This window comes from Nyctibius grandis, chromosome 2 (assembly GCF_013368605.1).
Source record: "Nyctibius grandis isolate bNycGra1 chromosome 2, bNycGra1.pri, whole genome shotgun sequence".
In the NCBI taxonomy this organism is placed as follows: Eukaryota; Metazoa; Chordata; class Aves; order Nyctibiiformes; family Nyctibiidae; genus Nyctibius; species Nyctibius grandis.
Window position 1 is genome coordinate 88,292,566 of NC_090659.1, and position 72,089 is coordinate 88,364,654.

A 72,089-nucleotide genomic window follows, 5' to 3' on the forward strand; every position below is an offset into this window, starting at 1 on the left:
GTAAAAGCCATCCAGCTGGCTCTAGACATTGCTGAACGAGAAAAGTGGCCAAGGCTGTATCTTTATACTGACTCATGGATGGTGGCAAATGCCTTGTGGGGGTGGTTAAAGCAGTGGAAGCGAAACAACTGGCAGCGTAAAGGTAAACCTATTTGGGCTGCTGAACTGTGGCAAGATATTGCTGCTCGGCTCGAGAAACTAGTCGTGAAGGTACGTCACGTAGATGCTCACGTACCCAAAAGTCGGGCAACTGAGGAACATCGAAACAACCAACAAGCAGATCAAGCTGCTAAAGTGTTCCAAATAGATTTGGACTGGGAACATAAAGGTGAACTATTTTTAGCTCGGTGGGCTCATGACACTTCAGGTCATCAAGGAAGAGATGCAACATACAGATGGGCTCGTGACCGAGGGGTGGACTTAACTATGGACTCTATTGCACAGGTTATCCATGATTGTGAAACATGCGCTGCAATTAAGCAAGCCAAACGGTTAAAACCTTTGTGGTATGGGGGGCGGTGGTTGAAATATAAATATGGGGAGGCCTGGCAAATTGACTATATCACACTCCCTCAAACCCACCAGGGTAAACGTTATGTGCTTACCATGGTGGAGGCGACCACCGGATGGCTGGAAACATACTCTGTGCCCCATGCCACTGCCCGGAACACTATTCTGGGCCTTGAAAAGCAAATCTTGTGGCGACATGGCACACCAGAGAGAATTGAGTCGGACAATGGGACTCATTTCAAAAACAGTCTCATAGATAACTGGGCCAAAGAGCATGGCATCGAGTGGGTATATCATATCCCCTATCATGCACCAGCATCTGGGAAAATTGAACGATACAATGGGCTGTTAAAAACTACCCTAAAAGCAATGGGGGGTGGAACCTTTAAAAACTGGGATAAGCATTTGGCACAAGCTACCTGGCTAGTTAACACCAGGGGATCTATCAACCGAGCTGGCCCTGCTCAGTCAGACCTTTTACATACAGTAGAAGGGGATAAAGTCCCTGTGGTGCATGAAAGGAATCTGTTGGGAAAAACTGTCTGGGTTCTTCCTGCTACGGGCAAAGGTAAACCCATTCGTGGGATTGCTTTTGCTCAAGGACCTGGATGTACTTGGTGGGTGATGCTGCAGGATGGTGAAGTCCGATGTGTCCCTGAAGGTGATCTGATCTTGGGTGAGAATACTTAATTCTGAACTGCATGATGTTAATTGCTGCATAATACTAACAGTGTTCATAAGTGTCTTTCAGGTTAAGACAGTGGTGACGAGACCAGAGCTAGCTGCAAGTGGCGTCCAGTAACCTCCTCGAGACTGACATCTTTAACCTGCAACCCGTGGGCATGAACTGTGACAAAACTCATACCATGTCTCCTGCCCTGAGAGACTCCTAGCCAGATGGAAACCCACAATCCTGAACTAAATGAACTTGATGAACTTTTTTTTTCTGTATAGAGATGAATCATAAACTAATGTTATCTGTATATATTTTAAAATGAAAAGTTAGTGGTGATCTGAGTATGACGTGAATGGTATGGAATAAGGGGTGGAATGTCCTGGTTTGGCCTAAACCAGGCCGATTTTCCTTTCAGTGATTTTTACTTTCAGCTAAGTCTCCTCTAAATAACTGCACTTTCTGAAACTAACTGCATGTTTTTGCAGACAGTGTCTGCTTCCAGGACTGATAACGCTCGAAGTTTGTAGTTATCGCTGAGGCACCGGTAGGGATGTTGTGCAGTAAGGCTCTTGCTGTACTTTTTTCTTAGAGAAACCAAGGTCACCGCTGGATTCCTCACTGCTTACAAGTGAAAAGCTGAAGGGGGGGTCGCAGCTGCAGGGGGGAGCAGACAGGGCAGGTGACCCAAAATTGACCAAAGAGGGTATTCCATCCCATACACGTCATTCTCGGTATAAAGCGGGGGGATCACGAGGGTCTTGCCCTCTGGCTCTCTCTTGCTCGCTCTTGCTTTTTCTGCTATGGCCGGTGTCCAAGGAGGACTCCGACTGTTTTCCTTCTGCCCCCGATCCTGATCTGTGCATCCCTGAATCCAGCTCTCGACCGTCGCTAGGCCCAGCCTGGGCCTTCCCGGAGCCTGCCCTGCAGTGCCGGTGGTGACGTTGCCGACATCGGGGGAGCTCGATCTTGGTTTTGTATATATATTTGTATATATTTGATTATTCCAATATTATTATTATACTCTTTTTCATTATTATAGGTTTATTAAAACTGTTTTAACTTTCCAACCCGTAAGTCTCTCTCCCTTTTCCCTTTCCCTTTCCCTTCGGGTGGGGGGGGGAGGGTTAACAGAGAGCGTCTGCTGCAGGTTTAATCGCCAGCCCAGCTTTAAACCGTGACAAAGAGCAAATTAAAATCTTCCTTTTCATTAGTCCCTCCTGTGCTTAGAAAACAAGATTCTAAAAACATTCTTCAGAAATATGCAGGGCCACATGATTTATTACTCATCATTGTGTCCCCTTTCTATCATCTGAAAGAATATATAAGCTACTGAATACTGGACTAACAGCTTGCGTTAAAATAGAGAAGCCGGTTACTGTTCAAATGACTTTTATTTGTAACTATTTTTTTCTATTATACACCCACCCACAGGAAGATAAATTTTAAGGATGCAAAGCTAGCTTTAATATTTTATAGCTGAATGTTTTATAGCCATCCTTATTAAAACCAGAAGTCACACTGGCTCTTCCCTTCAGAGCTAAAATGAACTATGGTACAGATACTCCCAAAGAAAACTTCTTTAGAGCACATCTGTTAGGCAGAGATGTTACAGATTAAGTCTGTCTGATATGTCTGTTTTGGCCATCCTGGGTATTGATAGAAGGTGCTCTTAAGTCACGGGAAAAGTGGGCATAAAGACATCTAAAAACTTTAACTGTGTACTTACTAGACATGGCCTTACCTGTAAGCCCCAAACTTTGGGTTAATTAGAAAAGTCAATTCAAACATGAATTTTCTGGACCTGTCTCTTCCTTAGTGTCTGATTGCAATTAAATATTCCTCTCCCACCAGAATAGAGGTACAGTTACTGAAGTAATGTACTCAGGTTTTTATGTCACGTTCATCTTGAGCCTTTACAATAAGAAATGTGAAGATGAATTAACATGTGGTCTGTCCTTCCCCTCATCCCAAAGAATCATATGTGTAGCAAAGTGATTTTTGCTGGTTTATTTATGTTTAATATGTGCACTGTGCTACAGGGGTTTATAGTAGCGAAGTATGCTTTACTTTCCATCTGAAAGAGGTTAGGTGGTGATATTATCTATACATCTCTGAGTTATCTCAGAATTGTTATTGTGAATAGGCAGTTATCTACGGAGAAAAAAAAATAAAACTTTGTGAGTTCTTTTATTCCTTTTTTTTTTAACAGAGAAATGTATACTGTTGAATTACATACATGTTCTGAAAATATATCAGTAGTTTAAAATAACTGAATGCTTGAGCAATTAAACAGTGCCCATGGAACCAGTGTTTTGAAAATCTTTATTCTGAGACATATTAAGTACTGTACCATGGAAGACAGTTCTTCCAGGAACAAGCTAATGCAGTGCCAGAAAATCAGCTTTTATAGCATTGTCAAAGTATTCCCAGCTATAACACAGTTTTACAAGCAGATACTGGCATGAACATCAGAATACATCTGAACTTCAAGATTATTTTTTTATTATTATCTGTGCTTTCCATTTATGAGGAGAGGAAAATTACACTAGAAACATAGCAGTTAACATTATTTTTAATAAGGCAGATCCTCCAGGATCCTGTCATGGAATCTGTTCCTGCTAATAAACTGCAAGGTTTAAGTTGTGCTAGTTTTGAGCACTCTCATAAGATAAAACTAGTGCAGAGACCTGGAACTAGCCAAAATGGTGGAAAGTGATACAGCTGTGTCAGCATGGCAGTGTTTCTGAGGCTGTTTTTGTTAACTGACTGGCACCACAATACCACAGTTGCTGCACCACTCCCAGATACAAGCTGGTAGCTCTTTCTGGCACAATCCAGTGCTCTGGGGATGTATCATCTCCATGTGACATTGGCTGACAGGTGGTTCAGGCAGTTCTGTGCTATAATTCCTTTTTGTGGGATAAGGAGATGAAGGCCTGAATTCTAAAAGCACTTATGAGCCTCACTTCCTTTGAAATCAATGTAGATGGTTCTCTATGCTCTGAGTTTCATGCACTAACCAATTTGTTCAACACAGACGGAAAATTTGCGGAAGAATAGGAAACTGAAACTGAAAAGACTGTGCAAGGATAAGAATTTTAAGCCTTATATAATCAGACCTAAAAAAAATTAATGTAGATTTTTTTCTGTGATTGCCACTCCCCTATATACATGATTACTTTCTAAGATTCTCTCAAACTGTTCAGCACAGGCCTATCACTCAGTCATTTTAGGAGAGTATGGGACCAGGAGTGGAGTTTAGCCATTAACATGATGCAGTATCTTCTTCAGTCCTTTTAGAGCAGCATCCACAGACAGTTGTACATTGCTTAGTGAAACTTCTTTACCTCCTTCTCAAAGGAAAGAACATTAGATTATTTTACCTCAAACAGTGAGGACTGGACAGAACCATAAAAGCATAGAATCATAGAATGGTTTGGGTTGGAAGGGACCTTAAAGGATCATCTAGTTCCAACCCATCTGCCATGGGCAGGGACACCTTTCCACTAGGCCAGGTTGCTCAAAGACCCATCCAATCTGGCCTTAAACACTGCCAGGGAGGGGGCAGCAACAGCTTCTCTGGGCAACCTGTTCCAGTGTCTCATCACCCTCACAGGAAAGAATTCTTTCCTAATATCTAATCTAAACCTACTTTCTTTCAGTTTAAAACCATTACACCTTGTCCTATCCCTACATGCTCTTGTAAAAAGTCCCTCTCTAGCTTTCTTATAGGCCCCCTTCAAGTATTGGAAAGCTGCTATAAGGTTTCCCCAGAGCCTTCTCTTCTCCAGGCTGAACAGCCTCAACTCTCTCAGCCTGTCTTCAGAGGAGAGTCCTCTGCTCATCTTCATTGCTCTCCTCTGGACTCGTTCCAACAGCTCCACATCCTTCTTATGTTGAGGACCCCAGAGCTGGATGCAGTACTCCAGGTGGGGTCTCACGAGAGCAGAGAGAGGGGCAGAATCACCTCCCTCGACCTGCTGCTGGCCACGCTGCTTTCGATGCAGCCCAGGATACGGTTAGCCTCCTGGGCTGCAAGCACACACTGCCAGCTCATGTTGAGCTTCTCATCAACCATCACCCCCAAGTCCTTCTCCTCAGGGCTGCTCTCAATAGGGCCTTAGATGACTTTTTTTGGCTCAGTCACTATCTGGAGGGTAGGTTCTGATGAACAAATTTTAAGAAGACAAATAACGCTGTTGGGAGAAGTGTGGTTATTTGCAAAGCACTGATGCTATTAACATCACAGTGATCGTACTAAAAGCCTGATGCAAAATCTAAGATGTTAGAAAACACAAATGTAGTTATCCTAAACCTATAATAATCTTCAAAACCTGTTTTTCCCTCATCTGCGGAGTAATAAGTTGTGCATCACAATGTGAAATCTAACTGATTGTCTCTTTGTTCTGGGACACTGGTCAGATATATGTGTTAAAATTACTCTTTGGTGGGGCACAAGTATTGGAAAGTCAGTCAAGCTGTTCTGCTGCAGTAGCATGCTGAGGCTATGATGTTTAAGCGGCTGAGCTAGAAGACGGAAAGGAGAAGAAATTATGCAAAATAAACATAAAGAGTGTCAAAATATTACTTTATGAGCTGCTCTTCTGGGAAACAGGTTTAGCAGTGGTGATACTTCTTTCAGGCAAATTGATATGTGGAGGGTTAATGATGGGACTGGATGCAGCTGGATGCTATTGCCAGTAACATCACACACCTCTGCTTTATACAGCGTTCTGGCATCAATGACTCTTTCTGACAGAGCAGTGCTCTTCTGTGTTTTGTAGCTTTCTTTTTTTTTTGATTTAGCTGTTGGGGAAAACCATGAAAGCAGCCACAACATACACAGAAATAAGCCACACACCACAGGGACTGCTCTACACAGTAAATTACTCAAATAACACTTTATGGGTTTTTTTTTAAACTTCACTTTGTTTTTGAGTCAATGTCAACTTTCTCACCAGCCTGAAGCTAACACTAGGAGAACGTGTACAACTACTGCCATTGAGTTACTTCAGCTTATATAACTGAGGACAATAAATCTAGGTGCCAAATAAATAACTGACTCTTTTAGTACAGCTGATTTAATTAAAACAATCTGGTTTGTGGTAACTATTAATAGCTGACCTTCAACTAGTTCTCAATAGGAAATACAAAGAAGAATCTTTTACCTGATATACCTGTGCTCTTGAGAAGGTTTTAAGTCTTTTATAAAACAACAATGCATGTTTATTTCATTTTTATAATCACGTATTTTCTGTAAGCTTACTTATACATGAATTCATGTAAGTACATATATGTGCCTGAATTAATTAGAACTGCTCTTTGCATGAGAGGTAACTCCATAACAGTTTATCTACACAGCTTTTCTTCAAAGGATTCCCTTTGTAACGATGCAGAAACTCTGTGGGCTAGAGTTTCACACTGCCATAATAAGATTCTTATTATTCATCAAAAGCCTCAATTAATTTGGCAAATTTTCTCATAGTTTGTATCAAACCTGGGTTGATCTATACATAGAAAAGCCTGTGTCTTAGTGTAGCAAAGTAGGAAAAGTATACTAATATACAAAGAACCGTCCTGAATTTACAGAAGTGTGAATACTATTTACGTATGATTTGAGATCCAATTCATATTAGAGACATAAGAAAAAAAAGGCCTTTAGCAAGGCAGAGACTAAGTAAGTTACTAAAGTTCTTCTGAAAACTTACAGAAATTAACCTACAAACTTGGAAGATAGAACTGCAGGGTTTTAAAGAATGTGTACAAAATATACCTACATGCATCTGGCCTTGTAGTTATGATGTGCTTGTTATTTTAGATTACCTTTGCAGGCTTAATTGCTTATCAGATAAAAACACCCTAAGAAATCAAAAACCTAAACTAATACTGTCTTTTAGGTTTATTTGCTCATCTTTGCATTTATTCTGGGGAGTTTGACATCTGGCACTAATTTTCATGTACAATGCTTATTCATAAAGTGAATGAGAAATGGTTTTCCTATTTTGAAAGATGTTTGAAATTTCAGAAGTCCACTTACACAAATGAAAAAGTCAAAATCCCTAATAAAAATATGTAGTGAATGGCTTGCAAAGTGGAAAAACATAATAGTATTAAAGCAATGATGTTTAAATATCATTGTGGCAGCTACTGGGGTACAAGTTGTTTTCTCCTCCCTCCTTCCATTTTCAGGTGATGACGTGGGATGGAATAGTAGGATTCTCTCTATTAATGCCTGGCTACGAGACTGGTGCTACTGGCAGGGCTTTGGGTTCTTTGATAATGCCTGGTTTTATAAGACACCAGGCGTGACGGTAATACATGGGAAAGGTTTATGTCGTAGGGGCAAAAGGGTTCTGGGACAGGAATTAGCAGGGCTCATTCGGAGAGCTTTAAACTAGATTCGAAGGGGGATGGGGTAGTAGCTGGGCTTGCACCACTGGGGCAACGCTCTAGTGTTGAGGTAGACCAGGAGGCCTCCCATCCCCCTGGGGTGAAATCGGTGTGCTCAGCTCGCTCCCTGAAATGCCTGTACACCAATGCACGCAGCATGGGGAATAAACAGGAGGAGTTAGAAATCCATGTTCGGTCGGGGGGCTATGATTTAGTGGCAATTACAGAGACTTGGTGGGACGCCTCGCATGACTGGAATGTGGTCATGGAAGGCTATGTCCTGTTCAGGAAAGACAGGCCACTAAGGAGAGGTGGTGGAGTTGCTCTTTATGTGAGTGAGCAGCTAGAATGTATTGAGTTCTGTCCAGGGGCGGATCAGGAGCGAGTTGAGAGTTTGTGGGTGCGAATTAAGGGGCAGGCTGGCAGGGGTGATACTGTTGTGGGTGTCTATTACAGGCCACTGGATCAGGATGAGGAGGGTGATGAGGCCTTCTACAGGCAGCTGAGAGCAGTCTCGCAATTACAGGGTCTGGTTGTTGTGGGGGATTTCAACTACCCTGATATTTGCTGGGAGGCCTACTCAGCCAGCCATCCTCAGTCCAGGAGGTTCCTCCAGTGCATTGATGATAACTTTCTGATGCAAATGGTAGATGAGCCAACTAGGAGAGGAGCGCTGCTGGATCTTGTCCTCACTAACAAGGAGGGTCTGGTTGAAGCGGTGAAGGTTGAGGGCAGCCTTGGTTGTAGTGACCATGAGATGGTAGAGTTCAGGATCTCATGTGGCAGGAACAGAATAGCTAGCAGAATCACAACCCTGAACTTCAGGAGGGCCAACTTTGGCCTTTTCAAGCAATTGCTAGGGGAAATCCCATGGGACAGGGTACTAGAAGGTAAGGGGGCTCAAGATAGTTGGTTAGCATTCAAGGACTGCTTCTTCCGAGCTCAAGATCAGAGCATCCCAACAGGTAGGAAGTCAAGGAAGGGTAGCAGGAGACCTGCATGGTTAAACAGGGAACTGCTGGGCAAACTCAAGTGGAAGAAGAGGGTGTACAGATGATGGAAGGAGGGGCTGGCCACTTGGGAGGAATAGAAGTCTGTTGTCAGAGGACGTAAGGAGGCAACTAGGAAAGCTAAGGCCTCCTTGGAATTAAACCTTGCAAGAGAGGTCAAGGACAACAGAAAGGGCTTCTTCAAATACATTGCAGGTAAAGCCAACACTAGAGGCAATGTAGGCCCACTGATGAATGAGGTGGGGGCCCTGGAGACAGAGGATAAAAAGAAGGCGGAGTTACTGAATGCCTTCTTTGCCTCTGTCTATACTGCTGGAGGCTGTCCTGAGGAGCACCGGACCTCTGAGGCCCCAGAAGAAGTCAGGATAGAGAAGGAATCTGTCTTGGTAGATGAGGGCTGGGTCAGGGACCAATTAAGCAATCTGGACGTCCATAAATCCATGGGCCCTGATGAGATGTACCCGCGGGTGCTGAGGGAGCTGGCGGAAGTCATTACTAGGCCACTCTCCATCATCTTTGCTAAGTTGTGGGCAACGGGAGAGGTGCCTGAGGACTGGAGGAAAGCGAATGTCACTCCAGTCTCAAAAAGGGCAAGAAGGAGGACCCGGGTAACTATAGACCGGTCAGCCTCACCTCCATCCCTGGAAAGGTGATGGAACATCTTGTCCTTGGTGTTGTCTCTCGGCACATCAAGGATAGGGGGATCATTAGGGGCACTCAGCATGGCTTCACCAAGGGGAAGTCATGCTTAACCAACTTGATAGCCTTTTATGAGGACGTAACCCGGTGGGTAGATGATGGTAAAGCTGTGGATGTGGTCTATCTCGATTTCAGTAAAGCGTTTGACATGGTCTCCCACAGCATCCTCGCAGCTAAACTGAGGAAGTGTGGTCTGGATGATCGGGTAGTGAGGTGGATTGTGAACTGGCTGAAGGAAAGAAGCCAGAGAGTGGTGGTCAATGGGACAGAGTCCAGTTGGAGCCCTGTGTCTAACGGAGTCCCTCAAGGGTCGGTACTGGGACCAGTTCTATTCAATATATTCATTAATGACTTGGATGAGGGATTAGAGTGCGCTGTCAGCAAGTTCGCTGATGACACAAAACTGGGAGGAGTGGCTGACACACCGGAAGGCTGCGCAGCCATTCAGAGAGACCTGGACAGGCTGGAGAGTTGGGCGGGGAGAAATTTAATGAAATATAAGAAGGGCAAGTGTAGAGTCCTGCATCTGGGCAAGAACAACCCCATGTACCAGTACAAGTTGGGGACAGAGCTGTTGGAGAGCAGCGTAGGGGAAAGGGACCTGCGGGTCCTAGTGGACAACAGGATGACCATGAGCCAGCAGTGTGCCCTTGTGGCCAAGAAGGCCAATGGCATCCTGGGGTGGATTAGAAGGGGTGTGGTCAGCAGGTCGAGAGAGGTTCTCCTCCCCCTCTACTCTGCCCTGGTGAGGCCGCATCTGGAATATTGTGTCCAGTTGTGGGCCCCTCAGTTCAAGAAGGACAGGGAACTGCTAGAGAGAGTCCAGCGCAGAGCCACGAAGATGATTAAGGGAGTGGAATATCTCCCTTATGAGGAGAGGCTGAGAGAGCTGGGTCTCTTTAGCTTAGAGAAGAGGAGACTGAGGGGTGACCTCATTAATGTTTATAAATATGTAAAGGGCAAGTGTCATGAGGATGGAGCCAGGCTCTTCTCAGTGACATCCCTTGACAGGACAAGGGGCAATGGGTGCAAGCTGGAACACAGGAGGTTCCACATAAATATGAGGAAAAACTTCTTTATGATGAGGGTGACCGAACACTGGAACAGGCTGCCCAGAGAGGTTGTGGAGTCTCCTTCTCTGGAAACATTCAAAACCCGCCTGGACGCATTCCTGTGTGATATGGTCTAGGCAATCCTGCCCCGGCAGGGGGATTGGACTAGATGATCTTTCGAGGTCCCTTCCAATCCCTAACATTCTGTGATTCTGTGATTCTGTAATGTCTATTCCTGTCCTTACCATGGTGTCCACGTAATTTTGGGCAAGGCACTTAAACCACATCTGCACAAGGACTGGACTCTTGTAGTATTTCACTGGTGTTGATTTTCAAAGGCTGAAGGACGCTAATGCTTTGTACTCTAAAATTCGTCACCAGCTAGTGCATGGATTTGACTTCTGTACCTCAGTTTCCTGCCCCCAAAATAGGAGTAATATCACCGTATTCCCCATAGGTGTAGTTGTAGAAATAAGTAATTCCATACTTATGAAGCACTGGGATACACTCATCATGAACTTCTTAGAGCAGCCTGTGAAGAATTAATCATAGTCCTATTCAAAAATAACGTTTGAATTGTATGAAGTAAGTAAGTAAAGCCTTGGGTCGCACACTGAATAATGAGGGTAAAAGAAAATATTGATTATCATCTTGATCACTAAGTGAGCATCATACATTCATGGCTTGTAGTGAGGCTGAGGTCCTGTAGAAAAAATGTTGTGTAATGGTGTAATTAAAGATTATAACATAATGCATATGTATGAGGGATCAAATTAACATTGCAGTAGTAACCTCAAACCTGACATTTTCGAGCAACTGAGCACTTAACCTAATAAGTTATTTTAATGTATTTTTGTGGGTTTGTACAATATATGTATAGGCAGTACTTAATCGTCCATATAAATGATGGACTGCAGAGAAAGAAAATTTGAGAGAGAGACTTTTTAAACTGTATTTGTTAAGTGTGTGCCCATAAATAGTCTCTTTCAAACAGAAGAGCACAACGGGGTTGAATTCAAAGGAACTAAAGTATTATAGCATTGAATCACAGAGTGATGAATCAGATTCCCTAGTTTTTTTGACAACTGATGGTTTGATGTATTCATCTTGAACAGAATCATGTCTTCTCACCAGATAAATTTTTCACACTTTCAAACTGTAGATTTGGTCAAAAAAGAAAGAATAGGTGTGAATGATACGTAAATTCCCTAGCATACAACTCAGAATTTTTCTCTATCATCTTCCCCTGCTGTCTCATGTGCCCACATAGCTTGAGATCACAAGAGTCTTTTGGGGACAAAGGCTATAGCAATAAATAGGAAGAAGACATTTTTAGTCAGATCTACTCAAGATGCTCCCAGTGACTACGAAACCATTGGTAAATACGCAAAACTTAAATCAACACTTTTAATACTGCAAGAAAATTCATTGTGTCAGACAACCAGGGACAACCATTTATCAGCTACTGACCATTTTGTTGTATCAGTATGGGGGAAGAAGCAAAAGTAAGGAAGAAAACATGACAATTACTGGCAACTGCTGCTGTCCTTCTAACAGTCAAGTAAAAACACAGTAACACAGAAGCGAGCAGAGGAAGCGAGAATGAAAGTTTTGTAAGTCTTCCTTGCCTTTGATTATGCAAAACCTAGAGGGACTTTCTTTTTATCTTTTTATCTCATTCCCATGAAAAAGTAATAAGAATAAAAAAGAAAAATTAAATGCAAAACTTATATTTTTAGAACACTCTTTTCCCTCCTCTCCTTCTAGACATATTTATATATGTATGTGTTTCTGTAGGGAATTTTTTATATACTTATGCTTGCTGGATATAAGTGTTCAAGGTTGCAATTGCATCAAATTACCTTGGTAGAGTATGTGGTTGCTATCATGGAATGCCACAAGTCTCCCACAGAGATAATAGTTTTCCAGTAGTGGGTGGATTGTTCTTGCTATGCATAATACATAAAGCACTTTGGGATCATCTGTGGATGACAGAAGCTACTGTTAGTGCCATTGGCTTTGAATCTAAGGTAGTCAAAACTCTTTACTATTTATGTACTTTTGTCATATCCATTGGACCAGCATTACTTTCAAACATTGCATCAGCTCTTGGATGACCCTCTGTCTTTTTCAAATCACTCAATCACGCAGTCCCATATAGAAAATGTGATTTTTTAGGTAACACAAGAATATTTAAAAGATTTTGTTGAAATGTTCCATAAGCAGATGTAATAACTTTTTCCAGATAATTATAGGAGAGCTGTGAACAACATACAGATTTCAGTATTGTACATAATCATTATCCTAGAGCAAGATCATAAAAGTAGCTAATGCAGATACTCTGCAGGAAGTTATCATACGTGATCACATTACATGTAAATATGTTTTAAAGCACAAAATTTGACTAAGAATTTATTTTCTCATTAATAAGTACTCTTAGGCCTCAATTTAGTTTTTAAAAATATATGAAAGTCCTTGATTATTTAACAAAATTTTAAGTTCATACTTAGGTCACATTGACTTTAATAGGATTTAGGCATGTTCTTATAATCAAGCATTTATGGAAATGCTTTCTTACATGAATGTTCATTACTAGTTTGAGGATCTTCGATACTAAGAGACAGGATCTAATCAACAAACTCATCATGAAACCTCAAAGTAGGCAAAAGGGGAATAAAATATGGCTTATTCTTATGTTATTCTTTAAGCCAGGAATATGCAAAAATCTGTTTGTGTGCTTAAAGGAAAAAAAGCAATCTTTTTCACTGACGTTGATCTATTTTATTAAAACAAAGTGTGCGTGGGCATACGTTGCCAATATATGTTGAAATATATGTTGAGACGTGGTGGGATGACTCCTATGACCAGAGTGTAGGAATGGAAGGCTACAGGCTCTTTAGGATACAGGCTGCCCTCCTCTTTAGGCAGGGAGGATGAGGAAGGTGTGTTGCTCTCTATGTCAATGACCAGTCTGAGTGCATGGAGCTCTGTCTGGGGATGGAGGAAAAGCCCACGGAGAGCTTATGTGTCCAGATTAAAGGAAGGGCAGGGACAGGTGACATTATAATGGAAGTCTGCTACTGGTCACCCAACCAGGAAGACCAAGCTGATGAGGCCCGCTATAGACAAGAGTAGCCTAACACTCACAAGTCCTGGTCCTCATGGGGGAATTCAGCCACCCTGATATCTGATGGAGGGACAACACAGCAGGGCATAAGTAATCCAGGAGGTTCCTGGAATGCCTTGTTGATAACTTGCTTCTCCAAGTGGTAGAGGAGCCAAGGAGGAGAGGTGCTATGCTGGATCTTGTTCTCACCAACAAGGAAGGGCTAGTGGGGAATGTGAAGCTCAATGGCAGCCTTGGCTGCAGTGACCATGAAATGGTGGAGTTCAAGATCCTTAGGGAAGCAAGGAGGGTGCACAGCAAGCCCACTACCCTGGCCTTGAGGGGAATAGACTTTGGCCTCTTCAGGGACCTGCTTGGTGGAGTACCATGGGTTAAAGCCCCAGAGAGAAGAGGGGCCTAAGAAATCTGGTTAATATTCAAGGACCACCTCCTCCAAACTTGGGAGTGATGCATCGTGACAAAGAGGAAGGCAAGCAAAAACGCCAGGAGGCTCTGGGAAGACCTTATAGCAACCTTCCAGTACTTGAAGGGGCTTAACAGAAAGCTGTAGAGGGACTTTTTACAAGGGCATGTAGTGACAGGATGAGGGATGATGGTTTTAAACTGAGAGAGGGTAGATTTAGATTAGACATTAGGAAGAAATTTTTTACTGTGAGTGTAGTGAGACACTGGAACAGGTTGCCCAGAGAAGTTCTGGATGCCCCCTCCCTGGAAGTGTTTAAGGCCAGGTTGGATGAGGCTTTGAGCAACCTGGTCTAGTGGAAGGTGTCCCTGCCCATGGCAGGGGGGTTGAACTAGATGATCTTTAAGGTCCCTTCCAACCCAAACCGTTCTATGATTCTGCGAAATGGATGACAAAGCTCAAAGCAAACAGAGACTAAAATAGGGATACTTGGGACACGCTTCATTTTAGCTCTACTATATGGTGATTATCAAGTCTGAGGATATTAAAGACTCTAAATAGCCTCCTTGTAAAGAACTGTACCATAAGCCTTATTTTATTGACAATTAACCAATGTATTGATTTACCATGAACTACCTTGCACTCCAATTGCCTTTACTGCTATCCTTACCTATTCTGCTAAGTGTTGAACTGGCACCAAATTGCAAGTAGTTTCACTGACAAGTACTGCATTTAGAAGGGCTGATTTAACAAAATAGCAGAGCAGAAGGCTGGTTATGGTAGTGACAGCAGCACTAAGAGGATTTCAAAGCATTGTTAGTCTTTCTAAATCTTTCTCTTATCATCTTTCCAATTTTTAATTTGCTCACTCATTCAATGCAATCTCTTTTCATAAGTATTTCTGTTTCCCTTTCTGGAAGTCAAGTAGGAAACTGGAGCCATTCCCTGCTGCACTTACCTTGGTTCCTTATTTTTTGGCACATATATACTAATGACTTATTCAGGCTACTCTAGCACTTTTTGTATCCTAGGCAGAGTGAAAAGCTACAATAGGCTGCGAAAGTGTGTAATTGGTCTTTATATGCTGTCACTTCTGCTAGATCTGCCTATGCCAAACATGAAGATGGAAGTGGGAGAGAGGAAAACTAAACTGCAGAAAGCATCCCAAATTCAATTAGAAATGCTTGGTATGATAGCAATTAGCATTGAACCGAATAAATTCCAAGCTTTGACAGACTGAAGATCTGAATGCCAGATCCAAAGTGATAATGTGTGCAAAGGTTGATTCCTCACAGGAAGTAGCAGCCAAGATGTTAGTGAGGTAACCAAGATACCTATTGAAATGTGAGAGAGATGGTTTAATGTACTGTATCATGCAAAGGCCTTGGGGAGATGGTTGCAGGAGACATCAGTAAATACAGCATCAGTGGAATCTAGGAGAGTCTGGAGGAAAGCAGATGCTGAAGTAAGATTGGAAAACAGGTGAAGAGGCAACAACAGATGTACCCCTCATGGACAGGATTGTATATCCCTTTCTATGTCATTGGGAACATAGAACAGCAAGTAAAGATTTCTACTCACAGAGTACAGTCTGCTGAACTGAGGAAAGAATCTGCTGAAGAAAGAAAACAGTGACTGGCTTTGCAGAGCAGGAGCCTGTAGAAATGGCAATTGAGAAAACAACTTAAGTGAATACACTATTGCTCTAGCAGCAACAGCTTTTTACAAAATCATAGAATAATAGAATCATAGAATGGTTTGGGTTGGAAGGAACCTTAAAGATCATCTAGTTCCAACCCCACTGCCACAGGCAGGGACACCTTTCCACTAGGCCAGGTTGCCCAAAGACCCATCCAATATGGCCTTGAACACTGCCAGGGAGGGGGCAGCCACTACTTCTCTGGGCAACCTGTTCCAGTGTCTCACGACCCTCACAGTCAAGAATTTCTTCCCAATATCTCATCTAAAACTACCCTCTCTCAGTTTAAAACCATTACACCTTGTCCTATCCCTACATGCCCTTGTAAAAAGTTCCTCTCCAGCTTTCTTATAGGCCCCCTTCAAGTACTAGAAGGCTGCTAGAAGGTCTTCCTCGAGTCTTCTCTTCTCCAGGCTGAACAGCCTCAACTCTCTCAGCCTGTCTTCAGAGGAGAGGTGCTCCAACCCTCTGATCATCTTCATGGCCCTCCTCTGGACTCGTTCCAACAGCTTCACATCCTTCTTATGTTGGGGACCCCAGAGCTGGACGCAGTACTCCAGGTGGGGTCTCACGAGAGCAGAGAGAGGGGCAGAATCACCTCCCTTGACCTGTTGGCCACACTGCTTTCGATGCAGCCCAGGATACGGTTAGCCTCCTGGGCTGCAAGCACACACTGCCAGCTCATGTTGAGCTTCTCATCAACCATCACCCCCAAGTCCTTCTCCTCAGGGCTGCTCTCAATCCATTCTGTGCCCAGCCGGTATTTGTGCTTGTGATTGCCCTGACCCACGTCCAGGACCTTCCACTTGGCCTTGCTGAACTTCATACGATTTGTACAAGTCCAGCTCTGAAGCTTGTCAAGGTCCCTCTGGATGGCATCCCTTGCCTCCAGCACGTCGACCGCACCACACAGCTTGATGTCGTCAGCAAACTTGCTGAGAGCGCACTCAATCCCACCCTCCACGTCACTGACAAAGTTGTTAAACAGGACCGGTCCCAATATCAACCCCTGAGGAACGCCACTTGTCACTGGTCTCCTATTGGACATCGAGCTATTGACTGTAACTCTTTGAGTGCAACCATCCAGCCAATTCCTTATCCACCGAGTGGTCCATCCATCAAGTCCATGTCTCTTCAATTTAGAGACAAGGATGTCATGTAGGACAATGTCAAATGCTTTGCACAAGTCCAGGTAGATGACATCAGTCATCTACCTTGATTTCCATGTGCCTCAGTATAGTTTCCAGGAGGATCTGCTCCATGATCTTGCCAGGCACAGAGGTGAGACTGACTGGCCTGTAGTTCCCCAGGTCTTCCTTTTTTCCTTTCTTGAAAATGGGGGCTATGTTTCCCCTTTTCCAGTCAGTGGGAACTTCACCAGACTGCCACGACTTCTCAAAAATAATGGATAGCGGCTTAGCAACTTCATCTGCCAGTTCCCTCAGGGCCCGTGGATGCACGTCATCAGGTCCCATGGACTTGTGCACCTTCAGGTTCCTTAGATGGTCTGAAACCTGATCTTCTACAGTGGGCGGTTCTTCATCCTCCCAGTCCCTGCCTTTGCCTTCTGCAACCTGGGTGGTGAGGCTAGAGCACTTGCCGGTGATGACTGAGGCAAAAACGTCATTGAATACCTCAGCCTTCTCCATATCCCCGGTAACCAGGTTTACCTAATTCGACTGTCCCTTTCAATCCTCTTCCCTTTGACCATGAGGACTGATGAGAAAACTACCTGGGCCCCAGGGTCCTTTACCACTACTGACAGGGTTCTGTAGTCCTCCCTGATACACCTCGGGCTGCTCTTGGTTGTATCACTGGTGCCCACAGGAAACAGCAGCAGCAGGTAATAGTCTGAGGGCTGTACTAGGCTCGGTAGTCTCTCCATGACATCCCTGACGCGCACCCCCGGTAAGCAGCACACCACTCTAAAGAGTTCATCAGGTCAGCAGATGGGTGCCTCTGTGCCTCTCAGTAGAGAGTCACCTACCACTACCACCTGTTGCTTTTTCTTGGTTGTTAAAGAAAATTGGCACAGTCCGGGTCTCTAGGTTTGCTGATTCTTTATTGAAGCAACTCAGAGTTGGACCACCACCACAGTGAATGGTGCCTGACTCAAATTCACTATCAGTTTATACAGAAACTAATAAGTAGTTACATCACAAACTTCTCATGAGCTTCTGTTAAAAATCCACTAATTATTTCAATTCCTCTTTCTTCCTTCATCAAGAGTCCACAGAAGTCCATTGTCAGGAGTCCACAAAAGTCCATTCTTTTCCATTGGTACACTGATCTTTATGTTCTGGCTCCACTCCGGCTCTGGTCGACACCCAATCCTTAATGTTCTTGCTGTAATCAGCGTCTTGTTTTGATCCGGGTTGACCAGAGTCTGATTTCCACTGCCAGGTTCTCCTAAGTATTAACCTAAAATAGCTAAAGTCTATTTAGAACTTTATTTCTATTAATACTTGTTTCTAAGTATCCTATATTTCTTCTAAGGTAAAGAAAAGGTTAACCATACATCCTTTTTACTAAAGACATCAGAAAGTAATACTTCTAGACCTACTCCTGCTTATCTACTCATTAAGCTTTGATTGATGATTTGTTCAGTCATAGGTCAAGATTACACAAGGAGCTTTGAGAACAATATTCACAGATTGTGAAAGCCCACCTGTGTTTATCAGATAGACTTATATTTATTATTCTATTCTTAGTTCTTTTTCATCTCTATTGATTCTTATCTGCTTAATTAATGAGAACTTCTATAGCAATTTATGTGAAAATTTCTACAACATTGGTAGCACTGGTCTTTATACGGGGAGCACACAGGGCTGCCTTACTGGGCCGCCTTACTGGGCCCCAGCGTCTCTCCTGATGTGGCGGGTTTTTCCTCCTCAGACAGGATCTTCAAAATATCATTGAAGATACAGTAAATCATATAAACCTGCACAAATCAGATTCCTTAAAATTAATGCTTTATTCTTGTATAAGAGTTTTGTATAATCAATGCAACATATACAAACTTTATAGCAGAATTCACTCTGAGAAGGGTGGCAAACACATTTTGGAAGTCAAAATGAGGATTTGAGAAAAGATCTTTGAATTTCATGTGATTGATTTTAGACAAGTGCAAATCATTGCACTCAGAGAGGAGAAACAATATACACACATTAAAATAGTTTCTTGCTGGCTATGTATTTGGATTGAAAAGAGAAAAAGCTTATCACAGATCTCAGAATGAATATAAGTCATTAGTGTGATCCTGTTGTAAAACAGGAAAATCTCATTCTGGAATGAATGAAGATGACTGTTGGATGTAAGACATAAGAAGCAACTTTTTTCTAGCTTTTTCTGGCTTTACTGGATCCTTGGCTGCAACAGAGTCCAACACCATGGTTTAGAGAAGATTTTGATAAGTTGGAGAGAGTAGCAAGAATGATAAGAGGTTTAGAAAAAATGACCTATGAAGAAAAAGAAAGGTTGAAATAATTGCATTTATTCAGTCTAGAGGATAGAAGAGTAAGAGACAGGAGGTAGCAACAATTCAACATTTTCTTCCATTAGGTAAAAAGCAGTTATAATGAGGGCAGTCAATGGTGGTTCTCTGTGACCATAAGGTCTAAGACAGAGAGAAACCAGTTGAATTTTCAGCAAAGACTTAGTTTAGATACTGGGGAAATTTTTGAAAGCTAAGGGCTAGTGAAGCAATACAATAAGATTCCTGCATAGGCTGTTTTCTTTTTTTTTTTTTTCCTAATAGGCAAGACATATGCTTTCAGTGTTTGTCTAAGTGGTTTTTATCCCACCTGTATGCAGGTTGGACTAAGTGATACTTTCAGCCCTGTGATTTCTAAGATTCTGTGCTTAAATGACTGAGAAATTCACCAACTACACCAGAAATGGTGTACTCAACCAGAAAGCAGAGAGGCTATTAATCAGGATGTTCTATGGAGAACTTCTCCAGAGATTAATGAATTCTTCGTAAAGATGAATGAAAATAACCTGCCAATGGGAATGGCATTCATTGATTATGAGAAAGATACTGACTAGCATCAGAGAAAGAAAAATGCTGTGCTGAAAGAGACCCAAGCATAACACTATCTTCAGTTGCTGAGAAACACAAGTGGGCTGGGCTGTGGCTGACACAGATGGGAAAGAAGAAAAAGAGAGCCCAGAGCAGTGCTTCTTGTCTGCAGTCTATAGTGGTGTATTTATATAAAAGGACCAAAAGGGTCCAGTACGGTCTGAGGATGTAGCGTGTGAATTTGGAAGAGGCAAAAGTATTACTCCTATCCCAAGTCTGCAGCAAAGGCAGAGTGCAGCATCCCACAAACAGCATAATGAAAGCTCAGGTTCAAACAGACTGGGAAAAGGGAGTTTGGGAGGGAGTCTGGGGTTTGGGGAGGGGTAGGAAGAATGCTAGTCTTCTGCCAAAACACATTTAGTTCTGACTTAAAAAAACAAAACACCTACAACATTAAATTCCTATTGCTTATTACAAATAAAGTTGAAGAAAATATGTACTCCCTTATTTCAGGCTTGAACTTTGGCTAAATCACTTTGAAAAACTGGAGAGTGAAGAGCAACCAAGATAACTTAATTTCCATATGCCATTTTTTTTCTCACTGGGAACACTTATTGTTTCATCAGGATCATGAGAAAAGGTGGTGGGTTTTTCTTCGGTGCAAATACCATTTTCTCATTGGTTTCTACAACCCCAACCACTATGACGTATATTCTGGCTCAGCCTTCTGGATACTGTTGCATTATAAATGACAACATCAATAGCTGCACTGACAAGGAGAAAAAGAAAAATTAAGATTAAAACAGAAAAGGAGCACTTTTTGAATAGAATTAAAAATGAAAAAAAATTGTGGAAAATGGCAAGGTTGAACTGATAAGAAATCACAAGAAGGAAGTCAAGGAACTGCCACCACCTGCACTACTCTCTATTAGCATTTCTGCTTCTCTGTTAGAGTGCATTAGGAAGGACAATGCAACAGAATGGGGATTACTTACATGGAAAATGCAATAAAGTGTGGTCAAACAAATTGTACTGTGGGATCATTGTGATCGCAGCAGTCAGGGATGAAACCAAAGAAATAGGATGAATATTATTATTGTGTCGATAAATGTCATTAAGACTGAGATGATCGTTTTACTCAGAATCCGTATTTCACAGAATCACAGAATCACAGAATCACAGAATGTTAGGGATTGGAAGGGACCTCGAAAGATCATCTAGTCCAATCTCCCTGCCGGGGCAGGATTGCCTAGACCATATCACACAGGAACGCGTCCAGGCGGGTTTTGAATGTCTCCAGAGAAGGAGACTCCACAACCTCTCTGGGCAGCCTGTTCCAGTGTTCAGTCACCCTTACAGTAAAGAAGTTTTTCCTCAAATTTAAGTGGAACCTCCTGTGCTCCAGCTTGCACCCATTGCCCCTTGTCCTGTCAAGGGATGTCACTGAGAAGAGCCTGGCTCCATCCTCTTGACACTTGCCCTTTACATATTTATAAACATTAATGAGGTCACCCCTCAGTCTCCTCTTCTCTATGCTAAAGAGACCCAGCTCCCTCAGCCTCTCCTCAGAAGGGAGATGTTCCACTCCCTTAATCATCTTCGTGGCTCTGCGCTGGACTCTCTCTAGCAGTTCCCTGTCCTTCTTGAACTGAGGGGCCCACAACTGGACACAATATTCCAGATGCGGCCTCACCAGGGCAGAGTAGAGGGGGAGGAGAACCTCTCTCGACCTGCTAACCACACCCTTTCTAATACACCCCAGGATGCCATTGGCCTTCTTGGCCACAAGGGCACACTGCTGGCTCGTGGTCATCCTGTTTTCCACTAGGACCCCCAGGTCCCTTTCCCCTACGCTGCTCTCCAACAGCTCTGCCCCCAACTTGTACTGGTACATGGGGTTGTTCTTGCCCAGATGCAGGACTCTACACTTGCCCTTCTTATATTTCATTAAATTTCTCCCCGCCCAACTCTCCAGCCTGTCCAGGTCTCTCTGAATGGCTGCGCAGCCTTCCGGCACATCAGCCACTCCTCCCAGTTCTGTGTCATCAGCAAACTTGCTGACAGCGCACTTTAATCCCTCATCCAAGTCATTAATGAATATATTGAATAGAACTGGTCCCAGTACCGACCCTTGAGGGACTCCGCTAGACACAGACCTCCAACTGGACTCTGTCCCGCTGACCACTACTCTCTGGCTTCTTTCCTTCAGCCAGTTCACAATCCACCTCACTACCCGATCATCCAGACCACACTTCCTCAGTTTAGCTGCGAGGATGCTGTGGGAGACCGTGTCAAACGCTTTACTGAAATCGAGATAGACCACATCCACAGCTTTACCATCATCTATCCACCGGGTAACATCCTCATAAAAGGCTATCAAGTTGGTTAAGCAAGACTTCCCCTTGGTGAAGCCATGCTGAGTGCCCCTAATGATCCCCCTATCCTTGATGTGCCGAGAGACAGCACCAAGAACAAGTTGCTCCATCACCTTTCCGGGGATGGAGGTGAGGCTGACCGGTCTATAGTTACCCGGCTCCTCCTTCCTGCCCTTTTTAAAGACTGGAGTGACATTCGCTTTCCTCCAGTCCTCAGGCACCTCTCCCGTTGCCCACGACTTAGCAAAGATGATGGAGAGTGGCCTAGCAATGACTTCCGCCAGCTCCCTCAGTACCCGCAGGTGCATCCCATCAGGGCCCATGGATTTATGGACGTCCAGGTTGCTTAATTGGTCCCTGACCCAGCCCTCATCAACCAAGACAGATTCCTCTTCTATCCTGACTTCTTCTGAGGCCTCAGGGGTCCGGTGCTCCTCAGGACAGCCTCCAACAGTATAGACAGAGGCAAAGAAGGCATTCAGTAACTCCGCCTTCTTTTTATCCTCTGTCTCCAGGGCCCCCACCTCATTCATCAGTGGGCCTACATTGCCTCTAGTGTTGGCTTTACCTGCAATGTATTTGAAGAAGCCCTTTCTGTTGTCCTTGACCTCTCTTGCAAGGTTTAATTCCAAGGAGGCCTTAGCTTTCCTAGTTACCTCCCTACATCCTCTGACAACAGACTTATATTCCTCCCAAGTGGCCAGCCCCTCCTTCCATCATCTGTACACCCTCTTCTTCCACTTGAGTTTGCCCAGCAGTTCCCTGTTCAACCATGCAGGTCTCCTGGTACCCTTCCTTGACTTCCTACCTGCTGGGATGCTCTGATCTTGACCTCGGAAGAAGCAGTCCTTGAATGCTAACCAACTATCTTGGGCACCCTTACCTTTTAGTACCCTGTCCCATGGGATTTCCCCTAGCAATTGCTTGAAAAAGCCAAAGTTGGCCCTCCTGAAGTTCAGGGTTGTGATTCTGCTAGCTATTCTGGTCCTGCCACATGAGATCCTGAACTCTACCATCTCATGGTCGCTACAACCAAGGCTGCCCTCAACCTTCACCTCTTCAACCAGACCCTCCTTGTTAGTGAGGATCAGATCCAGCAGCGCTCCTCTCCTAGTTGGCTCATCTACCATTTGCATCAGAAAGTTATCATCAACGCACTGGATAACATCATGGAGACAAGCTCCCTGGACTGTATTATTATTCAGATCCTCAAGGCCATCTTGCCAGTCTCAAGTCTTTGCTTGCTTGAAATTATTTCCTAAAATCAACAGAGTAAGAAGCATGGTGCTGAAAGAATGTGTTAGAGAAATCCTGCAATAATTACCCAGGTGGATGCTGGCATTGCATCCTTAGAGCAATGTATCCTGATGAGGAAATCTACTAAAAGGCTTTTTATATAACCAAAGAATTCCACTCAAGGCTTTTACATGGAGTATGGCATAGCAATGAATTAGATCCACAGTACATGCACCTTGTCTTATACAATTCGGAAAATAAGTATAAACCATGATGAAGCAGCCAGATATTATCTAAGGAATTATTCATTGATACTACCAGCAGACACTTACCATCAAGAATGGAATTTGCAGTGAAGTGTAAGAGTTTTAGCTGACAGTAATGCTGTTAAGGCTGTATAAAAGGGATATTTTTTTTTTTCTTGGCAGTTGAAAGATGCACAACACAATATATACGTAATGATTTACTACTTACTAGTTAAAGCAAGTGATACTAAGTGTCCCAAAGAGTTTACTGTGTCATGCTCTGCTTGAATCAAGTGTAGTACCGGAGACAGTATGATCAGATCAATCCTGTGCATGCATCTATCTATGCATCTATATGTGTTATTTTAATATTTCTTTTAACATACCTACATATACTCAGGTTCTGCTTCAGAAAATTGCCAACCACAATTTCTATTGATAGCTTAATTTAATGCTGCCTATGTTCATAACCTGCCCTGGACTGATGAAAAGTTAGACAATTTGTTCTTAAATGATTACCTCAGTGAAGAAAAGATTTTAAGGACAGCAATTGTGGTCTGTCTTCAGTACTGGAGTTTTTTTAAGTCACTTGTTTCACTGATTTAAGCTCTGATTTTGAAAAGGTCAAGCAGCAGGGGAAAAAAATATAAAACTTTATGCCCTGCTTCCTAAGGGATACACATTATCATTATTGATCTGTTCAAGGAGAAGCAGCAGCTGGAGGTGTAGTTGCACACAGTGTTCCCTAGCATGCTTTTGCTTCAACTACAAGGACTCCTCTTCAGTTATCAATCTTTGTACCTAGCAGAGCTTTGACTTTCATGTTTCCTTTTCAATACAGGTCAAACAATCAATGCAGAAATACTGTTCCTCTTCAAACACTTCAGTTTTGTAGGGTGCCACTGTTACCACAATCATACCGCCTTTAATTTTCAAATCATCTTTGGATTTGTTCCAGCATCCCCTTTAATAAATTTATTTTTAACAGTAAGTGGCTTACATTGTCCATGTTTCTTCAGAAACTGTCTTGCTTTGGCAACTAAAAAAAGTTTGAAAGAAGAGAGAAAAACTACTCTGAGTCCTTGGAGAAATAGAGCATCACTTAACATTTATTCTTTCATGTGATATTAAACCTCTCGCTGTCATATACTTACACATACATCCTCCCCATTTTCTTTCCAATTAAGTGTACTTCACAACTACCTTCCTTACAGAAACTCGTTATCAACTATAGGAATTGTCTTAATTCTCATACTACTTTTTCTAGCTAGCTGTTTTCATCAGCATCACCTACATTGTCATCACCCTTTCATTTCTGTACTTGGCTACTTACACTTTGATCACTTAATTGGTTTTATAAATTTTCTTTCTCTGATGTTTTACCTCTGTTCTGTATAAAGGATAACCCCTTTTGAGCACCATTCTTCTTTCATTTACTATTGTACCATTGTCCTGGTTTGGCCTAAACCAGGCCGATTTTCCTTTCAGTGATTTTTACTTTCAGCTAAGTCTCCTCTAAGTAACTGCACTTTCTGAAACTAACTACATGTTTTGCAGACAGTGTCTGCTTCCAGGACTGATAACGCTCGAAGTTTGTAGTTATCGCTGAGGCACCAGTAGGGATGTTGTGCAGTAAGGCTCTTGCTGTACTTAGTCTTAGAGAAACCAAGGTCACTGCTGAATTCCTCACTGCTTATGAGTGAAGAGCCGAAGGGGGGTCGCAGCTGCAGGGGGGAGCAGACAGGGCAGGTGACCCAAAATTGACCAACGAGGGTATTCCATCCCATACACGTCATTCTCGGTATAAAGCGTGGGGATCACGAGGGTCTCGGTCTCTTTTCTGCTATGGCCGGTGTCCAAGGAGGACTCCGACTGTTTTCCTGCTGCCCCCGATCCCGATCTGTGCATCCCTGAATCCAGCTCTCGACCGTCACTAGGCCCAGCCTGGGCCTTCCCGGAGCCTGCCCTGCAGTGCCGGTGGTGACGTTGCCGACATCGGGGGAGCTCGATCTTGGTTTTGTATATATATTTGTATATATTTGATTATTCCAATATTATTATTATACTCTTTTTCATTATTATAGTTTATTAAAACTGTTTTAACTTTCCAACCCAGAAGTCTCTCTCCCTTTTCCCTTTCCCTTCCCCTTCGGGTGTGGGGGGAAGGTTAACAGAGAGCGTCTGCCACAGGTTTAATAGCCGGCCCAGCTTTAAACCATGACAACCATGTATCTCAAATTTTCTACCAGTTGTCAGTTGCCATCTTCCTTTAACAATTCAGCCTCTTCCCTAACCTTAACCTATTTTTCACAGTAAAATGAAAGAACTTACAAGTGAAAATATACAGAGGATGACTGGCTTTATAATTTGACTGAATATCAAATCATAGATATTAGTATTCGTTTCACACTTAATACTTAGCACTTAGTAGAATATTTTTAAAGTAATGTAGAAACGCTGGACCAAATTAATCCCTGACATAATTCCTTGGAGTAAATGGAATTATGCCATTAATTATATGGACTGCTAATTAATTAATCATCTTGGTCAATTGGTGTTATAAGTAAGTACTAAAAGTTAAGGTAACTTGCCCAACGTATGAAACAGTGGATCAGTAGCAGAACTAGAAAAAGAAACCAGTAATTTCTGGATGCAGTCCCATCAACTAAATTCAATAGGCCATACAACCTGTAATTCTGAATACCAATAGATACTAAGAAAGGATCTCAATATAACATGTCGCGAGGCTTTCATGAATTAGTGTTTTGCCAGTAAGAACTTGAGTTGAAAGTCTGTCTATCTCAGACACAAACAGTTATCCTCTGTGGTAGAATCCGTCCTTTACTAGGGATGCATGTCTGCAACAAGCAAAAAAGCCAGGTGTTAATGCTGTATTAATTAATGCCATAACATTGCCTCATGACACTTGGAAAGATGAATGTCATAAGGGGAAATTATAAAAGCACAGAATATTTCTAGAGTTCTAAAATGAAGAGCTTCCAGCCAACATCAAGGTCTCCTTCACCAAAACCACATGATTAGCATGTGTGATGAGGATTTTTCTTGGCAATATTTTGCTTCTTCCTTTCCAGAGTGATGCAGTCACTGGGACTCATTTTAGAAGTATGTAAGTCTTATCTTTCAGCAAGCTATAGGAACAAAAATTTGAGATAGACCACCACTTTGCTCCTCTTTCCACCAAAAAACCCCTTGACAATAATGGCAGAGAGGGAAGCCCACCCACTGCAGTCTGCAAAATGTGGATCTAAAATACTTTACTAAATTGTTTAAGTGGTATTTGCAGAGATAAGGTGAGGACAAGGGGCACCTGTGGTTTCCTTTCCTATAGACTAGTCTAGTCTGATGTTATTCACAGGTCACTCTTTGAATGACTGACAATGAATTTTAAATTCCTATTGAGCTAAAATCTTGACATTTAGTACATTCATTCTTTATGAGGTGCTGAAGAAAAAAATCTCCCAATTGAATTTTGACTTTTCCATTGTGGGTTCCTAAAAGGTCACTGGTCCTTTGTATTAGCTGCAACCATTGTCAAATCTTTGCACTAGAGGGTAACAGTTAACAAGAGGCAGATTTTACGAGACCTGTGGGGAGTAAGAAGTCATACCACCACTAAATTTCAAGATTATATTTATTTCTTGGCACTACAGTTTACTACATCTCTCATTTATAGAAATGAAAATAATTTGGAGTTAGAATTATCAAATTTTAGGCCCTAATAATGTATATATTGCTCATCCATACAAATATCCAAATTGAATTAAAAATTATCCTTTCATGATGCCCAGATGATGTAGGGATCCTTCTCTGCATGATCAGGTATTAGATTATCAAATGTACAATCTTACACTGTATATGCTATTTCTATAAGTTTAAAACAAATATGAAAAATGGTTAGTACAACTATGACACCAAATTAAAATCACTGAGTGATGCTGAATATTGAATATTATGCTGTTTTGTAATTGCTGTTTCCCAGAACAACTATATCACTATAAGGAAAAATACTGAAAAATGCACTTGAGTACCGGAACTCACCAAGACTAAGCAAGAGTGCACAAATGTGAATTCCGATAATCACAGTATGAACAAACAGTATGGTAACATACATATTTTACAGAATCAAAGGATCACAGAACCTTTGACACTGAAGGGCATTTCTGGAGATCATCTAGTTCAACCTCTCTCCTCAAAGCATGGTGAGCTGGAGCATGTTGCTCAGGGCCACTCCTGGTCAGGTTTTGAACATCTGCAAGGGCTGAGACTTCACAATGTCACTGGACAATCAGGTTCAAGTCTTCAACCATCCTCATAGTAAAACATTTTTCTTTTATGCTTAAACACAATTTCCTGTATTTCAGTTTGTGCCCATTGCCTCTTGTCTTTTCAATGGACACCACTGAGACGGGTCTGGCTCTGTTTTCTTTGCCACCTCCATCAGGTATTTGCATACAGGGACAAAATCCCCCTGAGCCTTCTCTTTTCCAGGCTGAACAGTCACGGCTCTCTCAGTCTCTCACCATGTCAGAGGCTCCAATCCTTTCATTATCTTTGCAGCCCTTTGTTTCAGTATGTCTCTCTCGTACTGGGGAGCCCAGAACTGGACCCAGCACCCAGTGCTCAGCAGAGGGGAAGGATCATCTCCCTCAACCTGCTGGCAATGGTCTACCTAATGCAGCCCAGGACGCTGTTTGCTTTCTTTGTTGCAAGGGTGCATTGCTGGCATATGGTCAACTTGTTGTCCACCAGCATCCTAAGCCCTTATCTGCATAGTAGATTTCCAGACGGTTGGCCCCCAGCTTGTGCTGGTAGGTAGGGTTATTTCTGCCCAGGTTCAGGACTTGGCATTCCCTTCTGTTGAACTTCATGAGGCTCCTGTCTTCCCATTTCTCCAGCATTTTGAAGTCTCTATGGATGATGATACAACCACCCAGTTACATCCTTCTAAGACCATCAGTCCAGCCAATTTTTGATCCACCTCACTGTCTGATTACCTAGTCTGTAACTCATCAGTTTGCCTATGTCAATGACAAGCAATAAGCCTGCTCACATGTTCATTTCAGAGATAACCAAGATAATAGTAATTTTTTAAAAAAGTAATTTCAAAGTTAATCAAGAGGGGCCTTGCACTGACATCAGCCAACTTCCTCAGCACTCATGGGTACATCCCATCATGCCCCATTGATTTCTGTGTGTCTAGTCTGTTTAAGTGTTCCCTGATCTAATCCTCCTCCACCAATGGTATGTCTTCTTTCTTCTGGAGTTTTGCATTGGTCTTTGGGACTGGAGATTCCTGAAAGCCAGTCTTACTAGTAAGGGCTGAGATGAAGAAAACACTGAGTACCCCAGACTCCTTTCTGTCTTTTGTACCAGGCCCACTCTCCCATTCAGCAGCAGGCCATTCTTGTTGCCCTTCACACTATTCCGAAGATTCAAATCAAGGTGAGTATTAGCATTCCTAACTTGATTCCTTCATGCTCAGATGGTGTCTCTGTATTCCTCTCAGGTCCTGTACTTACTGCTACCTCTCTACATTTTGTTTTTATGTCTGAGTTTAGTCAAGAGCTCCTTGCTCATCCATGCAGGCCTGCCCCCAACCTTCACATCCCCTACCAGTCCTTCCTTGTTTGTAAGAATCATGTCCAGCAGAGTGTCTCCTCTTGTCAGTTCCTTGATCACCTGTGTCAGGAAATTGTCCTGGATTGCCTCTTCCCTGTTGTATTGTCCCTCCAGAACATATTGGTGTAGTTAAAGTCACGCATTAAGACTAGGACCTGCAAATGTGAAGTTTTTTCTGGTCTGAAGAAGGCTTCATCTTCTTTCTGATCAAGGGGTCTGTAGCAGACACTCACCACAACATCATTCATATTGGTCTGCCCTCTGATCCCCACCCTTAGCTGTCAGCTGACTCATCACCCACCCCTAGGCAGAGCTTCATGCTTTCCCACTGCTCTGTCACATAAAGGGCATCTGCCCCCCCTCACCATCAAGGCCTGTCCTTTCTAAAGAGCCTGTATGTATCTACTGCAGAGTTCCTGTTGTGTCAACTATCTGACCACATCTCTCTTCCCCATCATTTTTAGTTTAAAGTTCTCCTCATCAGGTTAGCCAGCCTATTGGAGAAGATGCTTTTGACACACTTGGTCAAGTGTATCCCATCTCTTCCTAGAAGTTCTTGATCCTGAGAAAGGGTCCAATGGTCATAAAAGTCAAAACCCTGTTGTTGACACCAGCAGCACAAACAGCTGTTAATCCACAGGATCCATCTGCTCCTTAAACCCTCACCAGCAGGATTGAGAAGAAAACCATCTGGGACTTCAGCCTCCATGCCCTTCACCCTCATCTCCAGAGGCATGCATTCACACTTGAGATGATATGCTCCAGATCTCCCTGACAGTATCATTGGTGTTTGTGAGGAAAAGCAGCAAGGGGTGACAGACCAAGGGCTGGACAAGCCTTGGCAGCCTCTTCACAACATCCCAGATCCAACACCTGGCAAGCAGGAAGCCCTCCAGGGCAGCAAGCCAGGTGGGCAGATGATGTCCTCTGTCCCCCACAACAGCAGCCTCCCAGTGCTGTCACTCATCCCTTCCTCCTGGTGCTGAGATGAGGCTCAGGCTCAGCCTGCTTGAGTGCTTCACTGGACACAGCTCCCAACCCCTCATCTGCTACCAGGGTGCTGACCCTATTCCAGAGCTGCATATATTCAAGTGAACCATTTTATAATGGTCCTCTAAACAAGAAGAACTAAATAGATTATGTGCAACATAAACATCCAGTAGAAAATATCTAGAGAATGTAAGTAAAAAGAACATAATTATTGACAATACTGTCTTCTATAGACATAGGTATTTCCTGGCATAGATACACTGAACTAATTATTCTGCCATAGTTCTATCAGTCTTCGCTCCCATGAGGACATCCTGTATGCCAAAACTGTTATATATCCAAGTAAAATGACTATTATTTTGAAATAAAATGTCCATGCTGATCTTAAACCAATACAGATATAGCAGCATAGATTATAGATATACTAGGAAATATCTATTTGTAGACAAGCACTCCAATAGTATTAAAGTTGCTATGAGTTGAAACAGTTTAACAGAGTTTCTTTTCTTTCTGTTTTTTGGTTGGCTTTGTTGTTTTGTTGTGCTGTTTGGTTTTGTTTTTTTTTGTGAGGTAAAGATTTGATTCTGTGGTACATGAGAATGAAAAATCATCACTCTAGTGTCACTAAGGTCATTTTATATGATGGTCTGTCTGTGTCCTGAAACACTGTTCATTCAGAATAGGTGGTTTTACAGATTCTTCCCTATGTTCTTCCGAGTGATTATGAACTGTGTTATCTACAGATTCATGCAAAATTTCAGAGCTCAACAAGCAGTAAATGACCATGATTAATGCAACTTATTCTGTGACATCTTGTGGGGTCACAGCCCATAAGAGATGTCATGGTTATTGCTCTTAAATGGTTTTCCTCCATGTTACATATCCTTATTCATTTGTCTATTGTCCTCCTTCTATTGTCTCCTCCTTCTATTCTCCTCCTGTCTGTTGTCTCCTCTTTCTTTCAGTCAATTTCAGTGTGATTGGTGAAGCATTTTCCTTATATTGTACATTAAATAGAAACAACCATCTTTACATTTCTAGGCTTTTTAAAGGAGGGACCTAAGAGTGAAGGACAACAACCTCACATTATTGTTGTAGATGTTTCTTTTGTTCTGAAATAAACAAAGTTCTAAGAACTTGAGATCCTCAGAAAAGCGTTTTACTGATTTTATTTGATAGCTCAGATGATAACAAACCATTTGGTATACTTTTAGTACCCATGCAGATATATGTCAATTCAATGTAAATGGATTTCTCTTGTCATTTCAGCTAACCTGAAAGAGGGCATTGTCTCCCACAAATACTTTACTAAGAAAACCTTTTAAGTTCTCTAGAATTCTTCAAATACCTTCAGCTTTTCTTGATGCAGAAACATTTGAAAATTGTTCAAGAATAATAACCACAGAGACATATTTTGTTCTTTCAAGGATACTCCTAGGTTTTATGCGGTTCACTTTTCTTGTTGATAGATGGAAGTACTCTATTCTGGCGATTAAAGACAGAATACACTCTCTGTTTTTTAAAAGTTCTTTGCTGATATAGGCATTTAGCAGCAGAGTGAACAGCTTGATTCTTCAGAAAAAATTCAGGCAAACTTGCTCTTTGCAGGGGTGTATCTGTCACTCAGTGCAGTGAGAGCAGCAACAGCTTATTTTGATGTCATCATTAGCAGTGAAAACAGTAACTCATTTCTGCAAATTAGCACATTGAAAAAAGCAGTCTGAGGATCCAAGTGTCTGAGTAACTTCCTTGAGTTTCATAGAGAGCATTTTGAGCTGACTAATGTTACTGTAGTGCAGAATTAAGAAATTATAACAGACATCCCAAGAAAAAGAGAGACCAATAGATCCTACTCAAAATGCCTGTCTGAATGACAAAGACAAATGCCTAGTTTGCCTGATGATCCCATAGGATAGTAAAAATCAAGTAACCAGAAGACATATAACATTAAAAAAAATGCAGTCAATTGAACATATAATCTTAAAAACTCTTTAGATTCATACTAAAAACATAAGAAGACATAAAAAGAAAACACTGGAAAATAACAAAATGTGTTAAAATATATACATTGGAAATTACTGAGCTATGTAACAGATCTGCCTATTTTAATAAAAGATGGTAAGCTGCAGGATGTTTGTACCTATCCCAGACTAAATTAATTAGGGAATAATATCTGAGGATGACAATTCTATAGCATAGTTCTAAATTCAATATAATTTTCTATTAGAAATCTATATTTAATTTAAAAATAATGTCTGTTGAGTTCCAAAGGTTTCAAAAATATTTCATTCCTCAAAAACAGAGTTCTAATAATTCTGGATCCAAACAGGAGGATGCGTCCTACCTAACTTTGCTCATTGAAAAGTCAGATTCCTAATATAAGCAAAATGCTTAGATTTCCTGTATGGCCAATGGAGAGAGACAGGATTTCTAAATCACAATCATTTCTGTGTGTCTTTGCCACCTATCTTGATGAAGTGCCAGCTGGAGATGCCTGAGAGCCTAACCAACTATCTTGGATAGGGTAGCTAACTTTTAGATAGCTAGGGTGTGCCTGAAACGCATCCTAATCTAAGGCTTCTAAGTTCTTGGCTTTTGGTTCTGATAATTTATAACATTATTTTTGTTGATCTCCTTCAAATATTTCTTATGTGATCTTTCTGCAGATCAGTCAGCAGTGTCACACAGGCTTGTGTTTTTCATGGATAACAAAGCTGCTCCATCTTTTGCTTACAAGGATTGAAGTAGGCAGTGGGTTGTCCTATCAATATGTACTCCATATGAAGTAGAAAAGCAGAACATTCAACAATAGTGTCTTACTCTCTCCTCTTTTCCCTTCTCAATTAACAACAGGGTCAAGCTCAACAGCTGAAACAAAAAGGATTAGAATTTGCTCTTTTAAAGAGAAACACTAGTTTTAGAAATAAAGATGTATTATTGATTTGCTTGAGAATTCTTAAACACATAGTTTCTTATTTGTGGCTTCTTGTTCTCCAGTTTATCATATAGTTAAAGCATATTCTGTTTGGACTCAGTGCTTTCTGAAAACACCCGTCTTCTGCAATTAGCTCTGGAGAAAATTTTAATCCCAGTTACATTTTTGTGGTAAACCTATGTGAAAATGAAAGAACTTCAGACAGTATACTGCAGGAGACTGAAAGAAGGTAACCTGACTCAGGACTTTTTTCCATTTTTTTGTTTGTATTTAATCTATGATCTCTGATGTGATTTATAACAACACAGTATTTGGACGAGTAAATCACTACTCTTATCCAGTGCAAAGCAATAAATTAATTAAATTGAAACATTAAATCACTTTAAATAATTTAAATATTTTTATTATTACCTTTGTGATGCTCAAACAAAAAGATTGGGTATTAAAAAACATGATTCCTTTACAAATTCCCATTTTTTGCTTAGATGTGATGTTTTGTGAGTCTAGATTTAGACTGAGTATGACTAGAAACATTGACTTCTTAATACATTATTGGGAACTAGATGGTTCCTGCTATCTGAAATTTCACATTCCTCATTTACTTCCTTAATTCTGTTAATATATGGTAGTCTAAATCTTTATTCACTGGGGTTCTTCACTTCTTCACTTTCTTTAAAATATGTTACTAATGTCAGAACAATGACCTTAAGCATTAAGTCTGAATTCTGTTTCAGTTGTAGGCATGCAGTGATGATCATTGATGTTTAGTAACTCAGTTGTAGTTACTCTCACACATGATCCTATTCTGTAGCTAGCTTTATGAAAGTCTTTGTTGGACAATTTCTTTTCCTAGGAAGCTAAAATTAGTTCCTTTTCTTATACCACACCTGTAGGCTGCGATTTCAGCCCCCTTCTGCCCTCCTTTAAAATTTACCCAAATGCTTCAGGAGTCCGTCCAAGCTTGCAAGCTGCAACAGAAGTTAAACAACTCCTATATTCATGACCTAGAAACTTATTGTTTTTTCTTATTTTCAAAACACTTACCATAACAACATGGCAGTGTTTCATATCTCTGATTCTTAAAGAGTTGGAGACATTTTCAAATCTCTTGTATGGTATTACCCCTATAACACAAAGACCCCAGCATATACTCATGCATGGGATTATTCCTCCCCAGGTGCAGCACTTTGCACTTACCCTTGTTGAATTTCATGAGGTTCCTGTCAGCCCATTTCTTCAGCCTGTCAAAGTCCCTCTGGATGGCAGCATGACCCTCTGGTGTGTCAGACACTTCTCCCAGTTTTGTGTCATCAGCAAACTTGCTGGAGGGTACAACCTGAACCATCATCCAGATAATTAATGAGGATGCAGAACAAATTGGACCCAATATTGACCCCTGGGGTACACCACTATTTACTGGCCTCCAACTAGACTTTGTTCCACCAGTCACCACTCTTTGGGCCCAGACATTCAGCTAGTCTTAACTGACCTCACTCTGCTTTTCCAGGTCATACTTCAACGGCTTCTCTATGAGGATGTTAATGGGAGACAGTGTTGAAATGAAATGAAATATGCAGCTTCAATCTCGACCAAGCAGATTATCATCTTCTACTTTCATAGCCTGTCCTGGTTTGGCCTAAACCAGGCCGATTTTCCTTTCAGTGATTTTTACTTTCAGCTAAGTCTCTGCTAAGTCTACTCTAAGTAACTGCACTTTCTGAAACTAACTGCATGTTTTTGCAGACAGTGTCTGCTTCCAGGACTGATAACGCTTGAAGTTTGTAGTTATCACTGAGGCACCGGTAGGGATGTTGTGCAGAAAGGCTCTTGCTGTACTTGTTCTTAGAGAAACCAAGGTCACTGATGAATTCCTCACTGCTTACAAGTGAAGAGCCGAAGGGGGGTCGCAGCTGCAGGGGGGGAGCAGACAGGGCAGGTGACCCAAAATTGACCAACGAGGGTATTCCATCCCATACACGTCATTCTCGGTATAAAGCGTGGGGATCACGAGGGTCTCGGTCTCTTTTCTGCTATGGCCGGTGTCCAAGGAGGACTCCGACTGTTTTCCTGCTGCCCCCAATCCCGATCTGTGCATTCCTGAATCCAGCTCTCGACCGTCGCTAGGCCCAGCCTGGGCCTTCCCGGAGCCTGCCCTGCAGTGCCGGTAGTGACGTGGCTGACTTCAGGGGAGCTCAATCTTGGTTTTGTATATATATTTGTATATATTTGATTATTTCTATTATTGTTATTATACTCTTTTTCATTATTATAGTTTATTAAAACTGTTTTAACTTTCCAACCCAGAAGTCTCTCTCCCTTTTCCCTTTCCCTTTCCCTCTGGGGGGAGGGGGGGGGATAACAGAGAGCATCTGCCGCAGGTTTAATAGCCAGCCCAGCTTTAAACCGTGACAGTAGCCAAACAACGATTTTTAGAGTGAACATGACTTTCTAACCCAATAGCTTGGTTGCTCAGCTGGGTGATGGAAAACTTGCAATCTGATTCCTGCTCTCAGGAGCGTTTGCATATTGACATTAAACAGACATTGTATCAATGACTTCAGAATAGTTTCAAGATTGCTAGGTAAAGCAAAGCAAATCTTTTTCAAATTTAGTGGACTATTCATGCTACATCAAATTAATGAAAAAATCCTATTTTCACTTGAAGAAATTAAATCTTTCCCTAGAAACACATGACTGTAACAGACTGCTGGAGACATTTGTTTCTGGCCTCCATCATGTCAGGCAAAACCAACATATACTCTGCTTTATAATATAACCAAGTATTTGCAAATCCAGAACTCATTCAGATGTATAATAAAACCTCTTGCAATATGCTATAGTAGAACATTTACATTCAGAGAAATTACCCTTGGTATGTAACATATAACTGTAAAAGTCTGAGTAAGATGTAACATTTGAAACTTATTTAGCAGGTTTATGAGTGGAACTCTGATCACAGCTGGCATTTCTTGAGATTTCAGTGATTAAAAATAATAGTGTATTAGAAAATTTGCATAAATTTCAAGAAGGCAGAAACCTGCATGTCAAGTATTAGAATTTGGAATCACTCAGAACACTACTGAATTAATTTGCTAAATATGAGAATACAATTAGATAATGTCAAGTGAATTGTGTATTTCCTAACAAAATTAAATATATGGTTTTATCCTTTTAAAGTATTTTTCACATGAATATGTGCCTGCCATGAACAGGGATTGGAGGGGTAGCAGGTTAAACACTTTAAAATTTTCATTGGGAATTATAAAGTTCTTCAGTGCTGCACAATCTTTACAGATTCGATAACCTCTGTTTCTACCAGAGAACAATGGAGGGGGTAGAATTTCCTCAGAGAAATAAAACATTTCTTCACTATTTTATGTACATTCACATTTCCATTAGATTGAGTAATAAATAGAAAACAAAGCAGCAACAACAACAAAATTAATAGAGAGAGTCTGATTATTTTGGCCCATCAAAATATATTAAAAAGTAGTTAGAAAAAGATGTTAGAAACATCACAGAAGGGTATGTTCTGTTATACAAAAGTAAGGAATTTACTGACAACCGTTTTCAAAACACAGCTAAAATGGATTAATAGAATACAACCTTTCTAACAAAATAGAGTGCCGAAGACAGGGATACACAGAAAGGCAGCATATTAACTTCCTTTTACTGTTTGATCTGATCAGTTTTTGACTTCTCAGGTATTTGCACTTCATATCCATTTATTTTTTACATGATAGTTACACATTATTGAAAGAACTACTAACTAAGCCAGATTTCGGAACAGGACACAATAAATAACAGGGAAAGGAACAGCAGTACTAGTGTGGATTCCCAAAATAATGGGCCCCCAAACAAAAAGAACTGTGCATGAACGAATGAAAAATGCTCGATCCAGCCACCTCCACTCTGCTTGTTTTATTTCACACTGGGTAGACCCGTAGTGTCCACATAGACAGTTACTGCATCTTACCAGATATAATACAGCCAAAGGTCATAACTTCTTCAGTTAGCCGCATCACTTCTGTCATTGGTCTGCATCATTTGTAGATATGATTCTTTTCATCAAGTTTCTCAGACACGGGTGTTTCTGCTGTCCCTCTGTTTTCTGTAAATTAAAACTTCTGAGCTACAAGAAAGAGCACGGCAGTGATGGGAGAGGTCATATTTAAATAAGCTGTTAAACGAAAATATAAAAATGAAAGAGACAGTTTCTTACTAATATTTTTTATTTCTAAAAAACTTCTAAAAATCAACAGATTTAGAAAAATCTGGAAAACTAGAATGTGCACGACCTTATGCAGATATTTGAAATAAGATTTGTCTCAGACAACTTCAGATGTGTACATCTGAATTGCCAAGGCCTGAGCAATAGGCCCCGAACTAAAGTTGACCTCTAGATGAACCTCCAGCCACACATTATATAACACTAGCGTCTGATTATTAGTGAAATATGCATGATTATTAATGAAGACGTATCTTAGGTAAAATATAATCCTTAGTGAAAGTGAAAAGTTATGAGAATGTATCCATGTTATGAGAATGTATCTATTTTTCCTTGCTTAGAGGCAGGCTGTCAAGGCTGTGAAACCAGGTGTCCGGCCTTGTCTGGGAACATGTAGTCAGAGCCAAATAGATAAAGACACTCCCTTAGATCGTCCTTGAGCCCTGGCCAGGCTTTGGGTGGCATCTAATGAAGTGAAACCAGACCTTTCCACATTTGAAGTTATGTAAGCTTGTTTATTCAATAGTATAAAAGCTGCACCCTCTTGCAGCGACTTGGGAGACCTCACCTATGAGTGGATGCACTGCGTAGGACCTCCCAGTTGCCGGGAAAGGCTCTCCAAATCCTCGCTGCAACCGGGCGACTGCGGATCTGGATGATGGTAAAGTATTAAGGCAATTGGTGATGAATCTTTTTTAATCACTATGCTTAATTCTATGCAGTAATGATTAGGTGCATCACCTTGCTTTGTTTTGTTCCTGCTATATTATTTTCCCTTACTATTCTATTGCTGCTTTAAACTAAAGTAAAAATAAACTCATCTTTTGAACTTGGTGTCTGTGTCCTTTGTGCTGATCCTGTCTATTGGCAAAACAACATCTGAATTAATCAAATTAGTGGGTTTGGAAAGTTAAAGAAAATAAGTAAGCTCTTCATATTACTTTAATTTAGATATCAAAATAGATCAGGAGAATTATACCATAAATTGTTATCTCAGTGACTGTAGTATGACCAGATGAGATGTCAATGTCAAAGCTTTACACATCTAAAATTGAACATACGAAATGTGATGAACCATGCAACAGTGCACCTCCTTTAGTTTAAGGAGATGGGCTTAAAAGCCATTTGCTCCTAAATTCTTTTTAACAGTACTCTCTCTTTTGTTGAAAAAAAAAAATCTATAAATTCTCAAGCTGCTGATATTACATGCCAACATGTCCACAAAGACTCCTACTGAATCTCATCCCTTGTCTCAAGCTTGGGCTGTAAGGTCTTTAGGACAGGGCTCTTGTTTGCACCATGCTTAACATGGGACAGAACATTATGTGCTCTTTTACTTTCTGATAATATTGTAATATCTTGACATACAATAGGAAAACAAAATAGTGAGGGAGGAAGCCTATAATTTTAACATTCAAGGAAGGCAAGACAAAGAGATTGCCTGCAATGAAAGAAGCACGAACATAAGCATGGGTCCTACTTTTGAAAACGCTGCATGCCAAGCAAATAATTTTCTTGCCACTTATTCTAGCTATTGATGTCTGAGTCCACCCCATTCAAAGGGCTGCATCTACTTCAACATACACCCATGGTCCTCATACTGTTCGAGTAAGACTTTTCTAATCAAGCAAAATAACACCACGTACCAGATTTTTTGTCCTCTTGGGCCTCCCTCTTCAGTAACAACACAAAAAAGAAGTCCAGTCGAGTGGATGATAGAACAGATGCATGTGACTCTTCAGCTTGCTGAAAGAGGTGGGAGGAGGAGTACAAAAAATGAAAGTGTTTTGAGCATTGGCTTTAATCTGTGAAATTTAATATCTGCCTGTGAGAAAGACTTCCAGAACAGGACTTTGATACTCTCTGCCATATATGCGTAAGCACTGGCTAGATAAAAGCATACAGGGAAATTAAACGTCAGTTAACAATTAAAAATGGGAAGCAGATGTTCATATTTTCAGAATGCTCTGCAAAGCAGGAAGTGCACACTTGTGAAGGAAGGTTACTTTTAAGGGTTTCTATTAAGTCTAACGCGAGAGAGTTTCGTTAAACTTCTGAAAGCAACAACAAAGGAAGACAGTCACTACTGAGAAGCCTCATAAGGAGCTGCAACATACAGGATAGAAAATGGGATATTTTTATCTTGACAAAGGTAGAAGTTTGAAAAACTCACATTAATTTTCAGAAAAATAGCTGGATTTCTGAGAAAGCATCCTGCTGAGATCCAGTATAAAAAAATCTAATCAAATAAAATAATTTGAATGTATCAAAAAAGACTGGTCACATAAAGAGGTGGTTGCTGAATTAGTCGTGCTGACACGACTGTGCAGTGAAAGTAATGAAATATGAGAATCATGATGGACAACACCCAGCAGAGAAAGCAGAGTCTTTACCATTTGCTTAAAGACATCAACCTGTACTACAAAGCTTTACATCTTCCTTGAGGTTTTTCAAACATCTAGGGTATTTAGGTGTAGGAGTTTGGTTAGCACCAATCCATAGCTAAAAAAGGGTATTGCAAAACTGTTACTTGTTTCATTACTTTGCTGTGCGATTCCTGTAACAGCACTGAGGGGAAGTTTCATTTTATTGAACTTCAGTCAAGCTTGTAGAGAAGTGATTTTGGGAGATTATATTAGTCATCTATGCTTTCTCTGAAGTAAGTGGACAGAGATAGACACCTCCAGCAGGCAATTCATTCTAGCTTAAGTTATCTGTCTAAGACTGTTTGTATGAATCACTGTCTGATGGTGTCTCTCTCTCTGTCTTTTTCTGAGGGCATCTAATTAGCTTCAGCTGGCTATTTAATTTTCATATCACTCTTTTTAAGCAAAATAAACCTTACCAATATTTATATACATCTACTTTGAACTGAATAAGCATATACATTTGATCTATTTTTTAGAGTTGTTAAATGTATTATTGACCAAGAACTGAAAACCATCTCTCTGATTCTAGAGGAATATTCAAAATACTCATTAAAAACAAAGGGAGCCAGAAGCCCACAACAAAAAAAAAACACAAACCAAACCAAAAAGTTTGTACTTAGTTTCAATGTACTCACTCACTTTTGTAACAAGGTAAATCCTTACAGCTCTGATGTACCTTTGTCTAGGACCCCTGGTCAGAGCTCTTTCCAGTCAAACCTGGTTCATAAGACTTAAACTTCATGAATGTCCCCATTGCTATGGAGTATCTACAGCTGTGTCTGATCAGGACAGCAGTTCCAATTACATTGACACGACATCTGGCTTTTCATAGAAAAGGCAACTGGAAAACCGCAGGTAACATGCCCTATGCAAGTATTTATACAAAATTTAAACTTAGAGCAGTAGGAAGAACCGAGTCTCACAACACTGGCGAAGAAGATGAAAGGAGAAAGAAGAAAGAAAAACCCTCTGTAAGCAACCAAAAAAAAATTGTTTTAATGGAGTGGATGAGAAGTAATAAAGGCTACATGTCCATATTAATTTATACATAATAGTGTCCTCTTTACACTATCAACAGTAAAAATTCCACTGCATGGGAAAATGACACAATAACTGGCTAAAGTTGTTGGGACAGGAAAAATACTTGCACAGAGCAACATCAGAGATATGAACAACATACAGGAGAAGGAATATTATTGTATTTCCTACAATGACTCTTTGAGTCAGAAAATTACAGTTGTTGCAGATTTTTAAACTAATTCTGTTTTTCTGTAGTGGGGCAATTAATCAGTTCAGAAAAGCTACATTGGTGTATCTGAGGAAATGCTTTCTGTGCGCCAGTCTATGGTGCTGTCTGTTGAAATGCATCGGCGGCAATCAGAATTTCTGTTTTTTACATATTAATATTTCCTGTGATACTGTATATTATTGATTTTTTTTTAATTGTATGCATAAATCTTCAACCCCATCTCTTTATGTCAGTTTACTGGCAGGTACAAAAACTTTTGATTTTCCAAATACTAGTACTCCTGTTAGAATGTGGATTCCTTTACATAAACATTGAGCTATTCATCAACAGTGCTTAGAAACTTTTCAAAAGCGGATATTTCAGTTAGAGGAATTCCCTTCTTTAACACTGTCTTCAGACAGTGGAGCAGAAAATGGCCTTAAATCCTACTTTCCTTTTTTGAAGCTACGCTACCTTTGATGTTACACTGAAAGATAAGAGAAAGGGATGGGAGCTCCACTATATAAAATTGTGTGAGGTTGCATGGATGTGCAGGAAAATAGGCTAGGAGAGAGAGAACTGACTGGAAGACTGTGGATAGTATATGCAGACTTTGCTGATTTGAGCTGCTAGATATCAGGCATGCTGACACGGATCCCAACCCAAACATGTGCATGACTCGCATGATACCTGCCAGCCCAAGACTTAAACTTAACCAAATGTCCTCTGACAGCAATACAGCAAATGCAACCCTTTCCAAAATCTGACCACAACCCTCACTCCAGCCCATTCAGACGCTGAATGCTTCAGATCTAAACCTCACAGGAAGTGACGAGGGAGGGGGAAGAGATGCTTGCAGGTGCCAGATTGACCTTGGTCAAGCAATACTTTAGGTTATGTCTAACATGTACTAAATCAAAGAAGGGAAAGTATTGTTATTTGGCCCTGAAGACAAGTGGCATTGACTAGCTTAAATCAATGCTTCTGGGCTACTGAATTTCATAATTAGATTTGGAAGTTGATCCTCGCAGAATCCCTGAGTGAGGATTTTTCTGGTTATTCCCAAGGTCTTGGAAATGGATATATGGCAATTCAGGCCGAGTGCAAAAAGTAGTGTGTAGAATACAGTTAAAAATTACTTACAAGGTAATTGCCATTTTTTCTGTTACGCAACATACAACAACTAAATATTCTCATCTTGTTAGTGTTATCATGAAAATTAAAAACATGCATTATTCTTGCTTTGTGTGATAACTTTTGCACGATAACTTTTGCTTAAACCTCCTTTGCATTATATACTTGCTTGCACAGATGCACAGATTCATACACACATGTATACCACAAAATTTCCCATTGAGATCCCTCCCACCTAATACATGGATGATAGGGACAAAGCCAAATCCCTGTATCCCTCCCATACTTAAATTTAACACTCACGCATTGGTCCCCAGAGGCCAGAATCCAAACCTTAACTGTAATCTCATCAGTCCTTGTCAGATTTAGATCTATTCCCATCCAACTGCTTCTGCTATTCCTTACCATGCTCTGATAGTCCACAGTGGACTCATTTCCAGGTATAACTTGTCAGATCCTCCTAAAAAGCAAGTCTCCAGTCCTAATCAACTCCAAACACAGCCACACAGCCTATTTATCAGAATTTGCTTGCTAGAATTTAATTTTTAGTGCAGTCTTGGTCTTTGCCTTCTTTCTAGCTCAGCAGTCGTAGCTATAAATTGGTGACCTCTATTAACCCCTGTCCTAAACCAATCACACAGTCCTAAACTTAAAGCAATCTCAAACATATTCTAGTATTGGTACTGAAACATTCACTCGGCAGAACATTTCAAAGAAATTAAAAATTTTACCCATATATTTTTTCAGAAAATGAAGGATGCCAATTTACAGACAGAAATCATCACAAATCTTTAATAAAAGTACAATTGGTTTACTTTTTAGGGGTTCCATTTTTACAAATGACGTATATTACTTCACCCAAATACTGTTTTGTATGAACATATAAGGGTAGTGTACAGGGTGCAGCAATCTGATTGGTATAATAACACTGTGAATGCCTTTAGGTGAAGTGGTCTTTCCACAAATGATTTGAGGAAACCTGGGAAAACATTTAACAAAAGCAGACCTGATACTAACAAAAGTAATATCTACACTTAATTTACGAATAAAATTAATTTTATCTCTTCCCAACTGGTTTTGTTACCCCAAAAAGTTAGATCAAGCTTTATCTTGACAAAGATTAATTACCAATTAAGTATCACATAAGCTAGTAAAACAATACCTTGAAGTTTATCCAGATGGCTTTATTAAAAACAATAATCTCTAACACAAAAATTACTTAGAAGGATTGCATTGCTGAAATATTTCAGGAGCTGCAGGAGGTTTTAATGATATCTTGACAAAGCAGGAAATCTCCGTAGATATGTAGTGAAACTTAAGGTGACCTTGTAAATAGCTTATATAAAACATTTAATAAAACTGTTGTTTCTTGACATTCTACTTTTTCCACCATTTGATGTCAGGTTACATCCAGTGAAATGAAACTATATGAACAGCCATCCTTCAAATATTAAGTTCCATCATTTTTCTTGACTCCCAAGGCATGAAATAGCTACCCACCACCTGCTGTTCACAGGTTGGTTTGTCAGGTTGCAAGTCAGAATTGATATGCACTGACTTTTATAGTACCCCAAACTACATTATATCTCTCTAGTGCTTAGGATAGCCACTGCTGCCCTGTGCTGGTCTGCAAGCACCCCTAGAACTAAATTAAAACAAAAATAATTCTAGACTAGACTGTCTGTGTTTGAATTTTACCATATGTCATGCAAGAACTTTGAATGAAAATAGTTTATTTGGGGCAAGTTACAGAACAGCCAAGGGCAAATTCATTAAGCATCTGCAACCAAAGTTATTTTGGGTTCATTGACTCAATGTTTTTCATGAAATAATTGTGTGTGGCTATTCAGACTTACAAATAAACACTTCTATTTTCCAAACTGATGACAGCTAGAAAGAACAAGAACTTATTCAAGGATCTTTCTCTTAGCCAACATCCTCCAAGTGCACCCCATATAAGCACTTATTCTAGTGTGTTTACCTTTTTATATCATTTATAAGCAATTGAAATAGCAATAGTATTTGTTTATTTAATTGTTTTGAACACATGAGCTGGAAGTAAGTACAAAATGAACAAGAAGATTCAACCCAGATAAGCAACGGGAAAGCTTTCAAGTTGTGTTTTTCTCATCACTCTTCACTTTATGGAAGGAAAATAAATTCCTTGACCTCAGGTTAGCTATCATAAAATGTTATCAAAATTCTTTAAGCTCAGAATAAAATGTTCTAAATAGGTTAGCAAGCTATGTTTACTTTATTTCTATGATGTACCATGTCCTGAAACAGGTAATATTCCTAAAAAAAAATGAATGAAAAGAAAAAAATTTTTCTTGGAGAAAAAACACAGGTTAAGAGCCAGTGGCAAACTAATCACGAGACATGCTGCTATTTCTTAGAAACACTGAACAAAACCTAACAGATTCCACAAGGAAGGATTTAGCTAAAAATCAGGCAGACTTACAGAAACTGCAAAATAAGAAAAGCCCTTAAATGTATCTCTATTTTAAGAAATCCCCAATATGAATGTGTCTTGTATTGTTAGTAAAAATATTTTTAATGACACATTTACCCCACTACAGCTAGCACCTACCAGCGCAGCAAGGGGGACTGGTAGGGTTGCAATCAGTGGTGCTGAGTCTAGTTGGAGGCCTGTAGTTAGCGCTGCTCCCCAGGGGTCAGTACTGGGTCCAGTCTTGTTCAACTTACTTATCAATCACTTGGATGAAGGGACAGAGTGTACCCTCAGCAAGTTTGCTGATGACACAAAACTGGGAGGAGTGGCCGATACAGCAGAAGGCTGTGCTGCCATTCAGCAAGACCTGGACAGGCTAGAGAGTTGGGCAGAGAGGAACCTCATGAAATTCAACAAAGGCAAGTGTAGTGTCCTGCACCTAGAGAGAAACAGCCCCACGAAACAGTACAGGTTGGGGGTTGACCTGTTGGAAAGCAGCTCTGCAGAGAAATTCCTGGGAGTTCTGGTGGACAAGAAGTTCACCATGAGCCAACAATGTGCCCTTGTGACCAAGAAGGCCAATGGTATCCCGGGGTGCATTAGGCAGAGTGTGGCCAGCAGGTCAAGGGAAGTTATCCTCCCCCTCTACACTGCCCTAGTCAGGCCACACCTGGAGTACTGTGTCCAGTTCTGAGTCCCTCAGTTCAAGAAAGATAAGGAACTACTGGAGAGAGTCCAGCAGAGGGCTACAAAGATGATCAGAGGACTGGAGCACCTCTCTTACAAGGAAAGGCTGAGGTAGCTGGGTCTGTTTAGCCTGAAGAAGAGAAGACTGAGAGGGGATCTTATCAATACCTACAAATACCTTAGCGGCAGGTGTCAAGAGGATGGGGCCAGACTCTTCTCAGTGGTGCCCAGTGACAGGACAAAGGACAACGGGCACAAATTGAAACATGAGAAGTTACATCTGAAAATGAGGAAAAACTTCTTTCCTATGAGGGTGACAGAGCACTGGAACAGGCTCCCCAGGGAGGTTGTGGAGTCTCCTTCTCTGGAGATATTCAAAACCTGCCAGGACACGACCCTATGCAATGTGCTCTAGGGGAACCTACTTTAGCAGGGAGTTGGACTAGATGATCTCCAGAGGTCCCTTCCAGCCCTAACCATTCTGTGATTCTGTGATTCTATAATAGTGGCCACCCCCAGAAGCTGACACTTGGGCTGTTTGTGCCCTTCAGATTACTATTTCTGCTGTCTTTTTTTTTATCCTTCTTACAACTCTTTCTTTATTGACATGACTGTCAAAAGAAACCTGTAAGTATCGATTTCTCCAGGAGAGCAGAGAAATCTGGTAGATCACGCAGACTTGCAAGAACATACAACAAAGGTATTAGATGCTGTAGCTGGGGTAACACAGCAGGGCAACTTGATGGCATACCTCCGTCCTTTTCATTTAAAAAAGCAACAACAACATCTCCCTCCAAAATCAACAAACAAACAAAAAACCAACCAAGCAAAAAAAACATCAAATGGCCGTGTTCTGTTGGTAACACAGATTCATATCAGCTAGCCCAAAACATAATGGAAAGCAAAGACTGTATACTCTTGACTGTAAACTTTTTTCAAAAGTGGTTTAGAAGATTCATCCATGTGTTTTTATAGTTGCACAAAGTAAGCGGCAAAGAGAAAACTGTCTGTAGTTTGATTAAAAGCTAATAAAAATGGAATTAAAATGAAAAGACATTTAGCCCTGCAAATTAGATATTTCCTTCGCTAAACAACACAAAACCTTAGCTGGCCACACAGCAGAAACAATTGTCGTTAGATAGAATGAATCTTTACATGGTGTCCTTGCATAATATTTGTAGCCATTGTTTAAAAATATTCTCAAATATTCAGATAATAGTTCCTTTATTGCAGGAGAATATAATCCAAAAGCACTTTTAAAATTGGTAGTACAGCCATGAGGTCTATGGGAATGACAGTTATTCTGCAGTTTAAATAACAAATTTTGTATCGGTTCATATTTCTGAAATACAGCTGATGTGAGAAATGGATTTGCATAATCCACAGTAAATGGCTACATTTTTTACCAAACAGGTTTTTGTGACCTCGTTGGGCAATATTTCTTTCTTTTTCATATTTTTATTACTTTTTTCCTGTCAATTTCAAGATCCTAATTTGTGCTTCTTTTCTCCTGCACATCCAAACCTTTCATAAATATAATTAAAATTTATTATGATTTTATAGACTTAACTATTGATCTAAAAATCAAAAACAAGCAAGCAAAAACCCAACAATAAAAAAAAACCCCACTTGAAATACCAGTGGTGCAATAGGAGCAACTGTTTTCTCAGACTGAAACTGATTGAAAGCATCCCCTATATAAAAATGAAATGCATTTCTGTGGATGCACTGACTCTTTACCATCTGTCCAACATCTCAGATTTACTCTCCCAGATAACTTCATATTTCACCCTGAAGTCCCTAAAGAAACATCACTTTAAACAGGGCCACATGGAAAAATGCACTTCAAGAACATCTGAAGGTCTTGCGTTTAGCTGCAAGGGCCTCTAATCTAAATGAATGATGTGCCTATAGAGTAAGTTTCATTTAGAGTTATGGAAATAGGGAGGAGCAAATGTAAGGGAAATAATACTTAAAAAAAAGAGAGACAGAAGAAAAAATGAGAAAAAAAAAAAGACTGGAAAGAAAAGGGGAGGTGGAAAAAGAGATTGAAAAAGAAGGGGAAAAATACAAAAGCAACTCCAGAATGATGGCAGTAAAAGACACACGGATTTACAGATAAAGCCAGAAGATGCTGGCAGCCATCTATCAGTCTGCCTTGATGAAACAGGTATTGGAAATTAACTCAGGAACCCTATGAATTACATTCAGTCCATGCTCTGGGCTAAGCACTTGTCAATTTTAGCTGCTATTGCAACCTATTACTTACAGAGTACGTGGCTGGCAAGATAATGACACTGGAGAGTGTTAAAGAATAGCAGCATAAACTGTGTACAGTGATGCTTGTCACAGTCTGAGCATATCTTCCCATAGTCCAATGTGAAAACTGAAAGCCCAGACTTTTGGTGCCTCAGTGAGCACTTAACCTCATATCATGTTATTTCACATAAGAGGAAAGTACATACCTGAAGAATTAATCAGTGATCTGTGTGTCCACAGTAAACTTTCAATAAGATTTTCTGAGGATTGTGAAAAAGTGCTTAGATTAAACTTTTCTTGAACCTTCTTTCCCCTCCCCATAGGATAATCCACTCTGAGGCAGAGCTCTTGAAACTGACAATTTTTTGGAGGATGATGATGAAAGAATAGATAAATATGCTGTCCCTATCAAACTTCAGCCTCTTATATACACAATATACTTCTTTGTTGTGGACTGGGACTTCCCACCTGACTAATGCTTGATTACCTAGCTTTCAAAACAACCTTCCAGGGAAGGTTAATTTAGTTTTATATCTAAAAATACATACATTAATAGTTGTGCACTGAAATACTAGAAATGTATTTTATTAGAAATGTACTCACCCAAAATACTGGAACTTCTTTATTGTATTTTTCAGCTGATAAGCTTGTCTAACAGTGAAATATTTTAATAAGCAAGCACATGCATAGTAAATGTCAGACACTCTGACCCTGTGACTAACAGCTGCTGCTGCTGTTGGTGGAGAGAGAGGGGGAGAGAGAGAGAAGTACAAGTACAAAAAAACCAGCAAAGGCCAAATTAGAACAAATGTTTGTCAAGTAAAAAGGGCAATTTTTTTTGTCTGATAGAAGAGATTTAATTAGAAAAGTCACAGAAAGAAGCTGTCTCAAAATCACCAGATCCATTTTCTTCAGATAAGCTAATGAACCTCATTGAACTTTGCAAAGAATTGCTGAACCAGTAATACAAGGGGAAAAAAAATCCAGAAAATATGCTGCAGCTTCCCTTAGAAATGAACTAACCAATTATCAACAAGACTCTCCATCCCAGGAAAGAAGTAATATGACACATTTATTTACTGATTTTTCTTCTGTTTGAATGAGCAATGGACAAAAAAATGATTACAGAAAGAAATTATTTTTGTACATGGTTCCTCTTTTACAGCAGACTATAAGTTCAAAATTTCAATCACATGTTGTATGTGTTAAGTCACCTACATGGTACATTATCTACCCAGTTTGTTGTCTAATTCTATCAAAGTTTTTTTTCCCCTAACAGCAACCATAACAAAAACCTATTAAGGAACATAATATTTTGCATTAGACAAGGGCATCTTGAATGTATTAAAGAACACAGTAAACAAAATCCTTTTAACAATGACAATACAATAAAAAAAAATCCCAGCCCAAAGGAAGATGATTATGTAGAAATTTGAGGTAAATAGAAAATTCCCTTTAAAAAAAAAAAGACGTTTTTAAATGTTTTTGCATTGTTTTATGCTTCATTGGTATTCTTCATGTGCTTCTCTCTTTGTTTTTAGCCTTTCACAGTATATCCATGTTTGGCACAAAGCTGCAGGCCTGGAATTCAAGTATACAACAGGTATGGAATGTAATCGTAAAGCATCTATCTATACTCCCACGCTACCAATTAACCAAAAATATTTTTTTGTCATAGGACAGACAAATAAAAAAAAGCTGTATTAAAAACAAACAGACAATCAAAAAACATTAATGTAAGTTAGGATTTAAAGATCGATAGAAAATTCATGTCATATGGATTTTCAAAACAGAACAGATAAGGCTTTAAGAGGAACTTCAGTGCTTGAGATCCACATTTTCTTTCAGTACATCTTTGCTCTAAGGTTTTGGAATTGAGCCCTTGTGTACGGAGTTCTCAAAAGGCTCACTGAAGTCTATGGAAATTTTCTATCAGTGTATGGGATGTCATTTTCAAAGGACAGCAAAGAAAGGATAAAGCTAGGATTTTTAAAGTTTTGGAATACATAATAAATCAAACACCTCTCTGTAACAGGAAATACTTTATGTAGCTAAATAAAAGCATTTAGTGTACTTGGTAGAGATCCTCTTACTCTGAGAAAGTAAGGAGAGGAATAGATTGAGTTCATACTTCTCCCCTTTTATAGTAAAGTATGTAAAATGTTATAAAAAGGTTATTTAAATAAATGTGTTTCAAATACTGAAAAAAAATTATTTGACTCTGCAATTATACACCTCTTTGAGAGTATTATTTTTTAGGAAGGTTGAGAAGATTGCTGGAGTTTGTAGTAGTACTTAAGAAAGAAGTACAAGTAAATGTCTCCTCATCTTCCCCATTATCGCCCTTTTCCCCCTGACATCTCAAGTAACTATATATGCATAATATATTAAAGACATAGTTCTTTAACTTGGGTTAGGGGTGGGAATATATCTCTTGGGCATTCCTACAGTTGCACTTTTTTTTCCCCTTCAGTGTCTGGATGAGATAAGAGAAGACAAATTTTTTTACTCTTTCCCACTCTGAAACCATACGGCAGAGAATTACATTCATTAGGCAAAAAGGGAAGGAGAAAAGTAATAACATTTTCCTAAACACCCTGCTAACACATGAGCCAGCTGGCTAATGATTGCACCTCTTGCTACATCTGAAACTACCTAAATACATAAATATTCTTCAAAGCAGTGATTGAGTAGAAGTAGTTGAATCTCCTTCATGCAATATTTTTTAAAATGAAAATACCAGTTTTCTGCAGGCATACACATCTGTAAAAGTTCTGGTTGTATCAAGAGAGGCTGAATATACAGCAGTGGATGTTGCTGGCAGGGAGACAGGTCGTCTTATCACATTAGTAAAAGATTTTTTAAGGTTAAAAGACATGCCTGATCCCTGAAGACAACAAAACTCAAATAGATTACACGGATAATCCACAGTTCATATGGATATGGAAAAAAGTGGTTGGAATCACCATAACATTATACAAACTACTCCCACAATGTCATAAAGTCTTGACAAAGATATGTCAGGTTGATGAGGGTCAAAGCAGTAGAAATATAAATACCGTTGCTAAAATCTAAAATACTTTCTAGTGTTTGAAGAAGTGCATATTTTTTTTATTATTAGCAATGATGCTGCTGCGTGCCAGTCCAAAGTGCCATTGTTCAAAATTCAAGATATTGTCAAAGATAATAGTATGCTGTTGCTAGGTCAACTGTACTTGAACATTGATTTTGCCTGCAAATGGAAAACTACAGACAAAAGTCACTTCTGAATGCTGACTTTCTGAGGTTTGGGCCTCTCTGTGGGAACACAAATGGGTAAAATTCTAAAACATATCTTGATTATTTTTTTCCATTAGCATTATTCACAGTAATTAATTACTGTTCTGTCCAGACCAGGATGTATAAGAATACACAATGTGTTTTGGCATTAAAATTACTCAGAGCTTCTTGATCCTCAGTACATACGAGGTGTCAAATGCTGGTAAAGATAAGAAAGGAGTTTGTATAGGCTAGGTTGGATTAGGACTTTGTGGTTTTCTAGTTTGCTATTCATTTAGGTCATGTCTTCTGGTAAAGAAAGATGAAAACCCTTGCTATTCTCTACTGCATTTTTCAGACACTGTTTAGCCTGTTGACTGCATAGAATAACAGTATACCTAGTGATGGCTTTTCAGCTGTGATGGTAGTGGAAAAGATTATTTATTCCTGCTACGGTGATGATGTAAGCACTCCCAATGCTGTTACCTCATTTCAGTACACAGATGCCTAATAAAGCCATTGCTGACCTACTGGGTTAAAAAGGGAGACAGGGGTCTAGTGCAGTGTTGCACCACAGGAATGACAACATCACAGTCTTGCAGATTCCTGTGGTTTTGTTTTCTGCAGGAAACTAAGAAATCATTAAGCTTTGAAACCTTTTTTTATTTTTTTGGTTTTGCACAGATAGAAGGTAAATAACAATCTTTGGCTGGATGAAGTGATAATCTGATTGTTATCTCTAGTGTTCTGTGCTGTAAGTCAAGACCATTTCTACATTCTTGTATACATGATACAGAAATGAATCGTTTTCCACAGAGATAGCATTTGGAGGATGTGTTATCTGTAGACAGACTGCAGTCTCTGATAATGAGTCTGGGGGAGTCGTTGCCATATTGGGTAGCTAACTGATGAGTTCCTCTAGAAACCGTAATAATACCCTTTCTGCATAATGTCCATATGCCTGTAAATACTGTTTAAGATTCCACCCGAACGAAACTCAGCTCAAAACATTGAAATTAATGGGGATCTTAATTACTCTGTTGGGAGATGACTTATGCATTGCAATGTTAATTAGTTTAGATTTTTCCTGTATTTCCTGTTTTTCCTATGTAGTATTATTGTTCACATGGTACTGTGGTCAACATTAAAAAGTTGACATTCACTGTGTCTTGCTATACTACTGAATACAGACACCATAATGTTTTCTATTAAAAAAAAAAGAGGCAACACCACAATGCTTCAGACTCCCATGTGATAAGAAAAAAAATTTAAAGGGTTTTTTTTTACCATGTAGAAAGCCCTTTTCAGGTCTCATCTCTGCCTTAGCCACCTGGATGTGTCCTACCTGTGCACCTGGATGTGACAAAGCTTAGGTGCACTCCAGCTCCCCTTGCAGCCCTCGGTATGGAGGGAAGCTGGCTGGACAGATTTGAAGGAAGTTCCACTATACCCACATTAGTTCCTTCATCTGGTCAACTGAGACACCATGAGTGCCGAGCTAACCATTGTTTTACAGGCTATATACAGGTTGCACATGCCAGCTTCAAACACAAATAACTTATATCACTATATTTATTGTCAAAAATAGTTAATTAAATGCAAAACACTGAGTTGTATTTACCCTGAAGACAACATAAGAATTATTTGGATCTAAACAGGAATCATAGTTGTACAATTGGTTCAAGACTACCCTTTTTAAAGTTTGCTATTAATGAATATTTACCGTAATAGTGCTAGACTACAGTTTTGACATATTTTCGGTATCAGAAAAGACCATAATCTTGCTATTTAAATCTAATATGCAAGTTATTATTTTCATGAAGTATGTGAAAAATATATTTTGTTTTCTATACAGGCAACTATTTTGCTATCATTTAGGTGAACTATTAGACTTATGACTGGATCAGGAATTTTTATTGTATGCACTTCTCATTATTGTAAGTTTCTTTTATTTGTCTTGTACTGAAAATATTTATGGTGACCATCAAGCTACCTGTGGCAAGTTACAATTAGTTTAAGTAATTTTTGATCTTTTCAGTTATCTACAATCCTATTTGGTTCGACTGACTTAAACCGGTATGTCACCCTCTTTCCATTTTTCATGAATGGCCACAGTTTCCAATGAACTTTTAGTAGTTCTTTATGCCTCTGTTACTGGAACATAGTAACCAAGAAAACTCTCTAAACCAAAAGATAGTTTAGAAAGCCAACACTGGTTTATTGCAGCTCTGGGTGCATGGGGGATCTCTCCTCCTAGCATGCACACCGAGGGACAAAAACACTCTCATTATATACATTATAGAAAAATGAATATTCATACAATTCCGAGTAAAGCCCACCTATTCCAAGAAACCTTATGCATATGTTAATATGTTACGTAATTGTCTTTGTGCATGCTTACTGAATTGGGGAAGGGGTCTTGGGTGGGTTCTGGTGGTCTCTAGTGGTTGTATCACCCCATAGTGATGCTGTCTGCTGTATAACCCCGCTTCTGCACAAGCATGGTCGAGACCTTTTTGTTGACACATGCAGGTGGCTCCAAGGAGAAGATCCTGTTCTGGTTCCTACAGGATTTGTCTCTACTCCTGGTGCCAGAGCTATGAATCAAGTAATTTAAGACACTACAAAGATGTTGTTCACAGTCTTGCTTATCTCTGGCCTTTCTTTGTAATTAGTGAGGAATTTAACAGAGACCTTGGATTCTCTAAGACTAAGCACAAGCAAGAATCAGTGATGACTATAACTCTAAGTGTTATCAGTCCCAGAAGCAGACCCTGTCTTCAAAACATGCCTTTAGCTTCAGAATGAACTGTTATTTTAGCTGAAAGGAAAATCGCTGAAAGAAAAGTTGATTCTGTCCAAAGGTTACACAGAGTAGAGTATGCCTTTTAGGGCCTACTTTGGGGCTTACTTTTACTAAACCGTCTGGTATCACCTCTGTGAAATATACCTATAATTTTCCTTTTACTTTTAGAAAAAATGGAAGCCAAATTGGAAGAATATAGTGTGTAGTAAATTGCTATGTTTTTCATTACTAAAGAATGTGAACTATTTTCTTTACTGTATATTTAGCTGGTTTGGGGTTTGAACTTTTGCACTTCAATCAAAGAGCAATTTTGAACAAAGCCATTTCTTAACTTTTATGGGAGGCTCAGCTAGATTTCCTTTTTCATCGTAACTGACTTGCAGGAGAAAAGATATCAGCAGAGAAGACCTCGTTATCATACATAGATCAAAATATATATCAAAAGTAACCAAAGGTACACATATATGCATAGATGTTGCCAGGATGTGATTGCACCTTTTTGTCACAAAAGCAGAGGCTGCAAGTAATACTTAAAGACTGGCTGTCTTTTCGTGGTGTTCTTTCCCCTTAAACTTTTGCTCTTCCTGCTGCCACCATTGAGATAACAGCAGGAGCACTAGCAGAGACAAAACACCCACTGGCTGCTGTTGTAATTGCTTGAGTGAGGGCATCTGCCCATCACAGCAAAAATGTCAGTTACTTTTCTAAAGATAAACAAGTACTCAAAGCACTCATATTCACACAGTTATTTCTTGGTTTGATGAAGTTAATGCATGTAAATTATCCTGAAGTATTATTGGACCCCTACTATGTTCTACAGTTTATTTCTATTCTACATATAGCTGCTGTTTGTCATGTTATTGTTATGACTGGAATTATCTTATGCCTTTTCCATTGATTGATTGTCTTTTTTTATTATTTATTGTGATCATATGTCCCACACTGAATAGGATAACATTTGTCATTGAGATGGCTATTCTAATGACTATATGCTATAGATTTTATGAATGGCACATTAATTCTGTTTCTCCATAAATCCACAGTAAAAACCTCCAAAGCTAATCTCACAGTATTAGACAGTTTAGGGGAAAAGAGCTGGCTATTGTCATGTTTCCTGATATAAGAGAAAAATACCACAATAACAATGCTGCCAAATGACCTATTTATCTTTTATTGTCCAGCTCCTGGAGACAGAAGGTGCAGGCAGAGAGTAGAACTTGCATGTCCGGCTTGCAGATTTTTTCCACCTTGTCTCCTGTGGAACAACAAAAGAATGTGTGCAGCTGGGATGTGCATCAACCCCATTGTTCCCCATTTCTTGTACCCTCTGGAATTAAGGTGGTGGTTTTTTTTGGTCCAGAGTTGAGTTCATAAGGCTTCAATAAATAAGACACTGAAACTGAATTTTAAGGAACAAAATACTATACATTACTCTCAAATGAAGGGAGAGGGGAAAGAGGAACGGAGGACAAATTACGTTGTGACTTTCTCCAAATTTGTCTAACACACTCCTTCCCCTTCCTATACAATCTCTGAGCAACAGGAGTGTGGCATAGATGCAATTTAAGTAAGAAGTAAAAAGGATAACTGAAGAACAGATAGTCATTTTTAAGCAGACTATAGAATAAGACAGTCATTTGCTCCTTGTCAGACGAACTCTATGCTATCCTCATTTTTTGTCTGAAGAAAACGAGAAAAACTAAAATAAAAACAATCTCTTTCTGCACTTGTGAGGATCCTGGAAAGCCAAGCTTTAAATGGAACTGAAAATCATGTGCTACCAAGTTGCATACAGATAGCTATCTCTTTTTTATTTATTTTTAAGCATTACAGATGCATTCAGAAGATAAGTCATCAGTCAAAAGTGACAGCCAACATGAAAATGTATAAGGATATATTGGGCTTTAATTTTTCTTGACTAAGTATAAGCATCTATCATAACTGCTGTACTTCTAATAGCACAGCATTTTTTTCCATGAAGTAATCTCATCTATTTTGTTATGTGTCTTAAACCTAATTAGAAAGCAACAGTCCTAGCAGTTATAAGAAGAAAGGCAATATTTCTTTTGACCAATGTAGGTGAAATCTACTGCAATTAAAGTTATGGCAAAGTTTACACAAGAACAGAGAGATCATATCTTTGCTAAATAGGCTGTGAAGTCCTCCTACTTTTGGTGCCTAATTACTAGTGTCATGCTTGTAATAGCGGCATCTGTGCACACTCAACACTCTAATGGGCAGCTCCTACAGGACTAATGAATTTTAATTGATGGTGTTTAGCGTGGGTTTTGGTTTCTGTCTCTTGTAGAGGAGGCTATGCCCTTCTGCTCTTCTTGTCCCCAAGTGAGCTGCATCTCTGTTGGGGAGCTCATAGATACAGATGGTCAACAAAAGGTGAAGAATGCCAGAACTCTCTGGGCATCAGCCGCTTTTCAGTAAAGATAAAGCTTGAATTGCTAATCAGCTTCCTTTTTTTCCACCCAAGCTGTTTACCCTGTGGGCTTAATGTTAATCTCTTTTAGTAAGATGACACATTCTTTTTCAATTCAAAATATGCTTCCTAGGTTGACAAATCAGAAGGCGACCTTCCTCCCAGCCTCCCCATATGTAGTTTTAAATGTAGCATCCTTTGTCAGAGGCAAAACAAAACCACACTTAATCATTTTACCCACTCACAGAGTTTTTGTAAAGGACTTAAAAAAAATACATCCTCCTAAAAGTGCAGGTGCCTCTCTAAATGCTAGTTTTTCTGTAAGCATTATTTTTTTTCTCAGATCAAATGTTCATTCTTCACACTGGTACTGCCTTCATTTGTGCTACCAAAAAGATACAATGAAGGTAAAACTTACTTGGGGGAAGTATCATTATATTCATAAGTGTCAAGTTTCTTTTGCTTGTCATAAAAGACTTATAAGAGGTGAGAAATTCACTTGAACAAACAATATGAGCGGCACGAACTTGTTATTCAAAAATTCCTCCTTCAGGAGCAACAAATCTTTAAATCAGCAATACATCAGAGGCTACATAGACATGCTATAATCAAAATCTGATTTATATAGAAATATGAAATTATCCACCCACTCCTGGCTAATTACCAGAGCTGTTTGTTATTACTTTTAAGACAATTGCTTGCCTGCTTTCCTGTAGCCTATCCACCTAAAGGGAATAATCAAAAAGTAGGAATGAGAATTGTGCTTTGTGTGAGTGATATCACTAAACTGCTGTCATCTGTAGTCCCTTTTTTGCTGAAAAAAGCCAAAACAAAACCAAAAATAAAACCACAATGTCCCTTTTCTTTAAGTATAATCTCATATTTTTTAAAAGACAAAAAGCTAAGGGAGCTTTTCTATCTAAAACGTGTATTAAATATCTTAACTAGATATCATAATGAATGAATACTTCAAATAGTCATAATTTAGTATTTTTCAGATGAAAGGAAGACTAAAAAAGTTTAATGTGCCATTTGCTGGTTTGAATACTGAAATAAACAATATTTGCAAATGCTTTCCAAAACTCACCTGTCACACCTTCATGCTGCCCACATTCTCCATCAATTTATCAGTATGAAACTATGGTACTGGACGCAAGGATGGATTCATGGCACTCAGTGCCTTCTCTCTACACACTATACACAAAATCACAAAATTTCATCGTAATATGCTGTGACAACTGATTGATTTATGTAGAAGTGGTTTTACCAAGGCATTCAAATACATATTAAATAAAATTAATAAAACAATAATAACTAATAAAGCAGTAAGACAACAAAAAGACACAACACATGTATATGTCTCACACATGACCCTTTAGAGTTATCTACGGCACAGGCCATAGCTTCCCTGGGGAAGAGACTATGTCACTAGTCTCTTGCTCTGAGTGTTACATGGGTCATGAAATCAATTACTGCTGGTGATTTCATCCAGTCATTATCCCTTTCACATACTGGCCACTTCCTCATGTTGCTTTTGCACACTAATTTCCAGGCTCAGTTGTCTATTGCTGGATGTTACTTCTGGGTCACTATAATCACTTATCTCCAGCCCAACATTGTTTGCTTCCTTCCACTAAACACTCTGAGTTCCCCTTTCTTGCAGCTGTTCTATAGCTAAAGAAGTGCTGCTTCTATATGATCTGTTTCTTAAGATGAGTGTTACTTTTTGGTCTGAACCTTAGTTCAACAAAGAATAAGAAATTTGTTGGAAAATACACATATGCTTAATCATCTTATGCAACTAGCCTACCTATGAACAGAAACGTTTCTTCCAGACTCCTAACCCTTAATCTAAAAATTTACAGGAAGACCTTGCTGGGTCTCAGCTGTAAGGAATTCACTGCAAAATCAAGCCCTGAGTTTGGCTCAAGCATGGACATTTGAAATCAGCATCTCCCAGCTGTGGATCTATCCATATTTCCACAGAGTAAGTACAAGATTCTCTTCATCTACCTTTGGCTGTCTGAAAAGCTATATCTGCTTTAAGCTAGTATGCATGTTTCCCCCACAGCCATCAGAGAGAAGTAGAATGAAATATTTCCTACCCAGGAAGGCGAGTCCAGAGGAGGGTGACCAAGCTGGTGAAGGGTCTGGAGGGTCTGACCTATGAGGAACGGCTGAGGGAGCTGGGGTTTTTTAGCCTGGAGAAGAGGTGACCTTATTGCAGTCTACAAATACCTGAAGGGAGGTTGTAGCGGAGTGGGAGTTGGCCTCTTCTCCCAGGCAACTAGTGATAGGACAAGAGGACATAGACTCAAGCTTTACCAGGGGAGGTTCAGGTTAGACATTAGGAAGTATTTCTTCTCAGAAAGGGTCATTAGACATTGGAACAGGTTGCCCAGGGAGGTGGTGGAGTCACCATCTCTGGATGTGTTTAAGAAAAGACTGGACATGGCACTTAGTGCCATGGTCTAGTTGAAATGGTGGTGTCAGGGCAATGGTTGGACTCGATGATTCCAGAGGTCTCTTCCAACTTGATTGTTTCTGTGATTCCGTGATACCCGCTTTAGACACCTATTTATTCAAAAGTATTGCAGGAAAAGTATCGTCCAACACGTTTGCATTAACAATTTTATCTCTGCCAAGATGTTTTTTCTCACCAATTTTGATCTACAGAAAGAAGACATCTTAATGCCAAACACATGCATTCAGCTCTTTAAGTTGTACCTTTTTACATGTGGCTCCATTTCCTAGCAATGAGGCCCATGTCTATCAAGCCTTATTACATGTGCAGTTGTCCACTGTGACTACTAGAAATAACACTATAATAAGCTGCTCCAGAGGAGCTGACAAAATAAATTCATAAAATCAGTCACTAGAAAGTGCTGCTTTTCCTTTGTGTTCCAAGCTCCACAGCTAAAATACGAAAGGGTTTCTGTGAAACCGTCAGTATTTGATAAGAAGGACATATCAGTTAAAGGTGATACAGTTTTATACAAAAGATGTTCAGAAACTCAAATCTATTGACTTCGACTTGCAAGTAAAGCTTTCAAAATGGCCTTTAAGAAAGATAATTCCATCAGTTGTATTTGCAAAGAGCAGATCTTAGTAATTCAGTCAGGATTTGGTGGGTAACAAGAACTGCACAAAAGCTGCAAAAAATATCCATATATGCTTATGAAAGTTTTAAAACAAGTTAATCTTCATTTATGTTTGTGCATACATTGGGCCATATGTGTTAATACTTTCTGGCTGTACCGGCGTGCTCTATGGGTGTAAGACAGCAATGAAAAGAATCTAATTAGCTGGTGAAGCAAGGTTTACACCTGCTTTGAACTGATTTTTCCTGTAGTAATAAGTCTCCAGGTCACAACTATGAATGTGGACAAAGAACTTGATATCTACGTATATTCTAGGAAACAATATCTCCAGAAAGAATTGGCATAAAACAGCGAGTTAAAGGAATGTTGCTGAGCATTCAAAGGATGTGAAGTTTTGTTATGAAAATCTCCTAAAACATTATTGAAAGGTATATTTTTATTCAAACATGAACGTTATGTATTTACTCTAAACAATGAATATCAAACACAGAGTGCTTGGAGTAAGCCCCTCATTGCAGACTAAGATTTCTAATTCAGGAATTATCTGTGCAGAATTTGATATGAAACACTAGATGTTAAAAATGCTTTCAGTAAGCCTGCTTTAATGTCTTCTGTGCCCAGGAGGGTTGGTAACAATATGCGAGGATCACAGCTGGGGTGATCAGACCTTTCTGTTACCAAACAAACTGTAGTTATTGCATTTGTAGAAATGGCAGTCCATTTATCAAGTGAGTTAGAATGCCAATAAGTGGGCAGGTGAAAAAAGTTACAAAGATGGGGTCAATGAATGAGGTACAAAGAAACAAACAAGAGCAGCAAAATGCTCCCCAATGCAGCTGAATACTGAAAAGCAAGGTACATGGAAGGTTTCATGACACCATACCAAGTAAATAATCTCTAAAATGCCAAATTTCTTAGAGAATTATGTATGTCTGCTTCAGATAGGGTCATACTCTGTTCTCTGATCATTGTGTAATAAGTGGAAAAAAAAATGTGTGTATTGTTTTTATTTGAGTTTGAAGATTCTAAAAATATTTCTACAGTAGATGGAAGGCAGCCCATCAGATCACTATCAGATCACTCTATATTGTTGTTGCATACACATACACATACAGACACACAAGTATATAAAACACAAGATATCTGGATAAATGCATTGATACCACTGAAATCTGGGAAGCTTATCAAACTTGCTCAGAAGTTCTGTGCTCACCATGAACAAAATATGGGCACAGAATGAAAATCTGCAGGAGGGATATTTTTTAAAGATGAGCAGTTACTCCTCAAAAAAAAAAATCTAAGTCTTCACATTAAAGTTATGCCAATATAATAGCTCCCTGACAATGAACAAATTGGGAACAGCCCTGGGATGGGAACAGCCCTGTCTCCCAACCCGGCCCTTTTCCTGATCATATAGCTCTGTCCGCTCTTTTGCACCCATATGGTTGCTCATTAGCTTTTCAAGTGAGCCAGAGCAAAGACCTAAACCAGCAGAAAACTATTTGACCTTTTTTTACCTTTTATTTTGGTTGGAGTGGGAAGAGGAAACATATTTTAAATGCATTTTACATTTCTGAGTCTACTCATGATGTGATCAGACATCCAACAAAAGACAGGCATAAAGGGAGTGGCTACTCCTGTAAGTAAGAGCTGAAAGACAACACTTAACTCTGAGATCTTCTGAAAAGGAAGAAGACTTAACTTTGCTACTACCAGGACCTCGTGAAGTGGATTGCTTAAAGTATCCAGTACTAGGCAAAAATATCCTTGATAAAATGAAGAGTGATTGAAGAAAAAGAAAAGAAAGAGGAGAAAGACCATGTTGTAATAGACATGCTTTTTATGAACTTTCATTAATAGAACTCCTGTATAAAAATTTTGTACTATCCTTTATCAAAGAAGGCATAGTACAGATGCGTAGAGAGTTTCAGTTGCTATTACCATTGATGGTAGGGAATTAAGTTTCAACTGTATTTCCTTTCACATGCATTTCTTCCTGTGCTTCAGTCAGAAGTTGTCTGGATCTTCATATCAGCACGGGAGACCTGGACCCAGGAGAGGTAGCAAGCAGCATTTGTGCAGCCTCCTCTAGATGTTCTGCCAGTAGAAGGCAGCCTTTATTTAACCTAGGAGATAACCAAGAGATATCCCAGCTACCAAATCAGAGCACCCTGGCAGGCTTCCTACCATTGAATACTTCCTGTTGTTTAAGCCTCTTGTAAAGGGGGCTGAATGCTGTTAATAGTTTCTTGACAGATTGCCATTCAGGGCCCAGTGCCAGGAGTCTACTCTTGGCCTTGTTGTAGGCCTGGACCCATGGATTCACCTGCCACCACGAGGTCAGAAATTTGAAAGGCACTTGTATTATTTAAGGCAACAGTTTAATTTACTTTAAACATTAAAAACAAACAAGCATAATGAAACCCACTGCAATGGTGACTCTGTGCACACTCATGTTGAGCAAATATATCGATTACCTTTTGCAAAGATGTATTAATATGTTGTAAAACCTTGCTAATATAGTATAATAAATAAAATGGGGGAGGGTTAAGTGAGTGATATTAGATCAGCATATTCTGTAGCAGAGAGATGAAATAGCTCAGGGCATTTACTTCCTAAAGGAGCATTGACTAGCTTCCATATGTTATTCCAGTGATCAATAGTTCAATTCCCAGACCTTCGTTCTAGCTCTCAGTAACATGGTATTATCTAATCCATGTCCTACCCATTATTAGTAAAAACAAGGGTGGTGTAAACCGGCATACCTCCATCACCTCCAAGGGAACCCTGTTGAAATGCTTTGGGCCAGACCTCAGTCAGGGTATCTGCCTCCCAACTTTTCTTGATAAGAAAAAGAAATTTTAAGGTCACTAAAGAAAGATTGTACAAAACAGCTTCTCTGCAAGCTGATAGAAATATTTTCTTCAAACGGAATGAGCTCAAAGTCAAATACATGGAGTTTTTTTGTTGTGCTAAACTTTGGGGGATGAACATTTTACATTTCTAGTTTTCTTCGCTTTCTCATTTGTTGTGTCTGTACATCCCACTCCTGGGATCTCTCTTCTCATCCCATGTCAGCAGCTCATTGGCAAGAAAAACACTAAGGTAATATCAGAAACAGTTTTGTTTCCCAAGTCCTTTGACTATCCGAAAGGCTAAGAAGACATTTGTGTGAAATAACATATCTACAAAGGCACTCAAGAAAAAAGTAACATAATCCTGAGATTCTGTCCTTTGTGTATGATGTGCAGTTTCCACCCACCTGTGAGGTCTTTAATTCACATATTTTCACATAATCCGATTGACTGAGGAGAAAATGAGCCTTGGCTTGAAATGGCAAGGTTTCTTCCACAGCAAACATAGACGAATTTTTGTTCAGTAAAAACCTTCAAGCAGGATCATGTGATAAGTACAGATGATTAGTACCACAATAGAGAGTAAAGTGTCCTTCCTGAGCATCTAGCAGCCCACAGGAGTACCTGTCAACTCCACTTCTGCTTTGCTTGTTCCATGAGTCATACAAAGCAGTCAGAAACCTGGTTTTACCCCTAGAAGAACCAGCCAGGACTGCCAAACCACCATAAGGCAGGAAAGGATAAGGTAATGGTTTGTATCACTGGTAGGATGGTAAGTCATCATTCCTGTCCCATCCGGATGGTAGTAGGGAGGGAGTGGTGCCATCCCCACGCTGCTCACTGAAGGGCACAGAACTGAGTTGTCCCTCACCTAGAGCAGAACACAGGGACACGGCAGGCTATGTTCTGGCATCTGACAACAAATAGAACAGTTTATATCGTTTGTCTGTGTGCCTTGACACAGCAACCATATGCAGCCAATAGTTTGCACAGAGTTACTATGTCCTTGATACATTGACTTTAATGGATAAAATCCAAAGCATATTGGTGTAACCAAGTGAAGCATCACAGTTCCATGGTGATGAGGTTGAAATCAGAGTAATTGATGTTATTTCTAGCATACCATTTTATTTTAAAAAACTAGGGGATTTTGAGAGGTTGAATCAGTACATTAATTCCAGAAACTTTCTGCAACAGGATGTTATTTAAATGTCTAACAATCAGGACGATCAGTACAGAAGCCTAGAAAAACAGACACAGTTCAAAAGTCTGTGCTGTTTCGTTTTGTTTCGGTGGTGTTTTTTTTTCTTACCAGCTAAGGAAACTGTTTCAGGGACTGATTACAGAGCATTAGCAATACTTAAATGTAGGTCCTTTGGGGAAAAACAGCAGCTCCCACCCCACAAACCCACAGAGGAAAGCAGATGTCTTTTTAACAATCAAAACTTTAACAGGAAGAAGGCGCAGCAAAAGCTGGTGAGATATGGCTATTAGAAAGCCTGCAAAAATCTCACGCTTGCACAATTATAAGGTAGTATTGCTGTGAAAGATATTAAATCAATAAAGAGAAAAGGGAGAGAACAAGAATAGCCTGCATTTATTTCTGCCTCTGTTGGTGCCGGTATATATAATGTAGAAGCCTGGTCATTTCAAATGTTCATCCACATCTTAACAAATTGCATCTATTTAAATAAATAAATAGACAAATAGAAAAAAAAAATCTAAATAAATAAATAAATACCAAATAGGCATGTATTTAATCCATTTTTGCCAAAGCAACTTTATTTAGAAAGCTGTTTACCTTTCTGAAAAGCCTCATTAGGCATAAAAACAAAGAATGAAGTTGATTAATGTGCTGTAAGTGTGATGTTCAAATTGTAATTTTCATATACATAAATGGATGCTTCTGCCATATTTTGTTTGATAATTTACAGAGTTAGCACCGTCCAAACCACTAATCAGTTTCTTTTTATGAAAACAGCTGCAGAAGACCTTTTTAGAATGCTAATTTTCGTTAGTGTCTTCGCTCACCAAGAACTAGGGCCTTTCTTACAGATAACCTCATCACTGTAAACCGGGCTTGGGAAATTTGGTTCACTTGCAATTCAGTTGTTTGCTTTTTTGTTTTGGTTTGGTTTGGTTTGTTTTTTTTTCAGTAAGGTAATCTGAAGAGAAGAAAGAGCAGCAAAAAAAACCCAAGTGGATGGATTTAAAAGAGAAGAGTGCCTATAAATCAAGACTGAGGTAGTTTGTCTTTTCCTCTTTTTTTGATATTATCATCTGCTGATCTGGCAGAAAAAAAATCAAGTTGAACAAAGGTAGCATTTCTCTAGGTGCTGTCTATACATTTTGTAGGATGGTGACATTAATACAGGTTAGTTTTAACTCACCACTTTTCTAGTAATTCTATTCTAAAGCTCCTTTAATGCAAAAAGTAGTGCTATAACCACACACACTGTGGCAGGAAGCAGAAAAGACAAATGGATTAGTACTCTGGGTTACCATGTATGAAAAATCAAGTTTAAATCATAAGTAGTTATACCATGCTAAGCTGTTTTACGGAATTGCCTCAGTTTCTCTCAGCAGTGCTAAAGCTGTCTCAGTGGCAGTATTAGTTTCTGTTAATTTGGAATTTTCATGGTCCAGTGACAGCATTAATTTTTTATGCCATTGTAAACAGTAAGTAACCAATCAAATGGTCTAAATATATTAATGTTCTGCTTTGGCGTATAGGTATGAGAAGATTAGACTAATTCTGCTGTACAAAGAAAACAGCCTCATGAAAGCACTGAAAGTACATTTACTGTTGCAAGGAAGAATGATTTTTCTCAAAATATTTTTCACAGGATGAGAACAAAATTAGAGCCCTAGCTTTAATACTGCAAACAGCAGCAATGAAGCAGTGTGGCAGGTTTTATAACAAATCCAAGTACAAGGATGGTAAATAAACTCCAACAGTTTCAGAAATCAGTCTGAAAACAGCTGACACATGTTTGGGAGCCCCTGCAGTATCTCCACAATGATTAGAGATCTGAATCTACATTTCAAAATGGAAAACATCCTCTGTTGCTTTTCCCAGAAATACATGCTTATACCCAAAAACTCCAACTTGAGTCCTTTCCATTAAATCTTCCCATCTCTTCCACTTAGTCTATACTGTGCCTCCTCTTCTCATCTGCCTCTTGATCCTTCCAGTTGCCTACAGATGCCTGCCTGCCCTGATCTAAGTCACTGAAATGATACTTAGGGTCAAGTGAGCAGATTTAGAATCCCTCTTGTGGAGAAAGAGTCACACTGATGAGACTACACAAGCAGGCTGGGATTTTCCAAAAGGCAAAATGATATTCTGTGGTTAGGCACCTTGAATATCAGTCTGTACAATTACTGCAAGAAAAAACTTTGCACTTGTGAACTCTCTGTCTTTCTGCCTAGCTTCCATAATTCATTGGCTCTATGTGATGTGTTTATAAGCGATTTCACAGAAGAATGAAAGAGAACAATTATGGAAGCTGTGCCTTTATGAGAGTTGGAGTGGGGGAAAGGATTACATTGTACTATTGAACTGAGAGGATATATACTAAAATAGCTAGCACAGAAGACGAAAAGAAGATTCTGTAAAAATTAGGGGGGTGTGAAGTGCAATAAATGTAACTGACAAATTGAGAAAAGCTAAGAACATCACTTAGGCTAACTACTAATATGCAAAAGGAGTACACTGCTTATGCAAAGCTGCATATTTTTAGACAAATGAACTGCCAAAGCAACTACCTTTTTAGGTGCATGAGAATGTCGGTCTTCAGCCCAGATATGTGGAAACAAGACTGTTATACAGTGTATGTTATCTGTGATAAATACAGCAGATCAGGATGAGTGAAAGAAGAGGAAACAGAAAATGCTCTTGGGTCATAAATGATTATCAGAGTTAGGGTGCCAAAGGCTGATAGCAACAGAGGTGTTGGAGTCAGAGAGGCAGAGTGTAAGAAGAGAAATGAAGGAGCACTGCTACTGTTAAAGAAACAGAGCTATGGAGGTGCTACAAAAGCCTTCCTTGCTGATTTCTGCCTATTTTCTTTGTATTTCAGATACATAAACAGTTGGGACTGATAGATTGTCACTATGTAATCCTGTTTCTGCTACTCCTGACTGTGGGATCATGCCAGGCTATAGAAAAAGTAAGTCAACAGAAAGAAAAAAGACAAAAAAAAAAGTAAGCAAGTAGTTAAGCAGTAAGAGATAATGACAATCATGGCAAAACTGTCCTCATTTGGCTTTAAAAGGACACTGACAGCCATTTGGCACACACAGAAATAATTTCTCACATGTTGACAAGCCAAACGTGGCACCTGATACATGAGCTGTATTCAATGCCCTTTGTAACAGCTGCAAAGTAGGGGTTGCCTATCCATTCCTTATGTTTCATTGGTTTACTGCACAAAACCCATAAAAATGTAAACATGAGCCATGAAGTGTCTTAATAGTAGAGACATTTTAACTGAATATCCTGAAAATCTAGACTACTTAGAATGATATAATAATTATATTTATTATATCTATTTCTAATTTATATCTATTCTCAAGAAAAAATGTTTTGATATGAATAAACACAACATTATCATATTGACATAAGTACAGAAAACAAAGTGAAGTATGCCAAAACGAAGATGTCTAGTGACATGAAGAAAAAAATGTCTGTGTGGTGGTACATTGTGTCTTTTTGTGGGAGAGTTCTTTTCCTCTGAACTCCTCCAAACAAACTCTGTCTGAAACATGATTCACTGATAATACAGAAGTTACAGGCAAATTGTATTTTCACCTAATGTAATCACTAAGTGAAATCTCATCTTTTCACTGAAAACCCTCACAGATGCCCTGGAATAGATGAAAGGTGGTGTGTTAGTTTATAGCAACTTTTCGTTAGAGAGACAACTGCATCCAGCAAAACAGATTCCAGTGTTAATTGTCCCTGCTGATATATAGGGTTTTAATTCTGTTATTATCAAAGCTCACTTTGAGCCCATATGCTTGCTTTTTGCCCTTGAATGTTACTCATATAAAAGAAAATATAAGAGAAAATTTATTTCCATTAAAAATTTTGCAGTCATGTAGCACATTTAAAAGATTATAGTAACTGCACTACATTCTGATGTACAGTCCAAAATTATATAGATTCAGACTATAATGGACAATTTCAAGAAGTAACATTAAGGAAACTTACTCAGAAAAAAACCCTAGGAGCCAAAGTTATTACACTTGACTCAAGTATCTACATTCATAGACCCATAGGATAATTTAGGCTGTAGGAGACCTTTGGGGTCATCTAGTCCAAACCCTGCTCATAGCAGGGACAAATTCAAAGTTAGAGCAGGTTACTTGCTCACTGATCAGTTGAGTTTTAAACATCTCCTAGGAGGGGATTCCACAACCACTCTGGGCCACCTCTTCCAGTGATTAACCACCTTCACTGAGGACTTTTTTGTTTAAATCCAGGTGGAATTTGCCTTGCTGCACCTTGTGTCCACCATCTCTTGGCTCCTTGCTATGCGCATCTGTCAAAAGTCCCTATCACCACTTGTCAGGTAGCTGTGCATGGCAACTAGATCTCCCTTAGCTCTTTCTTCTTAAGACTGAACAAACCCAGCTCTCTCAGACTCCTGTGTCATGTGCTCCAGCCCCCAACTATCATGGTTACTCTCCTCTGGACTCATTCTGCTTTGTCAACATCTGTCTTGTCCTGGGCAGCCCAGCACTGGATGCAGTAATCCACTTGTAGTCTCACAAGTGCCAAACTGATGGGAGTGACCACTTCCCTCATGCTCCTGGCTATATTCTTCCTAATGCAGCCCAACCCACCATCAGCCCCAGGGCACAGTGCTGACTCATGTTCAAGTTATTGTCCTCCAGGACCCTTTGTCCTTTAATGACAAGCTCCCAGATTTACCTTTTCTCCAAGGGGCAGAGCTAGCTCCCAGGCTGTACTGGTGTATGGAGTTGTTCGGTTCCAGGTACAGAACATTGCATTTCCCCTTATGAACTTTATGAGGTTTTTATCCAACCATTTATCCAGCCTCTCAAGAGCTCTCTGAATTCCAGCCTTGCCTTCTAATATATTATCAGCTCTTTCCCATCACAGTTTCTGAGAGTGTACTCCGGCCCACTGCCTATTTCTTTAAGAAAGGCAATACTTACTTTCAGCCCCAGTATTGGCCCCTCAGGTATGTCACTCATAACTTGTCATTGTTGAACTTTGGACATTGATGCATGACCTTTGAGCCAGATGAAGTCTCTACAATTTGAAAAAGATAAGTTTATGATTCTGGTTTTCATTAAAGAATTATACTAGACAGGTTGAATGGGGACACTGCAGGCTCATAGTAAGGACTAGGAAGAACAGGCAAAACAGATGTAGATGGGTAAGAGTATCCCCAGAGAAGAAAAAAGATTATGTTATTAACTTTAAAACTGGAGAAAACTTGAAAACTTATATAATCCCAGAGAGTTAAGACAACACCTTTTACCCCAAAAGACACAGATTGGGTGTTTGGGGTTTCTTTTGGGGGGGTGTGTGTGTTTTTCTTTTAGAAGACAACTAAGTCTGTAGAAACATTCCTGCAGAGTTTAATAATCTTACCTCAAAAGAACAGAACAAATTTCCCCACCTCTTTAGCTGGCTTTTGATCAATAATCTCATTCCTTTCTTTCTCCTGAGACCAGTGTAACTTTCCTACCTTTTATGGTCTTTAAACTTAGCTTCACTTTGGTCTCTACATCTCAGATACACTCCCTTTCTTTTCATCCTCTCTCCATAAATATAAACCCAGATGCTACATGGTTTGATGAAACAATGTAGACTCCTCTAGCAGACAGACACGTGCCTATATACCTCATAATAAAATGTTTAGTAACTCCCTTTATGACACTAAAAATTGTTACAGAAGAAGAGGAAAATTAATTGTTCTTCATGTTTACCCTTATAAGACAAGAAAATTATCTTGATTTGTAGCATAAAAGATTTTAAATGAGGAATTATAAAATGTTCCTTATTAAGTACAGGAAAAGGCTACCTAAATTGTCAGCTTAACCCTTATTTTTTTTAAACAAGAAGGTGATGAAGATGGCCACCTGTAAATGTCTGAGCTGTGTATGTTCCATTAACTATCTATACCATGATCCATTCTCAAGACAGTTTTCTGTCCTGAGAAACCTCAAAATAGTATAAAAGCTACCGTGTGTCATGGCTCTGTTCCTAGGCTTTGTACTGCCAGAACCACACAGAGCCTGAGGACAGATGTTGCAGAAAGACTTTGCATGCAGCAGGTCTAGCAGGCAATTCTGGACCGCAGAAATTATACAATTTTTTTCAATGAAGTGTGCTCGTATCGGGTTTTCATGGCAAGGTTTTGGTAGCAGGAGGGGCTACACGGGTAGCTTCTGTGAGAAGCTGCTAGAAGTTTAGCCTACGTCCAATAAAGCCAATGCCAGTCGTCTCCAAGACAGACCCACTGCTGGCCAAGGCTGAGCCTATCAGCGACAGTGTAGAGCCTCTATGACAACATATTTAAGAAGAGGAAAAAAAAAACCTGTGCAATGACAGCCAAAGAGAGGAGTGAGAATGTGTGAGAGAAACAACTCTGCAGACACCAAGGTAGTGAAGAAGGAGAAGGAGGAGGTGCTCCAGGCACTAGAGTAGAGATTCCCCTGCAGCCCATGGTAAAGACCATGGTGAGGCAAGTTGTCCCCCTGCAGCCTATGGAGGTTAACAGTGGAGCAGATGTCCACATGCAGCCCATGGAGGACTCCATGCTAGAGCAGGTGGATGCCCCAAGGAGGCTGTGACCATGTGGGAAGTCGGCACTGAAGCAGGCTCCTGGCAGGACCTGTGGCTCCATGGAGAGAGGAGCCCATGCTGGAGTAGGTTTGCTGGCAGGACTTGTGACCCTGTGGGGGACCCACACTTGAGCACTCCATTCCTGAAGGACTGCACCCCATGGAAAGGACCCACACTGGAGCAGCTCATGAAGAACTGTAGCCCATGGGAAGGACTCATGTTGAAGAAGTTAGTGGAGGACTGTCTCCTGTGGGAGGGATCTCACACTGGAGCAGAGGAAGAGTGTGAAGAGTCCTGTCCTTGAGGAGGAAGGAGCAGCAGAGACGTTGGGAACCCCCATTCCCCATACCCCTGTGCAACTGTGGGGGAGGAGGTAGAGAAAATCATGAATAAAGTTAAGCCTGGGAAGAAGGGAGGGGTGGTAGGAAGGTGTTTTTAAGATCTGGTTTTATTTCTCATTACTGTGATTTGCTTTGTAATAAATTACACTAATTTCCTTAAGTCAAGTCTGTTTTGCCCTTGACAGTTATTGGTGAATGATCTTTCCCTGTCGTTATCGCAACCTATGAGCCTTTTTTTATATGTTCTCTCCCCTTTCCAGCTGAGGAGGGGAGTGATAGAGCGGCTTTGGTGGGTCCCTGGTGTCCAGACAGGGTCAACCCATCACAGTGCTGTTGGGAAGAGTCTGAGCTGAGGGGTCACTGAGGGTTGTGGAGCGGTTCTTGTGCTGGCAAACACTCCTGTTGAAACATGCTGAACAAGAGGCTGGACTTTGTGACCTCCTGATGTCCCTTCCAACCTGAATTGTCCTATGAGCTTATACTACAGTTGCAACTTACCATCTCAAAAACACTTTTACTGAGACACTTAGAGTCTCCCTTTTACTAATACTAGTCAGGCCTGATAATTATAGTACACTTCTATCTGTCAGAGGAAGTAAACAAAGAGCTGAGGTTCTATTTCAGCCCTGCATTGTTATTACCCTTTGAATCTTTAACCAGAATGGCCTTTCATCAAGCAATTGCTACATGCTGTTTAAAGTGATGTTGAAATACACAATTCTAACAACTTAAAAAGGCGCTATATTCACAATATTGTATATCTAGATCCTTCAGCTCTATCTCCAGTTACCTATGTGAAAATTAGACACAGGGAGATCTTGTAACACTTATTGCCTGCTCATTTGCAAAGATTTATCAATGAATTTGTGTACACAGGTAAGGAAGCCTCTATGAAAAAAAAAAAACAAAACACCCTGCCACCCCTCAAACTAAATTACCAGGAATATAATTTAGTGAACAATATCAATAGAGTACAGTTTTAGGGCAGAATTTGAAAAAGAATCCAGACGGGAAATTTAGGAAGGCAGAATGTGATTATCCAAACTGGACTTTCATCAGGACACCAAGGCTGACATCACTGTTCTTCTCTGAAAAGCAGTGGAATCTCTAATGAACAAAAATGGTGTAAACAATGGTTTCACTTAGCATCTGCCATGCAAGTGTTCTCCCATGTTTTCTTGGGGCATAGACCTCACGGCAACTCAAAGAAAACCGTGCTTGAGCCACCTATTGAATTACCAGTGAAACTGGATGAAATACCACCAAAAGAAATAATTAAGGATAATTAATGTGAAGAAGATCAACCCCAACTCTTTCAGTTCATTTTTCTTAAGCTGCCAGTTTAAGGAATATAAGGAATGCTGTCAGTAAGCATGGTCATGGTGAGTTCAAGACTCCTACATATTCTCCAGAAAGATATTTGCACAAACATTCACACTATATTTGCAAGTCATTCTTTATACAATTTTCAGGCATCCAAATAAAGAATAGAAACAACTCCATGCAATTTACGTAATCATAAACTACTGGTACTGAATCTTACTCAAGGCAAATATACTGAAGTCTGTTGACATAAGTTGATCAAACAATTCTCAACAACCAGGTTTCTAAAAATTAAAGTCTACTTGTGGGTAATGTACAAGAAGGAAAAGGTCATGTTTTGTTGATAAATGATTCATTATACCTAGTCTTCTCAGTACATATCGTTCACTCCATTAATAAACAGCACAGATGACAATCTAATATTTTTAAACTTCCTTTATATTCACCCTTTCAGACATCTAGCTTTTATTTCAAAGTTTCAGGAGTCTTCCCATCTATGTTATTGAAAAGATGCATAATGTTAAAAATGTGCCTCATTTTCCCAAATGTAAGTCCTCCACCATCTGCATGGTGAATCTGATGAATTAGTCAGAAAAGCAGCAGCTTCCATATCCAAGGATTCAAATGCCCTTCCTCTAGTTCCTTTGCATTTAATCTCCAGGATCTGGTCTTGAGCATATCATCTAATTAGAGCTCATACACTATCACAGAGTTAAAGAGTGCA